This window comes from Erpetoichthys calabaricus, chromosome 2 (genome assembly GCF_900747795.2).
Source record: "Erpetoichthys calabaricus chromosome 2, fErpCal1.3, whole genome shotgun sequence".
Classification (NCBI taxonomy): Eukaryota; Metazoa; Chordata; class Cladistia; order Polypteriformes; family Polypteridae; genus Erpetoichthys; species Erpetoichthys calabaricus.
The window spans coordinates 276,241,228-276,302,175 of NC_041395.2; the positions used below are offsets into that span (position 1 = coordinate 276,241,228).

At 39.2% G+C, this 60,948-nt stretch overlaps 2 protein-coding genes across 3 annotated transcripts in view; both read left to right on the plus strand.

Moving 5' to 3' along the window:
* Positions 1-10,112, plus strand: part of LOC114647061 (dual specificity protein phosphatase 13-like) — a 31,023-nt gene extending 20,911 nt beyond the window's left edge. Inside the window, exon 3 of the mRNA XM_028795569.2 lies at positions 9,762-10,112. Within this exon, the coding sequence (XP_028651402.2) occupies positions 9,762-9,955 (194 nt within the window). The 3' untranslated portion in view covers positions 9,956-10,112. The remainder of the gene's footprint in view (positions 1-9,761) is intronic.
* A 24,038-nt stretch (positions 10,113-34,150) lies between these two features.
* LOC114647064 (dual specificity protein phosphatase 13-like) lies at positions 34,151-60,575 on the plus strand. Of its 2 annotated transcripts, XM_028795574.2 has the most exons (5): positions 34,151-34,239; positions 53,338-53,487; positions 53,980-54,200; positions 56,090-56,339; positions 58,522-60,575. In XM_028795574.2, exons 2-4 carry the CDS (start codon positions 53,339-53,341, stop codon positions 56,308-56,310), a joined length of 591 nt encoding a protein of 196 aa, XP_028651407.1. In that variant the 5' UTR covers positions 34,151-34,239; position 53,338; the 3' UTR covers positions 56,311-56,339; positions 58,522-60,575. The 2 variants fall into 2 exon arrangements, with proteins under 2 accessions (XP_028651407.1, XP_051778924.1); XM_051922964.1 differs by lacking the exon at positions 58,522-60,575 and having other exon boundaries at positions 56,090-56,965.
* Positions 60,576-60,948: the final 373 nt, after the last annotated feature.

Genomic DNA, 60,948 nt, shown 5'->3' on the forward strand with positions numbered 1-60,948 from the left:
TGACCAGGTCTCGTGGTAATATGGCTCATTCAGCAACTCCCTATGAAACAAGTGCATTAAATGGAGGGAAGGATGGGCATATACAGTACATGGAGGGGGATAAGCTCATCAACTCTTTATAGCCTTTTTGAGGGCACTGTTTGTTAGGATCATCATGCATTTTGATTATATTTAGACTTTGTGCAACCATTCATTTATTATTTGAAAATCATATAGAGACATAGCACTAATGACAGAAAAATAATGAAGTAGGTGATCTTTAGCTAAAACAGTGACAACTTGCATACATGGGCTTGTGGGTCTAGTGACCCACCCCAAACTGCATCCAAAAAAAGTTCTCGTCTACCTCTGGCTGCACATATTGATATTGCGGCCTTTTTTTTAAAACTGTTTTACCAGCTTTATCACTAATTTCAGTTTAAGTTCAACGTGCTTTGCTAACTGGGCTGCTTCACCATTAAGGCGAAGCTTTCTAATAAATTAATTTTCCAAGGGGGTGTTAGTTTTAACAAGTGTGGACATGGAGTGTGCACAATACAAGATGAAGCAATACCACACTGCTCGGGCATTCGCTCCCATCTGCTTCTTCTAGAACGTGCATCAGCAGCTTTATACCTTTTTTTCGTGATGACATTATCTACATATCTAAAAGAAATTCTAAGGCTATCCACTAGATGGCAGCACTGTAGTAGGTAGCAGAGATGCAGCAGCAGAGATCACCAGCACACAGACTCCATCTACACTGGCTTTACGCTGAGGTAGTGGTTATCTCACATGTCATGCATCAACAGGCTCAATGACATACAAGTTAACTCGTACCTCACGTTCATAGTGTTAAGTAGTTCATGTTTCTCTAGGCTATTTAAAGGCTCTAGGTTTGGCTAAGTTAGGATTCTTTATGTTCACTTAATTGTTTTAAGTATTTCAACTAGTCTTTGAGGAAAAACGTCTGTTGGTTAGTTTTGAAGATGTTCAGCATTATTTGAGAAAATGTATGTGTTTCTTTATTTCTTATTATATGCATCAATTTCTTGCTTAGTTCCCTTCAATTCCATTTTTATTATTTTTGTCCATCAAGGCAAAATTGAGATCTGAGTTTAAGGGTATTAGAATAGCCTCTCCTGGGTGGTCCTGGGATCTCGTTATGCAGAGAATGGTTACAGAAGGATTACAGGAAATATTTGTCTTACTTCCTGTCCCTTAACTATACTTGTTTTCAGATTCTAGCCAGGATTTTGTTGTTTTTAATTTGCTCATAGATGAAAAGTGTTAAACCAGTTCTGAACATTACCCATTTCTTGCTATCCGTCTATATCAAAAAATTTTATAAAAAAAAGCAGATGAACGAAAAAAATTTTACTTGGTCCATCACAAGCTGAAGTAGTGAGAATAGGAAGAAGCAAGTGTGTGCAGCTGCAGACTACACGAGCCATTAATGTCACATTTTTCGAGGATCACCACAGCCAAGAGGGAGACAGCTCACTAATCCCAGACATTTTCAGGCAGAATCCAAGTTACAAAATGTTTTTAAATTATTCTATGAATACGTTTTCTTAAAAAGGCTTCCAACATTTTATGAAAGATGTTAAAAAATGTTAAAATTGTTCTCAATTAATTCCCAGGGTACTACTACTTTAATAAAAACAGATTTGTTCTTATAGGACAGGTATCTCATCTGGAAACTCTTCAATCGTGTCATAGTTTTTATCAGGACTATTAAATCTTCATGGATATGCATCACCTTGTAAAACATGGTAACTTAAACGCAGTTTAACCATGAATGTGGATTAAAAGCAGGGTGCCAAGGAAACACATTCATCTGTCCATCATTTTCTAAGTCATTTATGCAGTAGGCATCAGAGGTAACCTACAAAACTGAATCTCTAGTTGGTTGACTGGCAGCAGACAAAGAGTACAGATAAGAGAAGAATACTCCACATGGAACAAGGTCATCATAGGCCCTAAGGAGCCTGTTCATGGACCATTGCTTTTTCTGATTTATATTAATGACATTGATTCTAGTATAGTTAGCGAACTTGTCAGATTCACAGATGACACTAAAATTGGAGAGATGGCAGAAACAGAGGAGGCAGCAAAAACAAATTCAAAATGACCTGGACAACCTTCAGAAATGGGCAAACACCTGGAAAATGCAGAAGATGTAGAAAAGTGCAAAGTGCTTCACATGGGCAAAAGGAGCATCGATTATAATTACAAGATGGGAGACACTGCCCTATAAAGGAAGCAACCTCTGAAAAGAATTTAGGAGTTTATGTTGACGCATTACGCAATGCACAGAAGGTAAATACAATGTTATAGACTATATATATATATCATAAAAAAAATGCTGAATTTAAGTTGAAGGACATTGTGTTCAAACTATATAATGGGTGTGGCAGAAGTGCTGCAGATCTTGCTTCTGGAGCTGTCCAGGCGCCTCTTGGCGGTGGCCACGGACCCCAACAGGTTTGAGCTTCAGAGCTGCAAGTCTGTGGCCCTGAAGCAACCCGGGGGGGCTGCCCTCTCATGTCCCGGGGTATAAATTGCCCTCCTCCTGGTACTCTGCTCCTCCAGGTCTCCTGGTAGGGCACAATCCCCGGCCATCCATCACAACCTAAAACATGAAACTGTAGAGTGTTTTTTCAGATATCCTGTTAGTACAGAATTTGTTTAAATATATTTGTAAATTAACGCAAGCAGAGGGCCGATATGGATGACTGGGGTAAGAGACCTCATTTGTAGGCTCAGCTGTGTGAGCCATCCTAGAAAAGAAAGGCCAGAGGCAGGAAGAAACGGCAGAGAAACAGATGGTGTATAGTGTGTGCAATGGAGGAGGCCCTGGAGACTCCTTTCAGTATCTTTAGTAAGGGCAAAGGGTCTGTTCAGAGACACTCCGATGCCTGTTTTTCAGTATAAGGGTCAAATAGTCCCAATACAATGTTTTATTTTTTAATTATGACTGTAGTTCTCACCTGAAAAAAGAATTCACATGAAAATGGAGAAAAACGGATGTTTATGTTGTTGCCTTTTGGCTTAATGCATAGAATAGACATTAAAGTCTGTTCACCTGTGTCATTGATTTTTGTCTCATGCTCACATAAATACATACAGATATTAATTATAAAATGCATTTACAGTTATGGTACTAAATTATCTGATGGAACCTGATGCTGCACACATGCGTATCGTATGGGTCTCAGTGTACTGGGGTAAACCCTGTATAACTAAAAAGTCGACTTGCCTGGTTTCTTCTAAAATTCCCTGTACACTTTCTCCTTCTGAGCCTTAACAAATATTCCCTTCGCTTTTCCTTCCATACTTTTCCACCTCCATGCCTTGTTTGATTTAGCAATAGGAAGCACTCAAAATTACATATGGCATCTATATTTAGGCCTGCTTCAGTATTACTTCTTATAAAGCACTGAGGCCACCAGAGTCCTAACAAACTGAATAGTTAGGCACTCTGACCAGTTGTTGTGCACACAGGACCACAATACGTCATTCCCCAGAGTCTCCACTGCTACCTAGGAGTTAGTATGCACACGCCTAGGGTCCAAGTATCTAAAAGGCAAATCTGAAGTTCTTGTCCACCAAGAAATCTATGGCTTGATCCTCCCTCCAACAGTTTGACACATGGCCTCTCCTGCATTGCTCTTCTGGAGTTTAAGCTATATGCTGTGGGGCTACTGCCTCTACCACAGGCACGGGGGAATCTTACTTCATTGGCATTAAATACAGCCCCACCAGGTGCATGCCCTCCTTTACCCCAAGCCACTTACTGAAGGGGTCATTGCCCTTGCCACTCCAGAGACCTATTTGTACCCCCCTAATCAAGTCAGTCTGTGATCACATACTGGCACCCAAAAGCCTTCGGTATGGACTGTGCCATGTCTTCGGCCACATCTCCTACATGCATTGGCACATCAAAAGCAATATGTCTCTGTGCACTTCCACAGTCTCTGATGTTGGTGCAAGGCAAGAGTAATGCTTTGGCTGTATTACAGGAGGCCACTGCACCTAATATATTTTTATATAGTGCCTTTCCCATGCTATAGGTGCTTGCCTATATGCTCCTAAGGCATCTACTTGTTCCTCACAACTTTAAAGAACTTTTTTGACACGTGCTATTCATTTTAGCCGTTTCAGATTTTGACTGTCAGGCTTGTACTTTTGCCTACATCCTGACCTACTATCAAGCATTTCTTTTGACTGACTTTCTTCTGTGTTTTGACCATGTCTCCTCAGTGACGTGCGGTGACGTTCATGGCTGGTGAGGCACGGACTCCTTCAGAGTCAGATCTACAAATATATGAACCCAAAAGAGTAGCTTATTCACTATTCAATTGGCAGCATGCACATTGACTATTGGTTATGATTCATATCGCATCAGTATTCTTTACACACACACAGTTAAGGTGCATATTTGGCTAAGAAAGAACGTTACAGTTATCGCGGCGAGAGAGCGTATTTGCTCTGCACCCTCCATGGGATCTAACTTTGCCGTTGCAACTTCACAATTCAAACTCATTCAATACAAATGAAAGTATAGAGTGGAGTACAAAAAAAAAACTGATTTCAATTTTGACCCTTATTGAAATATTTAGTTGTTTTTAATAGCTTTTAATTCTGATGCTTTACTCAATTTTAATACAGACTGTTCAACGGAAGGATAACAAGAAAAAAAAAGAATTTATTTAAGGTCAAAATTTAGTTTTTAAATATTGCATTGCTTTTTTCTTAGTCTGATCCCAAATTTAAATAAAATTGAAAACCGTTTATGGTCTTACTTTTATTTTTTAATGAAGTCCATGTGCCTATCCCTCTCTGTCACTTTCTTGTAAAAGTCCTCCTTATTTTCCTTTAGTTTTAAAAATCTCAATCTTAAATTTTGGCAGTCAGTCGAAACAAAAATAAAAATAAAAATAAATGGACCGGTGCAGTGCACTTGACTTTCTGATATCGCTAACATATTGGCACCTCTGCATAGAAGAACAGCAGCAACGAGCACCTGTTGGGCACACATCTGCCCCCTTCGGTGTGGCACGGTACTGTCTGCCTCCCCTTGTGCCTTTTCACTGCTGTTTTATGTCCGATCAGCAAGACTAAATCTGTCACACACATTCATTAAAGATCTTAGCCAGACTGTGGAAAGTCAATGTATAATAAACGTGCCTGCAAACATCATTTTGGTGACATACAGAGAGACAGCAACAAGCACGCGCCAATTGCATGCATCAACCCAGTGTGTGAGGGAGAGCGCAGTCTGAGGTGAGGCTCGTCTCGTTGCCCCTGCACCTCGTATTTCTCCCGTGTATTTGAACAGGAAACGAGCCAATTCAGCAATTTTAGCTATAAAGATGATCAAAATTATTGGAATGACACAGAAAACAAAGTTACAGCACAGACCAGTGGACACATTTATTTTATGATATCATTATTAGTTTTTTTTTAAAAAATTTTCATGATAACAGGTGAGGCTCTGCCTCCCCTGACTTCCCGTCCCTGTGTCTCCTTATGTCCATCTAACTAATTTGAACCCTTTATAATGTTGCCAGCAAGTCCTCCCAAGTACAGTTGAGTCCTCCATTATTAGACAAGGTCTTGCTCCCTAAGTGCTGTAAGCTCCAAAGAGGAGGAAAAGGCAACATAAACAGAAAAACAAACACACAGGAGTCGCAGCAGCTCCACATCTTGAATACATCATGATTGGGATCACCATGTTCTTATTTTTCATTTAGAGAAAAAAAAAAAAAAAAAAAATTGCAAAATTCCAAAATATACAAAAGCAACTAAATGCCTGTTTCTGTCTAAAGGAAAGCGTTTCACTAAATGTTTTTGTTTTGCAGTGTCCGTCTCAGTCTACTCTGATTAAGTTATGAGAATTTCTGCTGCAGGTAATTTCTGGTGCCTTGAAGATCATGAAAAGGCTTTTATTTCTATTTGGCGTTTTGCTTGATGTACTTTTTGAACTCAGTCCTTTCTCATTTCTATCTGCTTTCGTCAGAGCTAATTCTGTTCTGAGATTTTATGAGATTTTCATGCACACCTTTTCCTTGTTGCACCAGCAGCAGGCTCCTCTTGGTGTATCTGGAAGCCACACACATAAATCTGAGTGCCTAAAAGGACGGGAAGACTCTGGGCATGGCTTTTGTCATTGCCAACTGCTGCAGACGGAGTCATTTCACACGGCCCATTTCTGACACCCTCAAAAAAGTAAGACCTGCTTCAACACAGTCTGGGTTCTGTGTACCTTTCCATAATGCTCTGTCTAATGCCGTTTATGATTTTATTATCTTAAGGGATAATCTTACAACAACAAAATTTTAAACAAACACCTAAATAACAGGAAATGTCACTCAAAAAGCAACTCCAGCCTGATTTCAACTTATGACTCAAATGGTGCGAGATCATGAACGTCCATGCAGGCCTCTATCTATGCAGCTATCCTTTAATCTGCTTAACTGGTTTAGGGGACTGAGTACCAATCAAGGCAGCACTGGGCATAAGGCACGAACCAACCCTGGACAATGTGCCAGTCTCACAAAGCTTTTTTTTTGGGTATGAAATTCTTATAAACTAGTGCAGAGCTGGCATATCTAAATATTTTTATCTCACACAGCTTCAGGTAATTGGCCTGGGATTTCTTAGAATGACCATGTGCCAGAGTGTGGCCCGTATTGTTGTGGATCCTGCTCGATGCCCAGGACTGTTGTTCAAACTACCAGCTCCCAGCAGACTCTTGTTTGTAATTTTGGTACCAAATAATCCACTTTGGTCCTCTGTACAGACCAAGCCACAGTTTCAGATTCTTGGTAAGGAATAAAGTTCTTGACAAAATCCTGGGAAAGGGATTGAAAAGGGTTCAGGTAAACTGAGCAAATATCATAAGGGCAGCTATTGTGTATATCATTTTGTTCCACAATTGGAAAATACATTAAATACTATCATATATGATTACTCATTAAATACTATAACCTGAGAAATAAACAATAAATAATATACTTAGCGCATACTAAACTGCAAGTGAAAATGATATCAGATTTCCACAGAAGTGTTAAAAGGCTGCATGTCAAGATGAGCAAACTTGCCATTTGCTACTGTATTTATCTACAGAAGTATAATAAATCTGACAGACTATCTAGAGCACTAATCATTATTCATAGTTTAACCAAAAGCACCTGATTATACAGTAGAGAACATTCGACAGTAAACACTGGCATCTACTAAATTAGTTTTTCTGTATGCCATCTAAGGAGCTGTTCGCTCTAATCTAGTGCATGTTACAGAGCCTACAGTAATCTTTAACAAGTATATGCATTCTAATGAGAGACTTTATTATCCTGTCTCCTGCGCCCATGATAATCCTATGAAATGCTAAGACCCAGCCAATTTTGTAGGTTATTGCTCTGTAAAAAGTGCAGGAGTTCAGCATTATAACAGATATCCTTTAATTGAAAAGGTCAATGAAAAATAAAGCACAACTACAGTTTCCATACAACCCAAAGCGACTTTCCCTGTTGTTTTGTGGAAGATTAATTCGGAGGTTAAATTGGATTTTAATGGCTGCAGGGGTGCTACTGAAGTCCTCTACGAGGTGAAGGAGTTGTTTATTCCAAATCTTCACAAACTTCCCTTCATTCCCTCTGACCTCTTCCATCCCAGATGCTTTCGTATCGCTGGCCATAAACATCCAACTGGTAACAGGTGCACAAAGCAACGCACTTTTTACATTTGTCCACGAGAGGGCACTACAGCCACATGTTTATTTTACAAGCCTTCCGCTCCTCAGTCCTACTCCTAAACAGCAAGTTCCTCTTTCGCAGCAAGGCATGGAGGATGACCTTCAGATCTAAAAGAAGGCCAAGTCCTACTCATTTTAAGCCACATAATGTATTTCACTAGCTATTCACCTATAAATACAAAAAGACTGATACTTGTATATTTTAAATTAGGGTTGCAATGTAATGCGATAGCACTGCTGCTTCAAGGATCCAGCATCCTGGGTTCAAATACCCTATTCGGTCTTTGTCTGCATATTCTCCCCGTGTCTGTGCTGAGATTTCTCCCAAATCCACAAAGACACGCATAGTACCGTAGGTTAATTAGCAAATCTGAACTGGCCTGTGCGGGTGAGTGCAATTGACTGGTGCCCCAGGCTGGGGTATATCCTGCCTTGTGACAAATACTGTTAATATGGCCCTGAATGGAAATAAGCAGGTTGAAGAACGCAATGTTAGGAAAAATTAATAAATCGGCACAGTGGTGCAGTGATTAGTGCTGCTGCCTCCCAGCTCTACGAGAAAGAGTTCACATCCATGGTGTATAGAGCTTACATTGACATTCTTCTCTCATCCCAAAGACTTCCATTCCATTTTCCAACCCGCTGAATCCGAACACAGGGTCACGGGGGTCTGCTGGAGCCAATCCCAGCCAACACAGGGCACAAGGCAGGAACCAATCCCAGGCAGGGTGCCAACCCACCGCAGGACACACACAAACACACCCACACACCAAGCACACACAAGGGCCAATTTTAGAATCGCCAATCCACCTAACCAGCATGTCTTTGGACTGGGAGGAAACCGGAGCGCCCGGAGGAAACCCACGCAGACACGGGGTGAACATGCAAACTCCACGCAGGGAGGACCCCCACGTTTGGTTAATTGGCAGCTCCGAATTGGATAAGCAGGTACAGAAAATGGACGGAGGAATAAATCTCTATTTTATATTGTGGATTGCTTGGTGAAAATCCCATTTTTTACATACAGTATATACATGTGTTAATATATACTGTTTGTGCCTTTTTTAAACAATTACATTAGAAACATGTTCAATCAGATTTATTTATTTAGTGCCTTTTGACACCGACACAATATTTCATAACGTATTTAATAACCTGCAATAGATGTTTCATTCTTTTCTTTTTTAAATTTGCCTCACAGCTAAAAACAAACAGTCCAAACAGGCCATTTAAAGAGAGCAAAGAAAAAGCAGGAGGAAATAACAAAGAAGCAAAAAAAGTAAAAGAATAACTGTTTTAGAAATGACACGACAGATTAAAGGTCAGCCGGTCTTCAGGCTGTTTATGAACACTGAAGCAGACACAGACAGACACAAACAAAAAATTCAGAGGGCTGCTCTATGAGTCAGTAAATGGGATTTGAACCTGACAAGAAAAGGTCAGTTATTTTTATATTTTAAATCAAGATCTTTAATTTCAAAGATTCTCTTGTAAAAACCATAGACTTGTATAGCACTTCACTGAACACGCATGTTCAAGCTCACAAGAAAGTATTGGACACATCTGGACAGAACTTACAATACAACAAATGTGTAAAGAGTACCTTTTCATTATTATATTGTTTTCACAAGCAACTAATACCTAACGGCCCAGATAGCTAGCCTTTTGCACAGTTTTGAATGTTCCTGATTTTTATGTTTCACTGAAGGAAAGATTTTTTTAGGACATCATAAAAGATGACAAATACAGAAAATGGAAAAGCCACAGCATCTCTCCTGTTGGTCTTGCCCTGAACCCCTGCACACTTTCACAGAACAGATCTGCTCCCAGTTTCCAGTATTTTCCTTTGACATTTTTAATGTAAAAACTGAAGTAAAAAACATTCGCAAGGAAATATTACACAAAATGACATTCAAATGTTGCCTGTGGCATTAAGCAAAGAACAGTATTAGTGTTGGCTACTTTAACCAAAGCACAGTAACTGACAGCTCTGCCACTAAAGGCTACATTTTCTTTACAGATAAAGTATTTGTCCATTGTGCAATGGGAGTCAGCCGATCTGCCACTCTGGTGCTGGCTTTCCTCATGATCTGCGAGAATATGACCCTGGTGGACGCCATCAAGACGGTGAGTGAACACAGGAATATCTCTCCCAACAGCGGATTTCTCGATCAACTGCGAGAACTGGACATGCGCTTAAACGAACGAAGATAATGACTGAGCTCCTCTTTAACGCTTGTCTACAGTGTGTAATAGTACTGGGTATGAGGACGGTCTATGCCTAAAAGGTTTATGTTTGTAATGATGGTCTGAATATCACCAAAGCCTCCCGACTCACAATAAAGGCTGCTAACCACTTAATGCTCAATTATCCAGCCTGTCTTTTCATAATTTTTCTGTGTTCCAAAAGGTGTACTCCATAATGAGTAAACTAATGCTAAGTGGCCATCTAGTCTGCAGGTACAGTATGATGGATTTCTCTTTTTTATTTTGGCGGAAACGGGCTTTAATATCAATGGCACATTAAGGTGGCTGAAGCAAATTATGACAGATAAATTTACAGAGTATGGCATAAAAGCCAGGGAAGCCACTTAGTTCATTCAACCTGTTTGGTCGGCTAACAGCCAACTTTTCCCAGCCGGTCGCATCCAAGTAATGTTCGTAGTCTCCAGTTCATCTTTTCCTACGAACCTTCCTGTGATTGCAAGCAGTTGCGGGCGGCGCTGCCTTCACGATTGCGCCGACTCGAGTGACTATTCGGGCATCTGACTTCGAGGGGTCGCTTCTTCGCAGCAAGCTACCGCTCCCGTCACGATCTCCTCGCAGAAGCTTTTTGTCATCGTCTGATCGAGACCACAGTACCAGTATAACCTGCGAGTTATCTTCATTGGGCACTGGAAACGCAAACTAGGTTCTCACTTGGCCGGGAGTGCTACATTCTCGAGTGATTAATCGGGCTTGTGACTGCGAGGGTGTTTTTTTTTCTTCGCAGCACTTCGGTTCCTCTACACATAAAGGTAAATCTTTATAAATAAAGCTTTAAAAATATAATATTCTGAAGATCATGAAATAACTCGCACTCGGGGTTCGTGCATCAAGGCAATTATATGTAATATAAACGTCAGTCAACACTTAATGGAAAAATAGTTATTCAAAACCTAAAGTGTGGAAAACTACCCGCATTTCTCACAAGTTCGCAGCACATAGCCTGTTTGACAGACGCCTGTCACTGCAGTGCGCGCTGCCCAAAAGCGCTCAACTCAAACAGCACGGGCACGTCCATTGGCTCTTTGTTAGCTCCGCCCTTTTCTTTAAAATTACGCCCCCTTCACTTACCTGCACATACAGTATATATGTATGCGCGCACTGCTATGCATTTCTTAAAATAAACTAGTAGACGCAAGTGTAATAGGAGTAGCGCATGTTAAAAGGCACACTACGGATCAGGGGCTTTACAGTCAAATCTAAACTCCACAATACTCCATCACCCTTTAACTTCTGCAGCGTACAATCTTTTCCTAATTGACGTTAAAACTTTTCAAAGGCACGCACAATAATCAATAGAAGAACGGCTCTAATCTTTTCCATTTTCAGAAGCTCCCACAGACCCACCTCTGACTAACAAGGCTAGAGCAGGCAGCAGCTCAGCCCCCCCGTCCAGCTAATGAGGCATGCATTTACATCTCTGATAAACGTTCCATTTATCTGCTAGCCGCCCCTGTTTGGTTGACGTCCAAGGATAAGCCGACAAATGAGATCCTCATGGAGAAATCGTACGGCAAATTAGGCTCGTACAGCAGTACACTGGAATAAATATTCACGTTTAACACACATTTTCACAGCTCATAGTAAAGTATTGGGCGCATCTGGATAGAAATTATAATAAGCAGGCTGAAATACAATTTATTCAGGGTTTTTTTTTTTTTAGAGTGTGACTGCTACACTTTTTTTTTTCTCTATTTGCTCAGTTTGTTTGCTGCATGTAACCAGGACTAATTCAGATGAAACATCATTTTCCTGGTTTTAATTAAACTGGGGCAGCAGCATGCCATAAGCAGCCATACAATGGGGTTAATGACAACTGTATTTTTTAATGTGTGGGGCACAGCAAATTGACTACTTGACTGGTTATTTTCAAGGAAACAGTAAGAAAGAAAGGGTGGATTTTGGAATTAAGACATTTTCAACTCAGTTTGAAATCTATCCCAAAACAAAAGTAACAGATGTGTATACAATTTACAAGGGATACTTTATTCAGTTTCTATCATACTGTGTTCTGTCACATAAAAGAAATCAAGCTTTTGTGGGCTGAGCACCTAAGCAGACTCTCGGGGGGTTCAGACGTGCTTAAATGTTAAAACTCTTCCAGCTTTATTCTCAAAAGCTCTCCCTCCAGAAGCGCAACAATACAAGTAAATTATTGCACTATTCTATTGAAAGGCTTTCTTTTATCAGGCCTGCTAAACAAATTACTGTAAATCTTTTTTTCTAGTCTGTTTAGCCAAAAAACATGTCATCTCAAGTCAAACTAAATTATTTAGCTGTCACCACAGTGACATGTTTAATGAACTTTTTTTTTTTATATAATTACATCCTCTGCTTTACAAAAGCAGGCAGTTTTTATTTCCATGATTCTGTGGCAGCATGATACATTGAAATAATGGAGAAACTCTACAGGTTTTAATTAACGCAAATAAAATGTACATTCAATTTGTTGAAATAAATATTATTAAAAGCATGTTTGTTCCACTTTGAATGTAGATGTCAATCTTGCATTTATTTCATACACATTTTCTGATACGCTCTCAATTAAACTTTGTTTATATTCTGAAAGGTGACATACAAGTAGTAAAAATGAATATTACAGTAACGTTTAAAAATTAAATTAATATACTGCAATGCGAATGCGCTGGTGGACTTTGTTCAGGGTTCATTCCTGCTTTATACCCTGGATTTCAAGATATTCTTCAGTCGGTTATTACTCTAAACATTTCTTCTTCTGTTTAAATAAAGCATAATTTAAGAGTGGGATAGTATACGATTACCATAGTATTTGTTTGGTCTGTAGAACTATAGATATTGACAGAGAATACACTATACGGCCAAAAGCATATGGGACACCCTACCAACTTATTGAGTTTGGATGTTTCAGCTGCACCAGGTGTATAAAAACCAGAGTACACAGCCATGCAATCTCCACCGACAAGCACTGAGGACAGTAGAAAGAGCTCGGTAACATTCATCATGGCACATTTTCCCACAAGTCAGTATGAGAAATGTTGCTCTGGTCAACTGTAAGTGCTATTATCATGACATGGAAGCATCAAGTAGCAACAACAGCTCAGCCACAATGTGGTAGACCATGAAAACTCACAGAGCTGGGCCACCAAGTGCTGAAGTGCATTGTGTGTAAAAATCACCTAACCTCTGTTTAACTGAGTTCCAAACTGCCATTAGAAGCAACATCAGCCCAGGAACTGTGTTGGGGGCTTCCTGAAATGGATTTCCATGGACTATGGAGCAGTGGAAGTGTGTTGTCTTGAGTGAAGAATCACACTGATGGACAAATCTAGGTTTGGTGGGTGCCAGGAGAATGCTACCTTCAGGACTTGCACATTGCCTACTGTAAAGTATGGTTTTAGGGTTTAGGCCAGACCTCTTGGTTCCAGGGGAAGGGTACTGTTGGTGCAGCAGCATACGACAACATTCTAGACGATTGCATCCTTCCAACTTTGTGGTACCAGTTTGGTGAAGGTCCTTTTCTGTTCCAGCATGACTGTCCAGCTGTGCACCAGGCAGATCCATAACTCATGCTTTGATAAGTTTGGTGCGGAGGAACTTGAGTGGCCTGCACAAAGCCCTAATCTCTACCCTGCTGAAACACTTTTGTTATGAATTGGAATGCAGATTGTGAACCAGACTTTAACATTCAACCTCAGCACCTGGCTTCACAAATTTCCAGAAAGATGCACTCCAAAATCTTGTGGAAAGCCTTCCCCAGAAGATTGGACGCGGTCAAAGCCACAGTTTACAACTCCATATTAATGCTCATAGTTTTGGAATGGGATAAGCTCATATAGGTGTAATGGTCAGGTGTCCAAAAACGTTTGGCTATATGTTGTATATTGACACTGATAATGACCACCAACACATTGCCCTCTGGAATAAATACCTTCAACTAGTGAAATTTACCAGCATCTCTCGTGCCTGTTACCGTGGCATCAATCCTTGGACATCTGTTCGGTGAAACCCCACAGATTTGCAGATTGCAGAGGTTCTCCTAAGCCATTCTCACACAAAGACTAATTATAAGATTTATGACATCTCTTTAGGTGAGCAGAGAATCCAGTAAACCAGAGCTAATCAAAACTGGAGCTTTACATTGATGGTAAGCCTTAAATGGGTAGTAAGGAGTTCAAGGACAACTTTAATGTTTCATTTGAGAAAAGATTCTGGCAGAGGTATCAGCAACCTAATAGAGTTCATTAATAGATGGGAAGATAAGAAAAGAAAGCTGCGGTAAACCTTTCAAGAGGTAATGGAGGTTATCTAGACAAAAAAATTACCTCTGACAAAGGTTCTTTAATTTTATAAAAAAAAAAATTAGCAATTACAGACCAAAAATTGCAAATATTGGTATCTTCTGGGGAAGCACAGTAAGAGTGACCGTAACTCCAAAGAGTCACCAATCACATCTGCAATTGTCAGTGTGGGTTCCACTTTTAAACAGCTCACCAGGTTGTTTCTGTTCCCTGAGTCAACCTAGAGCCATGTATTGCCTAGCAGTTGTTGGCCTGCTAGTTAATCCTTATTTTAAATATACTAGGGGGCTATGCCCTCTGCTCGCTTCACTCGCCAACCCCCCAGTCCTGCACTACATGCCAGCCACTTTGCGTCTCTGCCGCTCGCGTAAGTGGATTTCACTTTCACCAAACAAGAAATCTTTTAATTCTCACAGTTACACCTCTTCATTGGGAAGAACACTACTTTTCCCTGATGGTAACACAAATTAGGCGATCTACAAGTCTACGACTTAAAAGATTAAATCCGAACAATATATTCGATCTCTTTTCACCGTCCCGTTATTTCACCGAGTAATAATTATTATTGAAAAAGGATGGCAACAATGTCAAAACTTGATATCTAAGTAATGAGCAAAAATCAGTTGTTCCCTTCTATATAATATGCATGGCAAAGCAACTTGTTAAAAGTTAAAAAGATGCCACCTAAAAACTTATTAACAAATACAGTATTTTAATTGCATCAGCCATTGATGAGTTACTAACACTATGAGCTGTCATTCCATCATGTAAATGAGAAGCTTCAAAGCCAGCACATGGTGTGCCTATAAAAACAGCACGCCTGCAATGTTGTAAGCTGAATTCTGCCTGGTGCAGCAAAGGCCAGGAGTCCTTTTTAGGACAGCAAACCACTCAAAGAGCCACATAAAGAGCAAAAAAGCCCATTTCAGAATGCAGCGCCAACGCTACATTGGTGTTAGTAGTGGGATGAAAAGACAACCTACCATCTGATCTGGAGATGGCTGGAGATCCTAGATGCTGTGATCTGGAGTGCTGTTTTTAGCATTAGAACCAGACGAAAGACAGCAGAGAGACTGCTATCTCTATGGCAGCCAGTGGCACACTTACATTTTTGGGGCCCTGAAGCACAAATTGTTATGGAGGCCTCTTCGCAGCCAGCAATGAGGTCTGGATAACCACCATTATCTTCTTCAATGGGGTTGCTCCACAACAGACCACTATACTTTATTTTTTTTTTAAATTTAAACACTACATCTCAGATTTTGACTAAAATTGCTGTACTGTCAAAGTCACTAATATAAATAAAAATTTCCTATGCCTGATAGTTTTCACTTTATGGGAAGATGAAAATTACAATTAAAAGTATTTTAGCTAGCATTCTGCATTGAATTACATTATATTATTAATATAAGATTTTTTTAAAAACCCTTCGCATAGAGCAGACACCCAGACATTTTAAGCAATGTGGACTACAGTCGCCCCTGGGGCCCCTCCAGGAATAGAGGCACTGAACTTTAAACTTTGCTAGTTCAAAGAAGGTGAGCCCGACTGCGTCACCATCCTGTCTCCATCTGCTAATTTCAACTGGAATGGGTGCAAAGACGCTGGCAAAGGCTCCTGCTCATGTAGCTGGGGAAAAGTGTGACAGATCGAGTGGTCACTGACCACAAATGAGCTGTGTGAAGCAGGGCCGGTGGTAAAACGAGGACAACATAGACGAGCTGCAATGAAAGGACAGTCTCAAAGCCAAGATCCACACCTGGAATAATGTTTGCAGTGTCAGTTCAGCAATGGAAAACAGCTGACAGAGGAGTATAATTGCAGCTCCAGGCAAGGAGGTTCGGCTGCTTACTTGTAATCAACAGATCACTGCACAGAACTGCACCGTTTAACACCTCTGCTATACCACATGGCAGTGCAGCATTCAACACCTCTATTGTGCCACCTAACAGCAAAAGCGCTTAAGACCACTGCTGATATGCTTTGTCACTGGCCTCACGACCACAAAAAATCAAAGACCACCTTTCTGTTTCGAAGACTTCTGCACTGTTTAAAGATGTTGGAAGTGGTTGCTGGGGACAGTGACTTCGAAGAGACGGCTGTGTAACAGTGCAGCCAGGGATGAGTCAGCCATAGTATGAGAGGCCATTCCATCACATAAATGAGCAGCTTTAAAGCCAGCAGCAGACCCATGATGTTGCAAACAGAATTCAATCTAGTGGGGTAAAGATGAACAGTCCTTATAAGAATAGCAAGCCCACCTCAAAGAGCCATGGAAAAAGCAAAGGATCCTTTTCAGCACTCGGTGCTACAGTATTATCAAATTTTACATTTTCTAAATTTTACCTAACAAAATAACCAAATTTTCTTTTTCTACTACTTGATTTTCAAATCCAAATACAATAAAATCATACTAGGGTGCTTCGCTCGCCATCCCCCCAGCCTGAGCTTCATGCCAGCAACTTCGCATCTCTGTCGCTCGCGCATGTGGATTTCACTTTCACCAAACAACAAAACTTAATTCTCGCGGTTAGGCCGCTTCATTGGGAAGAAACACTACTTTTCCCTGATGGCAACACGAATTAGACGATTTACAAGTCTCTGACTTGAAGTTTAAAGCCAAACAATATTTACATACTTCCGTCATATCACCTATGTCCATATATTTGATCTCTTTTCGCTTTTACCTTTTCATCAATATCGCATTGAATTTTGATTGGAATTACATTGTGACAACACAACGTACAACTGCCCGTGAGTGAATATCATTTCTTTCTCTCTACAAGAAATATGTCTGACAATAGCATTCACACAAATGAGACATGATTGAACAGTGTGCGTGGTTATGTGGGCAGGACATTTCCAAATCTTTTTGCATAAGCTCTTGTCTTGCGGGGCTTGAAATTTTCTCTCACGGGATTTCACTTTCACCAAACAACAAAAGTTTTAATTCTCGTGGATACACCTCTTCATTGGGATGAAACACTACTGTTTTTTTCCCTGATGGAAACACAAATTAGACGATCTAGAAGTCTCCGACTTAAAGTTTAAATCCGAACAATATATTCAATCTCTTTTTTCGCTGTTTCATTATTTCACCGAGTAATAATTTCCATTTGTTTGCACTAATGCGATCTTTACTATCCTTTTTTTGAGACATTCGAATTTTCGTATTTCCATTATCTCTAACCTGCTCTGCATGTGTACCGTGCCAATGTTTTGAATTCTTTACAACGTTCTACTTTGTCATCTACTCTTTGTCTTTTATTTCCAGCTCTGGGTGTGGTTAAACCTCTTGGCACAAGGATTCGTCTCGCAGGACATGAAAGTGTCTCTCTGAGAAAATCATGTCTCATCTCCTTCCAAGATTTTTTTATTATAATAGAAAGAAATAAAGAAGGTACAAATAATGTGTTTGAAATTTCTTGGCCTCAAAGTGTACCTTTAAAACCTACAGTAATTTGTGAAAGTGCCCAATGATTACCTTTGAAGTAAATATGGCCTGCTATTAGCCCATGACACATTTTCGTTCACTGTTAAGGTGTCACAAAGCAGCAACACTGTGCGCAGATTGCAGTTTCTGGAAGTTCATAGAGAGAAGCAGAAGCCATTTGCATTCTAGCACAGCTCTTCTTCAAACAATAGATAAAAGAGGACAGCGGCATCTAAAGAGATGTTAAAAATCTAAGCATAACTGCTTGTTAACAAACTTGAAAAGGGCTGAAAAGCCCTCCAATTTAGTTGTAATAGGGACAATTAAGCCACTGACTAAAATACTTTACTCTTGTTTTCCTTCACTTGTACTGTGATAAAACTTAAAAAGCTTTAAATGCACTGCTGCTTCAAATTGTTCTGCAGGGGGCAATCGTTTTGTTGTTGGTGAATGAGCGTAAACACAATAATGCTTTTAAATCTCGAGGTGCCTCTTTAAGCCTTAAGATGTGCATCAAGTATGATAAAAGCATTAATAACAGCCAAAGAAATGGATCTTCTTTTTCACCCTGAACTTCAACTGTGGAATGGTGTGAAAGCTACAATTACTGTATAAAGCATCTCAACAGTAAGACCTGGAACAAAGCAAATATTCAGCAGTTCTTAAACAGGACACATGATTCACATGAAAATAAATGAAACAGTTTCAATGAAAACAAAATTAAAATTTCATCAATACAAAATAATATGTGGTTTTGAGCAACAGTACATAACATGCATATGTTGTATTTCTCTGCAACAACACAGCAACGTCACACATTGGATCAGATTTTGCCACAGACTAACAGGGGGTCCCCTGCTTTTTGCTTATAGCACCCCCTGGCCGTTTTAAGAATTGTTCATGCACTGTAGGCAATAAGCCAAGCCATCCAGCTTTCAAGGTGCAATCGCCACTTTTTTTTCTATTATACAGACTAAAAACCAACAAGAAAGAAACACTTCAAAAACATCAAATAGATATACTAAACTTATCTATTACATAATAAAAATTAAAACAAGAAGAAAAAAGAAGCAGTCTGCAGTAGAGAGAAGGCTTAATATAATGGATTATATATATGTATATAAATTAAAAAAAAAGAAAGAAATGGTTAGGACAGGAGGAAAAAAAATTCAGTCTCTCAGAATCTGATGTAGTGCGAAAGGAACATACGAGCATTCACTGTAACTGTTAACTGAGATACTCAAAAATGAAGATCACTGGGGAAATGGGAGATAAGGAGGAAGGAGTGAAAATAGGAGGGGGTCTACTGAAGAACTTAAATGTTTACAAAACAACTAATGTGAGGTGCCAGTCTGCAGGAGAAATGAGAACAATGAAAACAATAAGCCTGGCAGACAATTTGTATGACAAGAAGAACAGTGGGAAGAAGACAGGAATTAATGATAATATTAAAACTTTCATATTACATTTCTGAGAAGGTTAAACATAACCCCAGCTACAATCAACATGTCAAAACACACAAAAAATGTACATGTACAGTACAGTACATGCATACAATTTAGAATATTAAACATATGCCAAAACCTGTCAGAGAAAACAGAACAGAACAGAAATAGATCAGTTGCAGAAAGTTTTTTATGTTTGCTATCTTAAGCACAATTACAGGTCCAAAGAAAAAATTAAAAGATAATCTAGGAATGGGTAAAGATGAGTATATGATTTTTAAAGATATTTTCAGTAAGCAAAACTCACATCACACAGGGTATATAATGTCAGAGATTTGCTCCCAAGGCCCCCCCTGCAAAAAGGGGAAAATACAGTATATGACCTGTCAAGACTGGAATACAGGGATATGGAAGGCTATATAAAGGAAAACCTCCAGAATGTGTTTATAAACTTATCATAACACCAGAGAGAGTGGGTTTTCAGTATGTTCATTAGCACATGCGAGTAAGAATTCTGCACATGTGACACAAGTTAACTTATCTATATATATAATTCTCTAAGCCGCCGCCAGAACGGGCAAGACACCCATGAAAGCATACAGGAAGGAGCCACGCCCACACCCATGAAAGCACGCAGGAAGGAGCCACGCCCACCAACTCTAAGACCATTGGATACGATGAAAAATCGCAGAACCACGCCCACCAACTCGGACGTGACGCCTCGGAAAACACGCCGTCATTTCTGTTTGTCTGTGCTACAGTCCACATGCAGCTCTGAGCCACGTTGACTTTCAGTTACGACGCACGACCACGTGCAACATCACAAACTGTTTTACACGCTACATACAGCAATTCGCATCCGTGACAAACATGCATCTTCTTAGATGGTCCTGCAGGAACACGGAAAATGTTTCTCCGCCCACCAACACTCTTTATTCCCCAGCCCGCGTCCATGACAAACATGCACCTTCTTAGATGGTCCTGCAGAAACACGGAAAACGTTTCCCCGCCCACCAACACTCCTTATTCCCCGGCCCGCATCCACCCTCGCTCTCTAGGCATTCCCACTGCCTGCTCATGTGCCCGGACGCAACACCTCACCGACCACCCCGTAAGTTGCTTTCGTCTGTGCTAGGAGTCCACATGCACCCCTGAGCCACGTTGACTTTCATTATTCTTTTCGGTTATGACGCACGCACCACCATCACAAACTGTTTTACATGCCATGGTCTTAGAGTTGGTGGGCGAGTCTCTGTGAGTTGCTCTTGCGAGCGGGCACATGACCAGGCGGTGTGTATGCGGCAGGACTATGTAAGAAGAGGCATGTTTGTCGTGGATGTGAATTGCTGAATGCAGCGTCTAAAACAGTTTGCAAGGCGTATCCCATGGGATCCTTAAAACAATCCTTTAAAACTGAGGTTAAAACACAATAAAGGAAGCAGTCTTTAAAAACCAATAAGCCCTGTGCCTCTGTTTCATTAGCGTCTCACCTGCTTCACCGATGCAGGCCCTGCAACAGTCGAGATGCTCTCTCAGCAGCTGACCTTCTCTGTGCCTGACTCCACTATAGGCTGCAACAAAATTATGAAAGTACGGGCTGTGAAAGAATAAGACATACTCCGATAAAGGTTTGGGGCAGCCACCCATATAATCTCAAAATCCTTGGCTGCAAAGTTGCAATGAAGAGTAATAGCACTGAAGTGCATACAAACGAGTCCAAAACCAGACTGAGGAATTAGGAAAGAGGGCAGGGTTTTAAAGGGGAAGACAGGAAGTGAGGTCATAAGGATCAGGGATGTGTTCGTTCTCCATTGGACCGAGCCCGGACGTGACGTCAGAGGGGTTGGAGCCAGTCAGGTCTCCTTCCATTGGCTCGGTCCCGGAAATGATGTCACAAGAGCCAGGTGGAATCTCCCGGGAACGGTCTGCAGGCAAGAGAGAAAAAGAGTCAGTGCACTCTGCCACCTCCCGGTATGTCTCAGAACTGCCGTCCCTCAAGCCCTTTAGCTGCCTCCCATGTGCATGTCTGTGACAGGGCGCATTTGTTTCACACAAGCTGTGTGTGTGGGTGGGTTGGTGTTAGTTAGTTAATTAGTTACTCGAAGGATTTCAAGATTTAATATGCAAAAGTGGTAACACTGCAAAAGCGGCCCAAACCAGAAAACACGGCTGGCAAAAAGTGGCCGACAAATTAAACGCGTGTGCATTGTACTTAATGAAAGCAGCATTACGGATTTTGCAAATGTTCATTTTTTTTTCCTCTGCTTAAAAAACATTTAAAAAGCGGCGTGATTATGTGGCGTATACTATGCCGCGGGTTGGTATGCAGCGTTTAAAACTGTTTGTCGCGGATAATTTGTCTTTTACTATTACACGAAGACAATTTCCTGTTAATACTTCGTTACATTGATATAGCGGTGTTCTCAGTATTCAAAGCGCTATCCACCCAGGGAGGAACCGGGAAGCGAAACCACAATCTTCCACAGTCTCCTTACTGCAAAGCAGCAGCACTACTACAGTGCCACAAGGCAGTTAAAGAATACACCGGGCTCGATTTTGTTTTCACTTCTGTTTACAGAGATCGGGTCGTAGATAGCATTGTTGCAATGTTACTTTTCTTGGTGGCTTATTACATTACAGATGTTTCACATGTTCATTTTTTCCCCTGTGCTTAAAAGACATTAAAAAAGTGTTTCTCAACTGTGACTCCGGAACATCTCAGTACACAAGCTATATTAAGCGTCAACAACAAAGACTCGCTACACCTTAATCTACAAGTACTGACACTTATCCCTACTAACGAAGTAACTTTCACCAGCGTGGCCTTCTTCGTCACAGACGATCCCGCTTTCAGTCACGGACAATTATATGTTGCTCTCCCCAGAGGTCTATCTTTTCATTCACTCACAGTGGTATCCACAAACCCACCCAATTTGGACAACTGTGTTGTTCAGGAAGTGTTCACCCATCAATACATAATTATGCTGCGTATGCTACACTGCGGGTTGGCTAGTAAACCTATAAAAGGGCAGGGTGCTGAGCCAGCATATGTGAACGAAACTTGAGTGGAAATCAACAGAGCATGCACTTTAGTTGGTTAATATCTTTAATGGCTGGAAGTGTGCAGTACTACAGTACAGGCCTGAGCTGAATGGCCTGTTCGTATCAAATGTACAGTATGTTTCCAACTGGCAACATAGTCAAAGTTATGCCCACATACAAGGAAACATCATGTGGCACCCATACTATATATTGTAAAACCAAAATCTTAAGCAGTGATTGTTCTATCAAGCTTATGGTAGAACCAGTGGTAACTATGACAGAAAAGCGCAAATGAGACTGGAAACAAAAGTGAAAGGAAAACTGCAAGTGAAAATGTATTTATACAACCAAAGGATGGACATTCTCTGATAATTAATGCAATGTCTTGCCCATAAACTGTAAATAATTGCTGCATTTGTAAAGTGGATACAGAAATAAGACCAATAAACTGGACTAAGGCGACATGACCATGACAAATGGTGAAGTCTGGGGAAATAAAATAATGTCTTGAAATTTGAACTGAACGAGCAGTGGTTATTTATATATTTTGTCTTTGTGTGTGCTCAGTTCTTTTCAATATGTCTTATATATACATATAGACATACATACACACATATTATATATAGTGTATAGAATGTATATAAGAACAAACCTGTGTTTGGGTGGCTCGGGTTAAGTTCTGTGCTCTATCTATCTATATCTATATCTATATATATCTCTATATATCTATATATATCTATATATATATGACATACACATACACACACACACACACACACACACACACACACATACATACAAACAAACAAACAAACAAACAAACACATGCGCAGACTGCCAGACAATAAAGATGCACATTTCATTTAAGCAGACAAATGAAAGAAAAATAAATCCATGCATACATCAAGTAACTATCTTTCATTGGAAATTCAGATTTCAAACCTTTAGGCTGACTCTCATTTCAGCCTTTCAAACATCCTTCAAGCAGACAACATCCAGACATACAAAACTATCCAATGGCGATGTGAACAGATGAAATGACAAATGGCCCCACGGGTCCTATCTACCATGAAGGCTTCACAGCGCCCTCTGGTTAGGAGTTGTCATCTTTTGGTAATGGCCGCCAAATTAGACCCTGGCAGGCTCCTACGCTACAAGGTACTCTGGCATGAGCTGTTACAACTAAAATATGATTCACATGAAGTAAAGTTATAATTGAGAAGGCAGCTGTCAGCATGCTATAGACCAGCTGTCACTCTCTTATTATCGGCAAAGCAGCCGCACACAGCCACTACATCAATGGTTTTCTGGACTGACTGTGATTACACCCACTACTCCATATCAGACAGATGACTCTGGATGTTGCCATGTAATGAGGTCGGACACACACTACTGCATAAGAGAGCAGGATCCCATTAAGAAAGCTACTCTTTTTCTATCACTGTTTCCCTTCATATCCACTTTAGCTTTCTTTTACTGTATCTGCAATTCAATATCATGCACTATAGCATACTATATGTGGTTATTTTTACCACAAAATAGTGAGTAAAAAACATCCTATCCAACTTTAGATTGTACAGTTGTCACTGTAGTGTTTTGATTGCAGAGAGTGACCAACAAACAGACACCAAAAACTCGGGAGAAATTTCAAATTTTCCAAATGCCACAAAATATCACGCTGCATTTTTAACTTGGATAAACAGGTTTATGTAAAACTGCTGTCAATCACAAAACTACAAGAGAGGCTTAAAAAAATCTCCAGGTACTCTCAGGATGTGATACAAAACTCAAACAAGAAAAAATAAAATTCAGATATATTTTTAATCTAACTCAAGGGAACACATACACTGGTAGATTTCCTACATTTTAAGGTAAAGAGATGACTTATGTCAATGAAAGCACAAATACTATTTTCAGCCTTCCTGATACCAATAAGTTAACATGTTTTCCTGAAAGATTCTTGAAAAAATATTCTGGGAGAAAAAGGAATGATCCTACATGAGTGTTTATTTGGAGTAAATGCATATTATGCCTCCAGTGATTCAACTATATCAGCTCCCTTTTAAAAGATATCTAGCAAATTGTAAGATTCAACAGCATTACCTCCAGTAACTTTCTACTGTTTGAACATGTTCTTTTGGTTTTGTGCAACCAACTCAATGGAACTCCCTAATGAGGTTCATGTGTTAACCTCCCCAAAACTTAATATTTAAATCAAAGTTTTTCATACTCTCTTGCACTGTCCCTAAGACATGGCATAAAAATTCTAATGTGGACCCTGTCATGGCATAAAAATTATAATGTGGACCCTATCATGATTTCCTGCGCTATCATTTCTTCAGATGTCAATGGTTTCTGAGTAGACTGTAATGTTCTCTCTATTCTTGACATCATCCATCCATCCATTTTCCAACCCGCTGAATCCGAACACAGGGATACGGGGGTCTGCTGGAGCCAATCCCAGCCAACACAGGGCACAAGGCAGGAACCAATCCTGGGCAGGGTGCCAACCCACTGCAGGACACACACAAACACACCCACACACCAAGCACAAACTAGGGCCAATTTAGAATCGCCAATCCACCTAACCTGCATGTCTTTGGACTGTGGGAGGAAACTCTTGACATCATATCTTCTTCTAAAAATTTCCAAGTGTTTATTAAAATGCTACATTCTTATTTTCACTTGCATTACTATTTCCATGTTAATACACTACTGCTTACTCTGTAAAATTACCTTGTGATGATGTATGCTGTTTATGGGATTATCTAATATTTATATTATAACTGAAAACCATATAAATATAAATATATATAAATATATATTATACCTACCCATATACACACAGCGACACAATCTTCATAATTTGGCTCTGTATGGCATCACAGTGGAGTAAAGTATAGACTTTCAGCTTTAGTTCAAGGGATTTAACAAAAATGTTGTATGAGCTATTTAGAAAAGACAGACATTTTCATACATGTTCCCCCTATTTCAAGGGGCTCAAAAGTAGTTGGACAAAATGACAAATCATAAATATAACGATCGTTTCCAATATCTGGTTGAAAATCCTTTACAGTCAATGACTGCCTGAACTCTGGAACCCATAGTCATCTCCAAGTGCTTGGTTTCCACTCAAGTGATGCTTTGCCAGGCCTTTGTTGTAGCCGTCTTCAGTTGATGCTTGTTCATTCTGCCATCAGTTTTGTAGTCAGCAAGTGAAAAGCATATCCAGTTGGGTTGATGTCAGTTGATTGATTTTCCCATTGAAGAATATTCCACTACTTTATATTGAAAGGCACTTTGTTTACTTTTGCAGCACGTGTTTGCCCACTGTACTGTGAAATGTCGTCCTATCGGTTTTGCAGAATTTGGTCGAATCTGAAAGGATGGTATAGCCCAATACACTTCAGAATTCATCCTGCTACTTCTGTCAGCAGTTATAACATCAATAAACACTAGTGACTGACTTCCATTCACAGCCATGCATGATCATGCCAGAAAGCTGCCTCCACCATGCTACACAGATGATGTGGTATTCATTGGATCATGAGCCAGTTCTTCTCTTCTCTGTACTCTTCTCTTTCCAGGATTCTGGTATATATTGATCTTAGCTTCCTTTGTCCAACAAAAATTGTTCCAGATATGGACAGGCTTTCGAAAAATGTTTTCTGGCAAAGTCAATTCTGTCCTTCAAATGCCTGAGGTTTCCCAGTGGTTTGCACCTTGTGGTAAACTCTCTGCCTTTACTTTCAGGAAGTCTTCTCTTGATTGTAGACTTTGGCAATGATAGGTCCACCTCCCGAAAACTGTTCTTGGTTTAACTACATGTTGTGAAGGGGACAGAGGACAGAATTCTGCAATCATCTAGCAAAGATGTCTTCTGTGGTTTTCCAGACATTTACATTTACATCATTTAGCAGACGCTCTTATCCAGAGCGACTTACAACAGTGCTTAGTAGTCTACGACTGTTCTTCAGTCTTTAAGGCTAGGATTAAATCTACTGTCATTAAACAAGTTACCGCTGACCAAGTTGTAACAAAACCATGCTAGAAGAAAATAATAGTAAGTTGTTAGTACAATTTTTTTTTTTTTGGAGAAAAGGGTAGAAAAAAAAGTATGGGACTTTAGTCCCCCAAGTGCTGTTTAAAGAAGTGTGTCTTCAGACGACGTTTGAAGACAGTGAGGGTCTCCGCTGTTCGTACAGCAAGAGGAAGTTCATTCCACCACTGAGGAGCCAACACTGCAAAGAGTCTTGATGCATGTCGTCCTCTTCTTTTAAGTAAGGGTGGTTCGAGACGAGCAGTGCTTGATGTTCTGAGAGAGCGAGAAGTGACACGCTGTTTAACCAGTGCTGATATGTAAGGTGGTGCAGACCTTCTGGTGTTGCTGGGTTCACCAGTGTGTTCCTTCTTTGTAAGAATGTACGATATGGTTGATTTGACCACTCAGCCTAATGATGGACTGTTTTCACTTGCATGGGCAGCTCTTTGTACCTCATATTGAGGGGTAACAGTGACAGCTTACAAATGGAAATGCAAATACCACACTTGGAATCAATACCAGAGTCTTTACTTGCTTAATAGTCAATGGGGGAATTAGGGCTGTCAAGTGGCTCACACGATGTTTCTGGTAACCCCCTTAAATTAAAGCTTAAAGTCTACACTTCATTCACATAATGCTTGTTTTACTTCAAATCCATTGTAGTAGTGTAAAGAGCAAAACTTGTGAAAATGTATCAGTTTCCAAAAACGTACGAACCTGACTGTGCTTGTATTGTAAAATAAAGCTTGACTAATTCCTGGACGGCACTTCTTACTTAACTATCCTGCTTAGATTCTTTATTATTGAATAATATATTTAATTGAAATTAGAACAGACTTCATTCAAATGCTTGCTTTTGCATGGTTCAGTTAAAAGAAAATGACTACTAATATATCAAAGACGTCAGTGCCTATGATCACAAAGTTTGCAATTAAATTAAGTCTGCGCATCAGACTAAAAAGGGTCCCTGCAGACACAAATGTAGCGAAACCACTGAAACATCAGCTGATAGCTAACACGTAAAGTAAAATGATTGCATTTGGAGTGCATGAATGGATAGTGAAGCTATTCTGAACTTAATGTTTTCCACCTATGATTCCCAAACCTTCCTCTGCATGTGTTATGATATGATTAAGTGAGCTAAAGATATGAAATTAGTGCAAAGATCATTACAAGCAATTAAAAAGTGTCAGTTGCATCTAAGATTAAAAACTGAACTAAAATGAAAAGTATGGGCACAGTGTTTGATCATGACCAAGACTAAAAACACTTTCAAAGGCCTTTGGACTAACCCGGCCAGAAGGAAACACAACAGATACGATGGTCGTCTACTTTTTTGATCATAAGGGCAAACTGCTGTGTAGTAACACCTATCACTCAACAACTATACCAAAAACTGTATGACAAGTAAATGCAAACAATAAATATGTTCAGAATCTGATTAAAATGAACATCCTAAACAAGGCAAAAATAGTCTATGCCAATAGACTTTGTTGTAGCATCTAATGCCCCGGAAGTGTATTATACTGAGCTCATTATGGCACACTTGTTCATGACATTGATGCTTCTGCCCTTTGATGATTGAAGAGAAGCCGGCCCAGTCTACCTTGTTAGAAAAATTTCCAGAGTAACATCAGGGATGCATAAAGACACCCTGCCAAAATTCTCTTTTTTCCTTTATAGTTTATAGTAAAACAGCCTATCATTTGCAACGTATTCAGGCAACAGGGGCTGTCATAAAAGAGTTGTCGAGAATATATTTGAAGTATATTGTGTAATTTTTCACTTTACATATAAGCATGACTTAAATAAATGATACTGTATACTGTAATAGATATTCACTTTTTTATACTTTGGGTTTGTCTGGGTCAATATCATAAGGTCCTAAAGCGTACCTTAGACTTCTATGGGCACAAGGCAATACGAATTCCTGAAGGAGATGGTCTTCTATAATGGGGTACTGCAATGAATTACTTTAAAAGGTGAGTGTAATTCTTTCACCTCAAATACACTTTCTCTCTTTTAGCTATGAACAGAGACTGGGACAAACACACAAAACTGGATGAACAGATTCAGTTCACATTCAGTGAGGTATGAATTCCAGTTCCCATGTCACAGGCTACTGGAGTTCAAGTGGAAGACAATGATTATAATGCATAAATTAACAAGAGAGACAAATCTGTGGTGAAGCACAAGACCAAACCGGTCTCTCCTTTACTTCTTCAGTAGCCTAGCTCTGTCTTTATGCACTCTACTTCATGTACTATACTTAGTTGTCGCTCTCTAATTGCCTTTAATGGCTCTTGATTTTGCTTAATTTTTCTTAACCCTGCTTTATCCAGACATCATTAAGACGACACTGTGGCGGACGACCGGGAAGCCCCTCTGGCACTATATGCAGGGGAATGGCCATGGGAGGCCACTTACTTCCCCCCTGAACACTTGGTGGCAGCCCCCTGGATTGCATCAGGGCCACAGTCGTGGAACACAGGAACTCATCCCTGTCGGGATCCGTGGCCACCGCCAGGGGAGCTACACGGCTTAACGAGCATGTCTGGACTGTGATGCAGCCACGCCCGGAAGTGCAGCCTAATTTAGGGTCAATTATCACCCGGAGTGCTTCCGGGTGGGCTATAAGAGAAGCTGACACCCACCACTCAAGGCGCCAGAGTCAGGAGGAGGAGGACAAAGCTGCCTAGGAGGAGTGGAGGAGGAAGAAGAGTGGAGTTCTGTTTTGCTTTTGTGTGTTTGTGGGACTGTGTTAGGGCTGAGGGACACAGGGAAGATGTGACCCCCAGCTAAAGAGAAAATGAAAGTTTGTAAACTTTTTACGTGTGCCTCCGTTGACTATATAGTGCCTTATCACAACACAAACAGCAAAATTCCTGAGTTAATGTTCAATAATGTTACATCTATACTGCCAACTTTTAATCAATTATGTTTCCAGATATTCTACTCCAGCCCATTATAATTTTGTACCTAATAATGAATCACCATTTAGCCTGATTTATGCTATTTTACTCCATGGACACCTACTGTAACGCCACCTTTCTCCAAACCCCGCTACAAAGGATGGGGGCACATTTCCTTCAAAATAACAGTACAATTATGCCACAATACTGCATTTGTATGTCCTTTTTGGACTGCTGCTGTATTTTCAAAATGGTAAATGTTATATCTACTTTAGATATAAACTTACAGCTGTAAAAGTGCCATAGATTAAATACAACTGTACTCCTGTTTTACACGTGCATACTATGCTAAACCAGAAATTTAAAAGTAAGGTAATGGGTAGAGGACATGCAAAATAAGTTTTTTTTTTTTTATGAAACCCAACTCTGAAATAGTCCTTGTGCAGTCCTAGTTCAATTTCTGGGGGTTTTAAAAAAAAAATGCCAGATGAAGCATGCAAGATGCCACAATGGTCTTGTGTAAAGTGCACTATAAGTAAAATGTACCTGTAATAAGAGTTTCATTTGAAAGTTTATGATTTGCTTTATAGTTCAAATGATTTGTATTTAAAAAGTGTCTAGCTGTGGCTACTTAGCACCACATATCCAGTCGTTATGACACAAAGAGATTTGATTTGCTGTTCTACTTGCCCCTTGGCACTCCATAATAGGTTCTCCTAATGTGAGCTGGGAGGATCTACCACTCAATTCTTGTCTTGTTTACGGAGTCATTACTATTCCACAGTGCTGTATGTGATTGTCAGTATGCTAAGTTCCCAGAAACCTGATCTATTACAAATATGAAAACAATTCCTAATAATAATGTATGGTACTTCTGTGTTTTTTTTTTAACTAATACAGTCACATTATGTTAAAATACAGTTCTGATTGTACATTAAATGTTTGTGAGAAAAGCAAGACATCTGCTGGTGACCCAAGCTTATTAAAGAAAGCATTTTGGTTGAACTGATTTGTTTAGTAAGCTCAGGTCTCATGCAGATAAGACACCTTATTCTTCTTCTAGAATAGGCAGGTAGTGAGAGGGATAAGGAAATAAAAGCCAAGCAGTCTTGCAAACAGAATGTATTATACCTTGAAGTTGAGAGATTACAGGAAGGAAGACATTTAGCAATAGAAGCCCAAACTCCAGAAAGACCCACTGCAAACATGAGATGCCCCATTGATTTCAGCATTTAAATCAAGACTGAAGACCAATTATTTTATCCTAGTGGGCAGCTTGGAGAGGTTCTGGTGATATTAGTCAAATTTCTATTAAATAATTGTGGCAGATGTTGTGATGGCTGTTACTAAAACTCTTCCATTCTCTTTGTGTTCTTGATATCCTATAGTCATAGTGGAACTTGGTATCAGAAAATCACAGTAAACGGAAAGTATTATCTTCAATGAGAGACACCAATTAGATTTTACGAAAATCAGAGTACACCACTATCCTATTCTGAAGCACAATGTAAAATGCGCCTGTTAACATATATGCCCACCATTCCAGTACCACCAAAGTAATCAATTCCTACTTAATATCTCTCTTTCTCAAGACTTTGCCAGATTCTGCCAGATAACCAGCAGTCTAAACTCTCTCCTGACTTTCAACTCATCCCTACTTTGTAGTGAGGCAGCTTTAAATACCTGAAAGGGTCAACTCCAGCAAAGCCTAAGAAACACTCACAGAGCCACAAGAGCTTCTTAAAGAGGGGACATGGGACTGTATGCTACCCCTATTCTCCTGACCCAACTAAAAGAAACAAATGCCTCTTAGATGACAAACACACATTAGGCCTTGTCATTTTAACACAATAGTCAACCTAGAGTGGCCTCTCAGGCTAAGTTCTGTTCCTTGTGGAGACCATATGTGAACTGCTTGTTTGGTTCTCCCATTCCGATGTATTATCTTGAGCCAATCTGACCATAAGAAGCAGTGACCTGCATGACTATCAGGGGCTGGATAGGTTCCCTGGGAGATCTAGGGTCCTTAGGGTGCTTACTTGATTATGTTGACCTCATTTGCAAGTCACTACGAGAATCTGCTAAACATATACATGTAAATGTGTTGAACTTCCTGAAAGAAAACCAGAAGAGGCTTTGCTGCATTTAGAGTTCTTAATTCCCTAACTTGCTTCCAGGAAAGCAGACTGAACTGTGACACCATGTATTTATCTCACTAGCAATTCATCACCAAATCCACTTTACAGTGTTCTGGAGGCCAAAACCTATTTGGTAAACTATGGGCATAAGCCAGAAACCAACTTGGATGGACCATCAGTCCATCACAAAGCAGAATTAATACATATGATCTAGCTAATTTTGCCACTCAACCTAATAAAATGTCTTGGGGATGTGGGAAAGAAAAAGCCCATATATACAAGGGGGAAAAAAAACTCCAAAAGACAGACCACAAGCCAACTTGGGGGCTGTGGAGTCAGCAGAACTAATCACTGAGCCGCCAGATTATTTTTAAATGTCTGCAGCACTCTGAGCTCTTTAAAGTATCCGTTTTTAAAATTGCTTACTCAAGTTCAGGGTCACTGAGGGCTGAAGTCAACCCCAGCAACACTGGAAGTATGATATTAGCCAACTAACTCCAGGCAGGGGGAATGGGAGGTGCACTACAAACAGTAAAAACAGATGTACTTGAATTTACCATATAGGCTGTTATTTACTCTTTGGTGAATGAAGTCTGTTGTGTACACCATAGAGAATTCAGTGTCATGTTTGTGCTGCATGGTCCCAGTGGGCTAGTGGAGGCTAAAGCAAAAAATAAAACAATGACACACAAATGTACAAGTTTCCTCTTTTGTCCTCTCGAGTAAGGGAATTCACACAAGGTTAAAGTCTGACTGGAGTATTGTCGTCATTACATGGCAGGGGAAGAGATCACTGCAAAGTTTTATGATAACATAAGAAAGGAAGGAAAACCATGCAATGCTCTTCTATTTCCACTTTTGTTATCAACCTGACCAAATGAGTTGCAGAAACAGCAAGTTATAGTTTGTACATAATGTGTCAGAAATTGTAATGTCAGAATCATCAAGGGAATGACAGTGTGTAAGATAGATAGTTAAGTTAAAGTTTTATTATGGATACAGATTCTTTCACCTTTCCTTAGTGTCACACAGCCCGCTTTCCAAAATTAGAAATAACAGTTTGCCTTCCATAACGAGGGACTTTCTCCTGCTGGGGATTCACTCCATTTTAGACTCCGCTCAACAGAAATACGAAATCCAGGAGCAGCCCTTTTCTTTAATGGGCAGGTGCCCAAAGGGCTAATGCTGCATGCACTTGTTTATAGCTTGTTACATGCCCCCATTAATCAATAAAGCAAATTGGCTTTAAAGGGTCAAAACTATTACGGCACTGTTGTGGCATTAGGAAGCACCTATTTTTCAATATTTGTTTTACCCTGGATGGAGGATTTGGAATCATAATGGATCACTAAGGACTGTACTGTGTGTTAAGGAGGAAAATGTTTTCTTTTTAGCACAACTAGGGGGCTTTGCCCCCTGCTCGTTTCGCTTGCCAACCCCCAGGCCTGTTACTTATGCAATATAGAACTAACTATTTTACATCTGAGTGAGTAATTAACCATATTTAAAAATAGTAAAATATAATAATTTGAAAGTAAATTATTTTTCGGTTATTCCTTGCATAATACGATTTTGTTCTGTTTGGCTGCAAATTAACATGCAAATACTTTTTAAATTTACACTTTTACTGTAAAACTTCAGTAAAAACAATTTTCTGAATTAAATTTTCATCAATATTGCATTGAATTTTGGTTGTGTTTGGACTTTCATCGTGACAACACAACATATAACTGCCCGTGATTGAATTTCGTTTCTTTCTATAATAAAATGACTTTTTTGAATTCTAATGTTATCTTTGGAGATGTACTACATTACCTTTCTTGGATGCATCCTTCTTTCTACATTAATTTGTGCGGTGGAAGACCATACAGTGTTAACGGTTGTAGATATTCTTCGGGATATTGTAAGTTGATGTATTCATCTTCCGTACGATCACCACCGACTATTTCAGCATAGTCTATTGATATGCATTTAACCAATTTGCCATCTAACTGATCGACATTTTTGACGTTAATTCGTTTGACTTCATCGTTTCTCGGTGCTAGGATTGCCCGTGTACTCATTTTTTCCTGTTGATAACCCTTCATGATGAAATTCTTCAATAAGATTTGGACATAATATGTCTTCTTTAATTAGGAACTTAAAGTGAGGAAAACATTAAAATTTATAAGAGCTGAGAGAGCAGGAACTGTGTCTGTCAAAAGCATTCACATGAATGAGAGGTGAGAGTACTGTGTGCGTGGTTGAATTTGGTTGAGAGGAGGGCGGGACTTTAAAAAATTCACGGCCAAAGTCTCATTTCGCGGGACTTGAAAAAAGTAATGTTTCGTTCTGGGATTTTTATATGTAATAGAGAAATATGTAGGCATCGGGCAATGGAAGGAGGAGTTCACATTTGGGATCTAACTTGAGGTATATCTCATATAGAGCCTCATATATCTATAAAAGCGGGTACTTCAAATAGAAATGGATTCTGATCAGTTTAATTATGTTATACCTGCAGACCAAGGACGGCTTTCATGCTTTATCCAATACAGCTCCTACAGCACTGTGTATCATTTTATATTACCTAAAGTGTAAGGAGATCAGGTAATTACTTGATTCACAAATATGGTAAAAGCATACAAAAATTATTGGGAGAACAACTGAAAAGTCCTTTTTCATTATTTGTACAATGTGAGCTCAATTCTTAAAGAAAGCTGATTTTATTTGCAAAAATCACTGGCAAGTCAGCAGCCTGCTGCACGTATACAGATTCTCCGGTTATGATCCAGGCTGGTAACGGCATCTCCAACTAGAAGGTTTATAATTATCACAGAATTAAAAAAAGAAACTGCTTCGGGGCAGGAGGGGGGGTGGCAAGGAAAGGACTGCGTGACGCATTCTGTAATAAGGGCAACTCAAAGGAATACAGTCAAGAAAAAAGAAGAAATTACATTTAAAAGTAAGTTGTTTTACTTGTGTAGAGATCAGTTATACTGTAGGTGTTTTTGGAAAGGGGTGCTTTCATCATTTGAAAGAAAAACAAAATAGACAACACGCTGAAAAAACATTCAGTGCTTCACAGACTACAATTAGTAGCTCTTCATTAGGATCCGACTGATTAACAGCACAGTTGTTACAGTAAACCATTCACATCAAGTGTGCTCAAATTGCAGTTGTCTCTTATAATTGTGTGCTGTCAAATCAAAAGCCAAGTATGTAGCAGTAAAACAAAGGCAAGTGAAAACAGGATTAGACATATATTAATATACTGCAAGGGTCTCGGGAGATCTGAAAACCTGTGACAGAGAAGGCAAATAGACATGAGAGCTATGAAAGCACAGTGCATTGCTCAGGGAAATGCTTCATTACACTTAGCTATGCTGAATAGAACATGTCCAATACGTTTAAGCAGCAATATGTGATCTGAAAAGCATACAGAGGTGCATCTTCTGCCAGTTTTCATTCTACATGGACTCTTAATCATAAGAAATCTCCCATTGTTAAATAATGAGAAATCAATAAATAAAAGACCTGCCTTAAATTTCCAATGATTACTGAATATTGGAGAGTGGGAAAGAGAGGGACTGGATGAAGGGCATTATACTAAGTGACACTTTAAGCGGAACAAACCATCAAAGGCCAATCAAGTTTAGCAAAAAGCATCAGCTTATGAAACTTTGTATTGTTTTGCTTTATGATTCTCACTAGCAAGAAATTGCTCAGGACTGTGCCCCTCTGCATTATGTGTACTGAGAAACAGGGGCCAGCTGCAAACTCCAGACCTCTGAATCAGAAAACACCAGCTTGAGCTGAAAAGAAAATCCCTTTGCTCAACTATGAAAATGGGCTTCTGGCTTCTAAACTGCCAGCTGCAAGGGTGTCATATTATGCAGCAGGCTGACTTTGCGTCTCTCATTTCAGGTTCACTGCACTTTGCTACATGGACCATCTAACTTGATTTAAGCAATGATTTGAAATGTTTGTATTAACCAATCACATTAACTCTTGAGCCCATCCTGACAAAACATTAAAGACAGATAATTCACATATACTGTACACCTATTGTCAAGTGGACTGCTTTCTAAAAAGGGCTTGTGTGATGTAAATGTTTGCAATAAAAAATTAATTAGGAAGTCACCAGATTTTTAAAATAGGAATCAGATAATAACAGTCCATAAACAGGAGAGAGAGATTGGGTTCTACTGTATGCAGAGACACCTCTGAAAAACACATAAGGTAGAAAGGCTTCTCAATGTAAGTTACACAAGTACAGTAATTAGAGGATTTGCATCATTTTTCAGGCAATGCTGGAATCCAAACATTTTTAATTTTAGCAGAACTGGAACAGCCAACTGAAAATGTTTAGCAAAAGGGATAGTAAACCTTTCATTTATCTGTAAACATCAATGCATTAAAAAATACTCAGTTATCCCAATCTACAAGGCACTTTGTACCTCTATAAATAAATGTACAATTAGCAGATTTATGTGGTGTGGGCTGAAGATGAACAATATGGCTTGAAATTAATCCAAGTGGAAACAAATAAAAGAAATGTTGCCAATTGTATCTCAAATGTTGTGGGTCACTTTGGATAAAAGCGTTGGCCAAAAAAATAAATGAAAATGTATATTTACTTCTGAACACATTCTGAAATACAAAATCCAAAGGCACTGAGATGATATATATCGTTAAAAATGGACTGGCAACCCACCCAGGGTTGATTCTGGCCTTGCACCTCATGCTGCCAGGAATAGCTTTGGCCGTCTCACACATCTGAGCTAGACAAAGCAGGCCTGATAGTGAGTGTAAGTTTCCCAACCAGTAAAGCCTGTGTTTGTGATCTTAAATTGTATTAAGTGGATTGAAGAATATTAACTTATGAAGATACTAAAGTGGTCTCCAAAAGTACTGGGATACTGCAGTGTAATACAGTATCAGTATTTTTCTTTATATTTTAGTAATCCGGCAAGGGTACAGAATGTCAGTCATGCTTTGACCTGGGCTCAGTCAATGGTTGCCACACTTTGAAGTTTATTAATCTTGCCCCCCACCTACTATTGTCTAAAAGTCTACCCATTCTAATAATTTACTTGTTATGTCCGATATGTTCTGCCCTTTATTGGTGCCCAGCCCCCTACCAGGTCGGCTTTATAATAATCAATAATGAGGCACATACCTGGGGCAGACTTGCTCAGGTTATCAGGAGGTTGCTATCACACTCATTTGTATTTGTCTGCTGCCTCGGGTCTCTTTAGTTGTTTTTTTTTTTTTTTTAAAACCATTTAGCGTTGACTTCTTTTGGGATTTCAAATTGTTTGAGTTTTTGCCTAGGATTAGATCATTACTCAGTTTATATTTCCTGTATTAATCTTGTTCAGCCTGTCTTGTGTTCAGTTTCCAGATAATCTTTTAGCTTCAGGGTTTCCTCGCACAGTTTTATTTATTAAGTGCGTGAAGAACTCTTAAAGGCTTGAAGTGTTTCAATGCTTATTTTTGGTCGATTTTGCAATCTTAGACTGGTTATTTCTTACCATAGGACTGCTATTGTTCACAGTTTATTAAGCTGCTTTCTGTTAATGGAGAATTATCATATTAGTTGTTGGGTTAGTTTCTCCCTTTTACCTAATTATGTAAAGAATCCATTTGACCAAGGTGTATGACTGCACTCAGATTACACCAAGAGATCCATTTACTGTAGAGACAGAGGTGCCAGTTTAGGTGTGGCCTTAAGTTCTGCCTTTTAGGTGGCCTCAGAGTATAATACCATCACTTTTATTTGTAGATACATTTAATCCTTTAGGCTTAAACACCATGAAATACCAGTTTCTGTTCAACAAATTTGACATCACTTAATATTAATGGAGAGCCCTGTACATATGCAATAAAGAATATTCATTTATATTTCCAACTATTTTCATCCAGTAACTGCATGTCAAGCATTCTAAAACTGTGCTTGAGCCCAGTAATCAGAAACTGCCTCATAGGCCTGGAGTTTTTTAATCTTGAGCATCTTATGTTAATAACAGGCATGAAGTATTACTTAGATTTAATTATAAAATTCACTAGATCTCAAATTTAGATTATGACAGAAGTGTCAGGTTTAAAAATAAAGTTTTCGGGTTGGAGGTTCATGTTTTTACACGGCACAAAACAATATTTTACAAGGCTGATGACCGAGGGACCATTTCCTCCCATTTTTTATTTTAAATGACAAATGGTATTAAATAGGATGGATTCTTTGTATTTCTTTTTCTATAACTGTGAACAGAATATTAATATTACTCTTTAAGAGGTGTTCTGGGTAACTATTGTTAGTACCCTAGATAACCATTACAGGGACACATGAGAACAGCATAAAGAGAGAAGAGTCTTCTATAATGTGAATATAAAGAAAAGGTACCAAATAAGGTATTTTTCACTCACACAGTACAAGCCCCTAACATAAACGGGCTGAAACATTTAAATTGTCCATTACAATTGCTTTGACGTAGTTTGTGTTTTGCTTCAGAAAATCTTATGATGGGTTAAGCAAAGTGGACATTTAGGATCAGGCAGATTATGCAACCCTGAATCGCGGGTAGTCAGGGTCACACAGTGGGCAGAGTGAAGATCTGAATCTGCCATCTTGTGGATTCTAGTCGGCTTTATTAATCCCCCAGCCACTACATGTGTCTGTACAGATGGCAAACACTTCCAGTAGTCAATGTCCCTTAGAATAATTAACATTTTATACTTTTAGAAAGCAAAAGTCTAAATTTACTGTACCATGTAAATACATTGCAATTTCTAGGACTTCTAAGGATAAAACATCAATGCACCTGCCTTGTTTTAATTTGTAAAGCAATCTGACAGAACTAATGTCAGGAAGTGCAGCTGTAGCTGAAAGCTACGTGTTCAAAAATGTTTGCTACTCACAGCTGTCAGCAGATCTTCTTTCAAATAACTAGTCCCAGAAGAAACCTTGTTAACCCTCAAACAGCTTCATGCTGAAGGATTTGCTGTCCTCAGGCTGCTGCGTGCACTCTGGGTCACACGCCAGACACAGTCAATTCACTAGTGTCACTTGAAAGAGACATCTCCTTCAGAAAGGATTTAACTGATTAAGGGAGCTCTGAAAATGTAAATATTTATTTAAATGAAAATATTTATATTCTAAAATATATTAGGTGAGCATAAGCATTTACACAATTAGCCAAAATGCCCAATTCCATTAGCCCAAAACTTTGATGTTAGGTTCCTAATCCCTGAATCTAAACATTATTTTTGCCATGGTTTTAAAACACATACACATCAGTGGACATATAATATCTTTGAGCCACTTCTCTGTCCATATAATAGTATAATATGATCAAGAGATCACTATGAACACACCGATGGCACATCTGCAGATTGTCCAGAAACAATAAATTGGCTGGATCATCTAAAGTGAGCAAAAACAGATGATCAATGAATGGAAAACAGTTATGAGGGGATTTGGGGGCTTGACAGGAACCCCAGTTTGTGGCTGATCAGAGTTATGTTGAGAAAAAAAGTCAGCAGTTTATTGGGGTAAAAACCTTCACTATCTAAAGAGCTGCATATGTTCGCTTTGTTCAGTGATGGCCATGAACCCGGTAATGACGACATTCTCTAACAAATTAAGGAAACAGCAGACAAATTACATAAAACTTTAAAAAAAAATAAAATAAAAAAAAAAATCTCAGAAACAACAGCCTTATCTGTCTACAATATATATAAAAAAGTCTAAAAGTGCAACTATTTTGTGCAATGATTCTATGTGACATTTTTTGTCACGCTTTAAATCGGGCTTATTTTAAAACCTACATATATGTTTGATATAATTCTTTTCAGAATTTATCAAATTTTAATGTGATGTTGTTAGATTTTCAGATTCTTATTCCGTTTTTAAATTGTAAACTAAAAAATATCAAGAACTTGCGTCCCGCGAGACAAGACTTAACCAACAGTGCCAAGAGATTTAACCACACAAGGGGCTGTAAATAAAAAACAAAGAGTAGGACAGTTGCTGTACAGGCTTTTAAATGTTCGAAGCGTCACGCGAGATGCAGGTTATGCGGCAGGGCAGCAGCAGCAAGCCAGCAGCTGATCGAGCAAAGAGGAGATTTAAAAAAAAAAAAACTATTTGTTTCCCATTGTATCACCGTTTAAGAGAGGGTTTCGGAGGAGGGACCGCATCTCCTTGGGGTGCGTTCAGCACCTCTCTTTACAACGTGAGCAGCAGACTGGCTGCAACTGGGGGATGGGCGCCAAAGGCACCAGACAAGCCCCCCTAGCCTTAGTATAATTTGACCATATCAGCTTTCATAACTACATTTTTTTTAATAGTTTAAGGTAAAAAAAAAATTCTTAACAATATCTGTGCAAACATCCATTAAAGCCATGATGTCCTCCATATTGAAATCTGGTAGTATCCAGGTGTCATGGCCATGTCCCTTAGACTGACGTATTTTAGGATAACCCCTTCATCAGACCCAGACATTCTAAACTATATATCAATATTTTCATTAAAAAAATGACACTGCTTTAGTTTATTTGCTGCTGAAGCTGTGATTACTATTTTTTTTTCTTAAAATGTCAAAAAAAAATATGTTTGTTGGCCAGAGATGGCCACACTTTTGCATAGAACTGTATAATGCCCATCATTATCTCTCAAACTGTATATTATACTCATTATCATGTCTGATTCCACGAAACTATTAAAAACTGTAATAACAGAAGCTGATATGCTTAAGTTATACTAAGATAAAGGAAACTATTGTTAGTCAGAAGTGTTTTTTTTATGTCTGGAGGTCAGTACTGTAAATGTATTACCCATTTTAGATAATTAGTCTGCAGTTTCCTTAATTTGTTAATATGCAAAATGCAGATATTAATAAGAAGATGGTTTGCATAATAATGAAGACACCCTAATAATATTCAGTGACTTTCTAAAAGATGTCACCCACCCATACAACTTTTCCACCACAGAATTCACCAACCCGAGAGACAGAAATGAACCCTGGCACTCTTAACACCTCCAGTCCTGTGTTCTCCAGGCTTAAGAACTTCCCAGGCAGGTCAATATTTCTGCACACTTACAGGGAACGGTCTAGACAACATCCTTCCTATTTGGCCAAAACTGCCAAATAATTGGCCAGAATATCTTTGCTTAACTCAGTCTCAGCACTGTGACACCAACATTATCAACAAGCCTTCAGCCACGTCAGTTACTAAAAGCCTGACACATTCTGACTGCATGTCTGTGATTTCTCCTAAAATGAACTGTAAGAGAAGAAAATGAGGGTTAAAAACTTTCCTGGAAAAGAAGTGTCTTGTTGGCCTTCTGAGGATATTCTCAAAGCCCGCTTAGATCATCCACATCCATCTAGCCTATGCCCTGAGCCAAGTGAACACCAAGCTATGGTCACACTGACAGCTCATTAAGCTCTCCTTACTTCACTGTACAAAACTTAGTTTCCATTGGAATGGCAAAGTCAATCACTGATCTCTAGCAAAAGTGCTCTGATGCATGTGTAAGCATCTTTATATTTTCACACAGTTCATAACTAGCATAGGGACTTGGATTCAGAGCAGGCAGGCCATTCCTCTTAATCATACCTCTACAGCGATCTCCATTACTCTCTCATGTGACCCCCTAAGGCCAATTTGCCCAGAGCAACCTACTAAAATAATAGCAGTGGACAACTTGCTAATTTCACCAAGCTAAGGTGATGCTCAAGAACCTTATGCTGCCAATGATTTTCAAGAAGCCGACTTTAAAAATTAGAGAGAAACTACAAATAAATAAAAAAACAAGAGCAAGGCGCTTCAGAACCCAGGAGTGCCAAGGTTACATAAAATCAATTGCAAGAGAAAATGGACAATGCAAACAAGGAGAAAAGCTGTGACATTTTCAAAGCATCTTTCTGAGTCTTGTGAGCGGTAACAAGTTTCGTGCTGTTTCTGTATCAGATATTGTAACATCTCTCAATCTACAGTGTGATCTAGTGTAACAGCTGCTTTTTAGCTCGGTCTCAAGGGAGCTGTGTAAGCAGACATAAAAGTTACTGGCAATGGTGTTGAATATGCAATATCATCCGGAGTACAGTACGTAATGGCTTCGACAGCAAAGCTCGCCTCTAAAATGAGTTCACTCTCAGCTACTGGGTTGTGCCTTGCACCGAGAAAGAAAATGACTTAGAGGCTTCAAAAGACTATTTGTGTATGAATAAATCACTTATTCTTCAGAGACCAATTAGTTTCATTCAGAATTCTGTAAACTGTATGTAACATAAACACAGATTATGGAAACCTTATGGCTAATTACATAAATGATACTCCAAGGAAAATAAAAACTATATTTGTTTTTGTTATTAATTTTAATAACATATTATGTCCAGCTGGCCACAGACGACCAAGTAGTCAAATGTATAATCAGGGCGGCACAGAGTAAGGGAATAGGCACTCCAAAGGCCTTGAAAAGAGAAAAAAATTAGGAACTTACAGTGGCAGTCATTGAACAGCCGTATACACAAGCAAGGGCAGGGGCCACCTTGGGCATTAACCTCTCTGTGCTGAGGAAGACCAAATAGCATTAGAAAAAGGGATCTTCTCTAGCTATCCTGTTATATGACAGCCTTGAGTTAATATTCATTGTATTTTTTTCTTTTGTCCCCCAATCCTGATGGTTTTGCTTATTCTATTCATAATCTAAAGAATCAAATGCAAAACTTAAGCAAAAATGTTACAAAATGTATGATTTTTAGATTAGACTGAATTTGTCTTGATACCTCATCGGGATGCTTTCTTTAAATCTTCTAGAATTATTCTAACTTGTAGTATACCACCACAGCCATATTCAGAAACACTGGAATTATCAGAAAAAAATCTTTTCAAAAGGGGAACAAACAATAAATCACATGATAACGTGACTTTATCTTCTTGTACATATACAAAGCTTCTGGATTTGTAGCTCAGCAAATGAAATCAAATGCAGGAGACGTTTTGAAACAATACCACACTCTTGGCAACTGCCAGGCTCCATTTATTACAAAGCCAGTTCATGCAGTCCATTGGTTTAAAATGTTTTATCCATCAGTGTGGCAGGGAGCTGAAGCCCATTACAGCAGCAAGGAGCATAAGGCAGGAAACAGATCTAGTCAGCCTGGCAGTCCATTATCTATTACATTCATATCAGTGGTTGCAAGACATGTCAGCAATCCAGAATGGCATAAAGAAGCAATTGATTACCTTACTGCCCTAAAGGATCACAGCAGCTTATCTTCCTGATGGCAGCTTCTACCCGTTTCTTGTGCAACAACATTCCTCGTTGAATGTTGTACAGCAGAGCTCCCCTCACTAGGAGCCACTTAACAGCTTCCTTTTTTCCCCTCTTTGTTTTAGCCATGAATCATTTACTCTGACTCTGGGGCAGGAGACGCAAGTTACTGAGCTTCTCTGTGCACGTTACACAAAAATAACAGCTTTAAACTTAGTGGGATATTTGTGCTCCTAAATGGTGCACCTGATGCAAGCAGGTCCCATAGAACCCCAGCATCAAGGGATGTAAAAAAAAATTAAAAAAAAAAATCCTGCTGTACTGGCATAAATCTGGAAGGCTTGACTGTTCTTCCATGAGACACCTAGGTCCACTCACATTCTGCACCTTAAACTTGTGGCTTTAGAGCAATTCAGGCTCACCATCCTTTTACTATTGGTTAAGTTCAATGAACTTGTGGCATTTCTTGTAAAATGATTCTTATTAAATTCCCAACAAAAAACAAATATTTCTATGCCTTACGTTAATTAAATCCTACTGCTGTACTAGCTTCCCCCGCACCATAAATCCAAGAATCTCAGGCCACTGGATGCCTGCCGAACTCACTGAATTTCCTATAATTCATTATCATGTTAAGTTAAAATTTCGCTACATTAGCTCTGGTAGGAGAACTGTGGTAGGTCCATAGGAGATAAGCTCGGACCCCACATCCATGATCACAATCCGATGTCCTCCTACTCAAGGAGTGCACTATCTTGCTGAAAAAGCCCTTTGCTGTCAGGGGCCCCTTGCCACGTACCCAGAACGCCCTGATGGTACATCCGCCCCCGAGCCCACTGCATGAGTTCAAAAGTCAGCTAAAAAAATATCCGCCCTTTATGCTTTTTTTTTTGTGTGTGTGTGTGTGTGTGCCCACAATGCACTTTCCTCCCTTTGATTCATTCTCTGCTGTCCAAGGATGGTGCAAGCAAAACGTAGAAACTGGCGGACGACAGACGTTTATTTTTCCAAAGCAAACATGTGCACGTTGACATATTATTTCTACATTAAAAATATGTAAATATAAAAAAGTTGCCAAAGTATTACAGATCAATTAAACACGTTATTGTGTTTGGAGTGTCTGCGCCCTAACGAACTACCGTACAACACACTTCGATGGCGCCTTTTCTTTTTTTTTTTTTGATAGTGACGAATAAGTGAACACCCACTCGTCACGTGCTAGTCGTAAGTACATTGTCACGTGCACAGCGATCAGCGCACATCTCCACTGTTTAACTTAAGGGGGAAAGTTAGCGTTTTAGCTGGCGTGTAGAGGTGACTAGAAGTGACTCGACTAACTTTTGCTTCATATCCGTTTTTTTTGGTTGGTTTGTTTAAAATTAATTTTGCAAAAGATCCAAATCAATATTAATGTGTACATCTCTTCCTCCCGAATCCTTTTAAATGTACAAAATTCATCAGTGCGATGGGAACAGGGTCGGCGCGTGGTGTACTGCAGTCCGAGACAAAGTGCATTTTTGCTGCCCATTAACCGACAACCCCCGCGTTTATCCTTACTAGGCATGAGACGACAGTCTTAATTCACATATTTTATGTATTACTGTACAGGCTACAAGTTAAAGTGCATTCTCTGAACAAAAAAAATTATTTTTTGCAAAAATATAAAACAGTGAAAGATTAGCTTTAAAAGAAAATATAAAATAAGTAATAAAACAATTATAATAGGGCAGCACGGTGGCGCAGTGGGTAGCGCTGCTGCCTCGCAGTTAGGATACCCGGGTTCACTTCCCAGAGTGGAGTTTTGCATGTTCTCCCCGTGTCTTCGTGGGTTTCCTCCCACAGTCCAAAGACATGCAGGTTAGGTGGATTGGCGATTCTAAATTGTCCCTAGTGTGTGCTTGGTGTGTGTGTGTGTGTGTGCGTGTGTTTGTGTGTGTGCCCTGCCCAGGGTTTATTTCCTGCCTTGCTGGCTGGGATTGGCTCCAGCAGACCCTGGTGACCCTGTAGTTAGGATATAGCGGGTTGGATAATGGATGGATGGACAATTATAATAATTAACGTGAAACTCTATCCGATTAATCACCGTTGTTCATTTCAAACTCCATCCTGAAAGATAAAAGGCGCGGTGCCCAATTATGAGACTTTTAGCAGACATCGGTTGTGACCGATACCTTGAATAGATTTTAGAAATGAACGCAATCTTTACAAATGACATATACACAATCCATGCTGGAGCGCCAACATTATGGGCTACAACATACTGACAATATACCTACAATAAGAAAAAAAAATTCTCAAATTTGCTTTGAATAGCAGACACAAACAACACAGTTAACTTAAACAGGACTGCAACGGCAGTTTTTAACTTCACTAATAAAGATACAGTATTTAATTCAAAGTATAAGCCTATCTGAACCGGGCTTCCAATACAACTTGCGTTAAAACTGTGCAAATCCTGTTCTCTGTAGTTCAGCACCACCATTGACTTGATGATTATACGCTTCACATTCGCGCTCTTTCTCCTGCTACAGTAATAAATGTTCTTCATAGCTGGAAAAACTGACACCTTGCATTCACTGGGAAATAATATTGCCTTATTTGCATATATTAGCAATAAGGGATCATCGGTAAATGTTAGGGCTAATCATTATAGGTACTTCGATTTCATTGGGTTTTTGATGATAGTAACCAAGTCGGTTTAAAAGCCTTATGAAACTACAAAGTATGAAAATTCAATCTCTCTCGAGAACAAAACTATCACCATTATTGTAAATCACCTTACACGCAAGTGTTTTAAATATTGAGTTATCCATATTGTCATTTCATTCTGATGTATTCCTAACCTTTGACAGAGATTCTGTTCTTTTTACAGATATTTAAAACGCACAAAAATAGTTCTGTGTTTTCTGAAATGTGAGGCCTCAAATACGTAATTTTCTGAATGACCCATTTTCATGATGACCAGGGGCCTCACATATAAACGGTGCGTAAGCACAAAAATGTTGCGTACGCCCGTTTCCAGGCTCACTTTGAGTCGTATAAAAACTAAACTTGGCATAAAGCCACGCACATTCTCACTCCAGTCTTACCCTGTGCGTAGGGAAGTTTCCACTCGATTTTGCAAACCAAGCATCAAAGCAGTGCTACTGTTTCCGTGTGGTTTCTCATTCTTTTTCACATTCACATCCCTGATGCGGCTTCATCAAATACACTGAAATTAACCGCATATCATTTATAAATTTAATGCATCTGATTGTAATTAACCTGTAACAATATAATGGTCCATGGAAGGCCAAACTATTCCATATACCGTAGCTGCTTTAGCGTTGTTACTCTCAGTGCACCATTCAGAGTATTTTAAACTACTGTATCTGAGTGTGGAATCTCAGCTGTACAACAGCTGATCGGAAAGCTCTGGGGTGGGGGGGGGGGGGGGGGGTTCCTTGAGGTTCAGAATCAGTTTCATCCCAAGTGCTATAAACGCACTCGATCAGTCCATCAAGTGCTCCAGGAAGAACTGTTTGAACTTATAAGTACAATTACCTCACTGTAAACTTGCACTACAGGTGTATTATTGCACAACTTGAACCACTTTATGAACAATTTGCCCTATCTGCACTATATGTACATGTATATTGTACTCTTGCTTTCATATTGTATATTTTAATTGTTATTGTATTTTTTTTTTATTAAAATCAAATAACATTCCATACAAGCAAGTCAAGTTTAACAAAACTAGGTTCAGAACAAATCAACCCCCACCCATGACAAAGAGAGCTAGGCCCACTGAGTAAAACTTTAATAATAATAAAAATATGTAAATAAATAAATAAAAACAAATAGAATAATATAGAGGGGAGAGAATACACTTCCTCAATTTAAATGTTTATTCTAAAATGCTATTCAATTGATCCTATCAAGTTTTGAAAAAGTTTAGTACAGATCCTCTAAGTGAGAATTTGTTTTTTTTTCCCCAATTTCAAATAGTATAGAACATCAGTTACCCACTGACTTAAAAGAGGTGAGTTAGGATTCTTCCAGTTGAGCAAGATAAGTCTACGTGCCAATAGTGTAGCAAAGGCAATTACAGTTTGTTTGTCCTTCTCCACTTTAAGCCCATCTGGAAGTACCCCAAACACAGTTGTTAATGGGTTAGGAGGGATTGTGACACCAAAACTAGTTCCAAGAACTATCTTGAAGCTCTTGATATCATTTTAAAGATGAAATGTATTAAAGTATGTATATTACATTATACAGGAAATTTTAACTTCATTTAAATAATGTATACTGTTTACAATTTAATGTGTGGGGGCAAGGTGGCACAGTGGTAGCAATGAGCTGGCGTCCCGTTCGGGTATGCTTGCTGGGACTGGCGCGACCCTGGATGGAAATAACATAACATACTTCGAAGATTTTTCAATGTTCCTTAAATGTTTTCAAGAATCGACATTCTAAGCTTACAGCTGGTTTGACATTTCAGATCTTATTGCGGTGATTGGTTACTTGGAGAAAGAAAAGGAATTGGGGGTTGGCACTTTTGAATATGGCAGTACTGCTGCAATAAAATTATTTCATCGAGGGTCGCACATGTGCCAGTACGCTATCTTGCGTAAGGCAGGGACAATCACTGGATGGTGTGCCAGCTCACTGTGCCACCATGTTCCCATGTTTAAAACATGCTTTAATGCATTTCATTATGAAAATGATATCAAGTATACATCTTAGCATTCCAAAATGTTCAGACAGATGTAATATCATGAATGTAATGTGTTATAAGCGGAGATCAGTGCCGTAAAAGAAAAGCTCATTTAAGAAGTGATTCCCACACACAATACACAAAGCATTTAACGTGCTACTTTACTTACGATGGAAAACTGAGAAACTCTAGTAAATTAAACATTGATTTTAAGATGAAGTTTACAACGTTCTGCTTTAATGACAATATACACTACAAGATTAGAATGGAAATTTCGAAATTAAAGACATTTTAACCTTTTTTCTTCAGTGTCCCTGTTTTTTTTCTTTTCTCTGTACCCTAATATGCTTTCGTACGGTGGGCTACGAGTTGCCTTTTCACGACAACTTTGATATCTGAACACTTCTTTGTTTTACTTCAAGCACTGTGCAACTTTCTGAACTTAAACTTTCGAGTGTCTCCGCCGCTCTGTATCACTTGATAAACTTCCTTTTGTTGTTTATACTACTGCTTAATCCAACAAATAGCACTTTTTTCATGCATTCACCGAAATTCTGTTTTTCCACATGCTTCTACCATTGTCTTTTAACCAAAATGGAAAAGGTGATACTGTATTTGGATTGATTTGCATATTAAAATATGCAAAATTACGGGAGTAGTCGGGGTGGGACGGCAGGCACGCACGTGCTTTACTTTTCAAGCTGACTGGGATTTATGTAGCAGAATTGCGTGGAAGTTGACTTGCGCACGGTTTTGTGCATCTGATTTTTTTTGTGCATAAGCACATTTCCACTTTTGTCCATACGCCATGTTTTAGTGCGAGTTCTACGCATGGCGTTATGCATCAGGCCCCAGATGTTTATGTTCAAAAACACAGCACAATGTTGGATAACATGATGTTTGTAATGGTAATTGCATGCGCGCATGGAAAGTGAGCACATATGTTTTTGTGCATGTGTGAGAATAGCGTGCACTTGAGTGTTGTGTTTTTTGAGACTTGAAAATAAAGAGCATTCTAGCAAGTGAGAAATGGTGTACTTTGTAGACACAACATTTGATGACGAGAATGGCTGAACTTTCGCTGCCACCACCGCCTCCTTTCTTACCTTTACCTGGTGAACCTTCGGTGCCTTGGACTCGCTGGTTTGGATCTTTTCAAACTTATCTGATCGCGCTTGGCTTGGACTCCATACCTGACGTACGCTGAGTCAGCTGCCCCAGTCTTGCAAGCGCGGAGAAACCCCAACATTTCGGGACAATATTGTGGGAGTTGTGGATCTAACCATCACCAGCACAGGGACTCAAGTTGTCCAGCAAGAGGTCAGCGATGTAGAAAATGCAACAAATTAAACCATTTTGCAAGATGCTGTTGTTCGTCCCAAGTGCCTGCATCTGGGCAGCCCTCACCTTCACATTCAGCACCAGCATCTATCCATTCAGTGCAGTCTCTTTCTTCTAACTTCAAGACTTGTGCAGTATATATACAGGATGTGTGCATACCTTTGCTTTTGGATACGGGCGCTAAAGTGTCTCTTCTTAATTATGCTACATACAAGCAGTTTTATTCTCACTTACCTTTGCAGAGGCCATCTATAGCTCTGGCTGGTTATGGGCATACTAAGATTGATGTTCTGGGGACGTTGCTGTTACATGTTCGTTATGGAACAAGATCTCTTTCTGAATTTTGCTTTTATGTTACAAAGCAAGGAGCCAATATTCTGGGTATTGACCTTTTCCTCAGACTCAGATTTACTGTTCTCGATTACGATGGTGCAGAAATCATGCAAGTCACTTCTCCATGGGTGCAGAAATGGCCTGCCCTGTTTAATGGCCTAGGGTGCCTATTGGAGTTTGTGCACAAGCCCAGACTTAATCCGTCCATACCTCCTGTCATTCAGCCACTGCGCCGAACACCACTAGCACTGAGAGATGATGTTACTGCACAGCTGAAACAGCTTCAGGAGGAAGGGATTATAGAACCAGTTAGTGCATCGCCCTGGATCTCTAATCTAGTAACTACTCGTAAAAATTCAGGTGGGTTGCATCTTTGTATTGACCTTCATGCAGTTAACAAGGCTGTGGTCCCAGACTGATACCCACTACCAACAGTTGAGGAGATTACATCTCAATTTCATGGTTCCACTATTTTCACTAAACGACTTACGACAAGGCTACCTGCAGATACCACTACATCCTGATAGTAGGGATCTCACTGTATTTGTCACACACCTTGGGGTGTTCCGTTATACCCATATGCCATCTGGGCTTTGCTCAGCGCCCAGCTGTTTTCAGAAAATAATGTCATCACTCTTTGCTGGGATGTCAGGAGTATGTGTGTATCTGGAGACAACGTAGTGCATGGACCAACACTCTTTGTCCATAATGAAAGGCTACAACGTGTGTTACAGCAGCTTACAAAACACAACCTCACCTTAAATGAAGAGAAGTGTATCTTTGCAGCATCAGAAATTGATTTTGTTGGGTTCCACTTATCAGCTGAAGGTATTAAACCCTTGCAGTCCAATGTGGATGCTGTTTGCAGTCTTCCTGAACCCATTTCAGCTGCACAAGTTGCTTCATTTTTAGGCATGACATCTTATTACTTACGCTTCCTGCCACAATATTCAGCTATCACAACCCCACTATGCGAGCTCATAAAAAAGGATGCACCCTGGGATTGGACCTCTGCATGCACTGATGTATTCCATTTCCTGAAACAACAACTCACGACTGCACCAGTTCTCTCTCATTTTAACCCAGAGGGTATGGCAATTGTTACTTGTGATGCCTCTGCCTTGGCATTGGGAGCTGTTTTGTCACAGATGGAAGAAGGGGTGGAAAAGCCAGTTGCATTTGCCTCCAGAGCACTAAGCCTGACTGAACAAAAATACTCTGCAGGGGAACGTGAAGCTTTAGCATGCATTTGGGCTTGTGAGCGATGGCATATTTATTTGTATGGAAGACCATTCATTCTGAGGACAGACCATCAGGCTCTCACTTCTTTGCTATCAACATCTGGAACAGGACACAAGCCCCTCCGGTTACATAGGTGGTCCGATTGTTTACAACAATATAATTTCCAACTGGAGTTTAAGCCAGGATGGGAAAATGTAGAAGCTGACCTACTGTCATGCTTTATACCAGCACTGGAGCCACTTCACAACCAAGCTGCTGCCACAGACAATGACCTAATTCAGCTGCTGCATGGACCACTACAGGATATTGTATCACTTACAGAGCTTCAGAAGAGGATACTGTTTTCAAATTATTACGCACTTAGAGAGGGCTGGCCCAAACATGTATCCGATGAGCTGATCCCATTTGCATGTGTAAAAGAGGAACTATCATGTTGGAATGACACCTGCATTGCTCGGGGTTATTGTGCTGTGGTGCCACAAAGTTTGCGGTCTCATATTTTGGCGATGAGTTATGAGGGTCACCTAGGAATTGTCAAAATGAAACAGAGGTGCCGAGATCGGGTATGGTGGCCAGGTATTGACAATGATATAGAAGTCCTTGTTAAGGATTGCTCTGCTTGTCTAGTTAGTGGAAAAACAGGGTTACCTACTCCTCCACCACTTCAGCCCCTTCAGTGGCCAGCATACTCATGGGAGCACCTGCAGCTAGACGTTTATGGTGAACTTCACAGCACTCCTCCCCATCATCGTTTTCTTGTGGTTATATATGATCTGCACTCTAAGTGGCCTGAAGTTGCTCCGGTGAGTGCAGTCACTTCAAAGACTGTGATCAACGTACTGGAGGCTCTGATAGCCCGTTTCGAAGTTCCATGTGTAATCACAACTGACAATGGGCCTCAATTTATCTCAGCAAAATGCACATCATTCCTAAAGAATCATGGCATTGAACACCACAAGACAGCTTATTATAACCCACAGGCAAATGGAGGGGTAGAGAGATTTAATCAGTCACTTAAAAATGGTATCCGGGCACATCTTGCTCAAGGAGGTTGAAATTTTTATACTGCCCGCAACCAAACCCTACTTCACTACCGGGCAACTCAACACTCAACCACTGGGATCACCAGCTAAGTTAATGATGGGTCGGGAACTCCCACTTCCACTAGATCGTCTTTGCCCAATGGCTTTAAGTCATTCTGCACCCTCAGCAGAATGAGTTTCATAGTACCCATTTTAGATTAGCAGCTCCATCAGATGACAGCTGTAGCAATGCATCTGAAGTGGCACTCCAGATCTCCCAACCATCAGTTGCTCAACAGCAACGACCACAGCGGGTCCGTCAACGTCCAGGTCATTTACGGGATTTTTGTCACATCCTATAATACTTGACTTTTGGGGGGGGGGGGGGGGGATGTTGGATAACATTATGTTTGTAATGGTAATTGAGCACATCTGTTTCTGCCCATGTGCGAGAATAGCGTGCACTTTCGAGTGTTGTGTTTTTCGAGACTTGAAAATAAAGAGTATTCTAGCAAGTGAGAAACTGTGTATTTTGTAGACACAACACACAAGTCATTGATACAGCCAACAATGTGGTGGACCAGATTAAATCGATGAGCAGTTTGGGGGTCCCTTTTGAGTTTTTTGCGCCCTAATAAAATACACAAGTACTTCTTGGTCGGGGTCCCCTTCCCGTTTCGGCCAGCTAAAACGGGACATTTTTGTTAAATTCCGGGATAGTGATTAAAACGCGAGGTCTGGTCACACTATATGCAAAACTGTGGTTTAAGCATTTTAAAGGTCGAGAGGCACGTTAGATTACGGAAATATAGTAACTGGGTTTACTGGCTGGGGACAGCAACCTGGAAATCGAAGTACACCACCCCAGTTTCTTCTCATTGGCACCCTGCGTTTCTATTGTTGTGTAATCCATATTGATTTTCAACGTATAGATAAAAGGAATGCCGCATAAACAGTACAGTAAAATTGTGATAATGTCCATATAATTTCGATTCAAAAATTGAAACGCGGGTCCCGTATTTCTACATCGGATTTAGTATTACATGCGAAAGTGGTCTAAAACCGATCTCGAATGCTACGTGTCCTTTTTTGCCTTACACACACAGGATTGCATCTGTGCAACATATCTGTGTAAAAATGATACTTGAATGAGCGGCAGGGTGAATTTAGACACTGCAGAATCTCGCGAGCACGGTGCATGCGGGTGTTTGCGAGAATGGTGCCGCGCGCGGGAGTCGGCAAGGGAAACCGAGAGACCAGACATTCCGTAGCACGGCCTGTAATCAGAAGTGCACAAGTAAAACCGACATAGCGGCAGCACTGGACCTGCGTGGTCTTTGATTCTGCAGCCAATACGAAGCGAAATCAATCGGATACAAAATCAGACGTTGCCAGGAATCACTGTCGGGATAGGTTCATTACCAAGAGAAACAGGGCGCCAGGCCTAAAGGAAAATCAAGTACACAATTACCGCTTATTCCAAGTTTCATAATATATGTATCGTTCAGTATCAGCCACGACGGTAAATGTAAAACGACTGTCAATACGTTGTAGAATGAGTTAATCAGTCTAGCGAGCATTGGCGAGCGGGTATAAAGCGTTACCGTAAGGTGATGCGGCGGCTCTGTAGAGTCTCTTGTGACTCCATGTGGAAAGCAGATTGCCATTGAACAGTGATTAGTTGCTTTCAGTATTATGTTTACAATGTCAAACGTCACGACATCTTTACTTTTGTACAGATAATAATACATATATATTTGTTCAGCTGTACAGATTGTTTTAATTTAAGCATTTCCCCCAGGATTATGCTTGGCTGCAATTAAAATCAACAGTTTACATCAATTTTTAAATCGCTTTAGCAGATATTTTTACAGGATGTGTGCATGAATTCAGCAAGTGTCTGCGTTTTGACAAAATTTATCTTGCAGTAAGAAAGCTGAAACAACTAAACGTTCTTTCATTTTTACGTTAAGAATTAATATTTGCAAGTAACATTTAGTAAAAGAGAAAGTAAAGTTGCAGTTATTTGATAGCCTTGGCCTATTGATGTGACAAAAATGTCTTAATTAATAGGCAGACACCATGAGTGCATATACTGTAGAAGCAAAGACCAAAAAATGAGTTATGCCCTTTTTTTCCTTTTAGGATGGCTTGGAAGTCAGTTCGTGAAGAGACTTGGATGAGTGGCGAGTACGAGACACCAAGCCTTTCTGCCCTTGAGCACTTGCTGTGGCTTAATAAGCATTCAACGGGGCACGTCCATGAAGTTTGGCCAAATCTATACATAGGAGATGAGTATGTACTATAGGTGAAAAAGAGACTGTAGTTTTTGCATTATTTACATATTAATCAATGTAAATCTGCGATATTTTTATTTACGTTTCTTTTATTATTTGACTAAAATACACTAGGTTTTATACAGAAATCTAAAAATGTAGAAATACTGTTTGACACCAAATAATAAGCAGGTTAGGAAAATGGATGGATGTATGCAGATGCGTGCAACTGTGCTGAACAACTAAATGTTATACTTTCACAAACTCTACTTTTAGTCTAATGTGAGCCCACATTTTCTGCGAATTGTACAAACCCTGATATGACATTAGAAATGCAGTGTAACCTTACACTTTTACGTGACCTCAGTCCCAAACAGTACAATGTGAAAAATTACATTTTTACATCTCCTTAAATGGTAAGTACTGTCATTTTAATGGGTCTAAAGTATGTATTTTGTACAATGTGTGCATGTGTTTTAGTGTTTTTCTTTTATTCTGGTTTTCATCTCAGGTACACAGCACGAGATAAAACTGAGCTGCTCAGTCTTGGCATCACTCACATTGTTAATGCTGCTCATGGAAGGTATCACGTTAACACTGGAGCAGGTTACTATAGTGACATGTATATAGATTACTATGGCGTGGAGGCAGACGATGACCCGGAGTTTGACCTTAGTCCATACTTCCACCCAACTGCTAAATTTATCAGGGCAGGACTTAATTCACCAAAGGGTAAGTGTTTGGAAAGCAAACATTAAAACATAAAGATCCACTTCTGGAAAAAAAAAAAAGCTGCTGTATATATACTACACTTTTTAGTTTACATTTATAGTCTGGTAACATGTGTTGTGGTATAAATTATTGCTATAAAACAACAAAATGATGCATCATAATCACACTGGAAGACATTTGTTTTCCTCTAAGAAATAGAGTTGTACAGTAATGTCATTCCAAAGATAGTTTTTCATATTTTTGTTATATTAATCATGCCATTTTTAAAGCAACTGTTATAAGAAGGAAAAGAAAATTTAACTTGCTTAATTATCAGCTTTGCGTTCAGCAATACTAGTAATAATTTGGTAAGGTTCCCACTTTATTTTCATTACATTTCTTTGTAGTAGGTGGTCTCTAGCTGGTAGACTTTATCAAGGTAACAAAAGCACACTCATGTTAGGAAACAGAATAATACAGTTACTGATACACACAAAGATGATAGAAATAAGATAACTACCTACCATTTCATTTGACCTTGGCTTCAACTAGACTAACATCCAAGTGCTGCAAGGTGCGCGACTGAACTATGACTTGTCAGAGCTGATCTAAACTTCTTCCATTTAAGAAGGAATGAACAATCCATTGTTCACCTCGTGGCGTGGTAAGACAGTCTCTGATGGGTAAGAAGTCAAGATGGCTGTATCACCCAGTGAACCTAATGAACATGTAACACTTTTTAAAAATTGGAAAGCAGTGCCACTGGCAGGACTAAATGATGCAAAATTTACTTTAAGTAAAGCCAAAGGCACCTTTCAGAAATGAACATTTTAAAGGGTGAAACTGCAAGTATTAAGATTGTATATCAAGAGGTTCCAATTACATAAACCCTAATGAAAGTATCTCTTCTGGTTTGCTGCATTAAGCAGAACACCATTAATTTAAAAGAAAATAATTAATTATAGGGTAATTATTGTTGCATATACAAAGTACAGTGAAATTCTTAGTTGTAGGTGTTATTCAACTTGCAACAGTTCACACCGATCTCCGTCATAATAATTACTTAGTATATCTTACATCAAAATTACCTAAAAATGTCAGAACACTTGTTATAATTAAAGTCAGAGATTCAATCCAAGTCATAAAAATATATTCAAATTTTTAATAAACTTGAGCCAAAAAAATCTGTCTAGCAAATTACTGAAGCATGTACTGGAAGACGACTGTAGAAATACAGTCAAGGCAGAAACCAGGAAGCATTTCTTCACATGAAGCATCAGGGTAATCAGGAACAAACTAATGTGTCACAAAACTGAAATGAATAACGAGAGGCTTTTGAAGAACATCTGAAAGACCTTTGGTTATGTTCAAAATCAGGCATCTTGGAAAAGGCCATCTTGTCTGCAGCTGACACTTTGAGACAAAACGCTAAACACACGTGACCAGGAGCAAGTTACCAGCAGTGGGCGTCAGTACAATAGACAACATGACAACAGTTTTGCACCGGACGCTAATACTATATCATATTTACTTGGGTTATGGACCAAAAACTGGAGAAACCTACACTTTTTAAACAACAAGCAGGGAAGCACTGACAAAAGTGCAGTTTTCTATGCAATTGTTTCTTGTTTGCACTCCTGTTTGTAGTTTTCATTTTAGGATCATTCCACATGGGAAACATTGTTATAAAAAGGAACATATTTCAAATTCTTATCCTTGCAAAACCAGTTCATGCTATGTAAACTATCCTGAATTTGTTTATAATCTATCATGCAACTGAATGGCTTGTGTTTCATCATGTTACTTGGAATTATATTTGTTGGCTTTATAAAACCACTTTGTGATGGTGTGCTCTGTAAAAGGTGGGATATAAAAGATACTGGCCGATTAATCAAACACTCTTCTTTCAGGTAAAGTATTAGTTCACTGTGCAATGGGGATAAGTCGATCTGCTGCTCTTGTTTTCGCTTTCCTGATGATATGCAAGAAGATGACTTTGGTTGAAGCTATCAAGACAGTTGGCAGACATCGGGATGTGTGCCCCAATTCTGGGTTTTTAAGCCAGCTTAGACAACTAGACATCACCTTAGCATTTGAAAGGAAAAGGAGAGAAGACCATTACAGGCTCTGACCGTGAATACAGCGACATCAGCCTTGGAGGTAATGTGCATGACAAAATTACATTTAAAATATTTTTTGCAGTATCTAAAGAGATTAATCTAAGAAATTAGTGCTATTAATTGTTACAGGAAAGAGTTTAACACTGTTTTACCATGCTACTTTCTAAATTTACTTAGGCCATTAAGCAGCATATTAACTAATGATCAGCAGAAAAGATGTAATTAAACCAATTTATGAAGTGTACAGTATGTGCATAAGTATGTTAACACCGGAATAAACTATATTAATTCTATGTTGACAGCACCAAAAAGATTCAATTTTCTCAGGGTAGTTTAATCAGATTTTTCCATTTAACAGTGAAAATATGGAAATAGACAATTCAACACAATCATTTTTGTAATGAATTCTTCAACCTCTTAAGGAAAATATCAGTTTAAGAGACAATTGCGATTATGTATGTAACTCTGATAATTCAGAACATTCACATCTTAAACGTGAGGCAAATGTCCTCCATGTTACCAATGCTTGTACAGACTTGTCTTGAGTTGCTATTATCTACCAATATTGATGTCAAACTTAGACCTAAAACATGCTTCAGCAATGTCTATGCTTTGCCCAACACAATACATTCAAAGTAGTTTGATAAATTCTAAAAACAGTTTTTAAATATATGGATATGGCATGCTAAAATTTGGGCACCTCAATTGAACTGCATATTTCACTAATCTTCCAAGTATAAACAAGTTAAAACAACATCTGTATTATGCATTATTTCTTTGGGCATTTATCATGTTGAAAATATAAAACCATTAATGTGGCATGTGCAAGTTTTGGGCACCCTTATAATTAACAGCTTTTTGTTTAAGGCATCAAAACTTGTTTTTATTCATTAATTCCTTAAATGAACCCTCATGAAAACAATGCCAGAGCTGAATAAGCACCCTGAACTTTTTAGACTCTCAGGGTGTAAGGCCTCTTCACAATTATAGAATTGTCCATGGAACTGGCTAAGGTATTAAGGTAAAAACAATTACGACTCTTGCAAATTAAGGAAAGCCTATAAAAATATCTATACACATCCCACTCAGAAGTATCGTTAACAATCAAAGTTAGGAGGAACAACTAAGCTCATGGCAAGACCCAGGAAAACATCTGTTAGACCTTCTAATAAACTTGTCAGATTTGCAAAGCACACATCATTACAGTGGAACTGCAGAAAGGTTTAGAGGACACCGGGCTGTTGCCCACAATACAGTGTTACTTTAACAAAATGATAGACTTCCCTTTAAGCTTTTCCAAAGATCTTATTACAGACGTCAAGTTAGTATAGGCTAGAAGATCTTGTTATTGATTAATTATACAAAAATAGGTTTGTGCATGAATGTTGTGATGCTTTAGGATTTTGTGGCAGGAAGTGACAAAGGAAGTACTTTGTGGGCAGAGAAAGAACGGATTTACCTAAACAACAGAAGATCCTAGAAATTCATCAGCCAGAGTCGTCGAAGAAATTTAATTTGAAAAAAGGTTGGATATTTTAAGGTACCTTTCACTAGCTGCCACCGTTCAAAGCAGGAAAAAGGACTTTCCCCATCTACTTTTTTTAAAACAAATGTGTGTTTGGCAGAAGACAAGTTACATCTTGTAATTCACATATTGTATGTGTAGCCAGCGATATACAAAGAGTACTGTTTGACAGTAGAGTGACACCACAGTATATACAGTAGTCTGGTGTGAGCAGTGGGCTCTCTAGTGGGCCAGTGAGTCTCAGCAACAGAACTTGATTTGTCCCCAGGGGAACTTGTTCCCTTTCCAGATGCTGCCAGGATAGGCATTAGCTTCCCAAAACTTTGAAGAAGATAAGTAGGTTAGAAAAATGGATGGACAAGTTAATGAATGCATACTTCACTAAATTTTGAAAAGTTATGTGCATTTATTCTGACAAGTCATTAAACTTGAAGGCTTTGCGTGGTTCTTTTCAAAAGCAAAAGGTGTCTAGTAGTTGCATTCATTTCCTGTATCATTTATCGGAGTCTTTCTTTACCGTCAAATATTAAACAGCACCCTACTATTGAACTTACATATTAGATGATTAATAAATATTTGAGTTCTAATATCATTTTAGTGGAAAATGTATTAGTGGGTTACATATGTTTAAAATAATTTTTTAAATAATTTGTGTTTTTTAATGCAATTTTATTCTTTTTTTTTTTTTACTCTTTAGGTGTATCCACAGCTGGATAAGATTTTTTTTTAACTGTACCTGGATGCAATTTTTCCATTATTTATTTAAATTTATTTCACATAACTCCTGTATTGTGTTCCTCCATACTGAAACCATTTTCTTTTTCTTACACATATTTTATTAGGTTTATAACTGATTCCTTATCCTTTTTTCTTTCATTCAGTCTTCATGTTAATTTTCCATTCACATTCATCTATCATTGCATTACAGAAAGCAGGGGCAAAACATATAATGCACTTTAACCATTACATTGTTTAGTGAAATGTACTTTTTAATATATATTTTGTAGAGGAAGAGCTCAGTTGAGGAGCCTCTTTCTTTTATTGAGCAGTGTTGCAGGATAATAGGAATCAAATAAATTAATTATATTAATATAAATGAAGATTTGGGGGAAATTTACGGATAAAAATGGAGATTATGAACCTGTGAATCACAAATTTCAAACAATTTAGAACCATATTTATATTATGGTGGTGCAGGTTCTTTTGCTAGGGGGAACTTGTCGGTATAACTGTCTGTGCATTCTGATCCTTCAAAATGTTATATAGTGGATTCAGATATTATTCTGTCCCCTTCACTGTATTCTGTGCTGCAGCCTTATGCTAAAATCATTCAAATGTATTTGTTCTCCACAATTAACAATCAATGCCCCAGAATGACAAAGCAAAAACTGGATTTTAGAAATTTTACCAAGTTCATTAAAAATAAAAGAACTGAAATAGCACATTGACAGAAGTATTCAGGTATTTTGCCATGACACGTGAAATGTGGCTTAGGCCATCCCTTTCGATTGAACATTTAAAAGATTTTTCTACATTTGCTTGGAGTACACCTATAGTAAATTCAATTGACTGGACATGATTAGGAAAGGCATGTGAATGTCTATGCGACGTACCTCAGCTGACAATGTGCATCAGATTCATGAGGTTTAAAGAATTGCCTGCAGAGCTGTGTCGAGACACATCCAGAGGCGGCTAGAAAACAAATTCTGCAGCATTGAAGTTTTCCAAGAGCATGGTAGCCTCCATAATTCTTAAATGGAAGAAGTTTAGATCAACCAAGACTCTTCCTAGAGCTGGCCAAACTAAGCAATCATGGGAGAAGGAACTGGTAAGAGATGTGGGCACACTGCTTGCACTCTGGATTGGTTGTATGGAGATAGGAGAAAGTTCCAGAAGGACAACTATCATTGTAACACTACATCAATCTCGACTCCCACTTGGAGTTTGCAAATAGGACTCCCAGATCGGATGAAACCAAGATTAGAGTAATGTCTGGAGGAAACCAGGCCTCACTCACCACATGTGCTATGCCATTCCAGCCGTGAAGCATGGTGGTTGCAGCATTATGCCAATGGGATGTTTTTCAATGGCAGGGACTGGGAGACTAGGCAGGGTTGAGTGAAATCTGAATGGAGCAATGAACAGAGATATCCTTAATGAAAATGTCCTTGAGTGTCCCAGCTGGAACCCAACTGAATATTGCTGGAGAGACCTGAAAAAAGGTATCTAGAGATGGGCTCCATCCAGCCGGACAGAACTTTAGAAAAAAATGCAGAGAAACTCCACAAATTCAGGTGTGTGAAGCTTGTTGTATCATACAGAAGATTATTCCATGCTGCAGTTACTACCGGAAGGACTTCAGCTTCAAGTATTGAGTAAAGGGTCTGAATACAAGTATCAAAGAGTGGCTTTACATGCACACCCAAAACCAGGATAAGGCGAGTAATCCAGTTAAGGCATAAGCCTGGTTCTAACAAAGCCCCGTTGACATGCACATGTCCACTTATGGAGTCCTCCTTTGGCAAAATGCTCCAGTCACATACAAATTAAACCTCATCTGCGGTCACCTTGAATCTGAAAACAAGGCTGGAGCCTGTGCTTAGGGGCTTAGCATTGTGCATTCAGCCGAGCAACATACTGTATTTAGCAATTTCCGAAATACTGGGACGGATTATTTCATCTGGGAGCAGAACTAATGTGATTGTCCGAGTGTTTATACCTCAGGAAATTCCTCTTGATGCTTCCACCGTTTTCTACCTGTGGCAGCTGCTGAATGTGTGTGAAGACCAATATCCTGGTTTCTCTAACTAAAAAAGGATATGCAGGGCATATTTGACACTGGTTTTCTGTGAGTTAAGTGCACAAAAACACATTCAGTGTGATGTTTCAGCTTCCCCCCCCCCCCCCCTTTTTTTAAATACATTAGTAAAAAAAATTCTTAAATCCTCTTTTTGCCTTGTCATTTTGGGGCATTGAGTGTATTGATGGGAGTTAAATACATTTAAATGATTGTTTACATTTGGGAACAGGGCTTTCTTCGATCCCTGAAGTGGAATTTACATTAGAAGCACAATTCTTTGACAATATTAATAGATATGCACGTGTTCATAAATTAATAAAGCTG

Bases quoted from the DNA above. Each gene is read 5' to 3' on its own strand.
- LOC114647064 (XM_028795574.2), top strand. From the start codon at position 53,339: ATGGCTTGGAAGTCAGTTCGTGAAGAGACTTGGATGAGTGGCGAGTAC. The intron at 53,488-53,979 runs GTATGTACTATA...TTTTCATCTCAG, and splicing joins AATCTATACATAGGAGATGA to GTACACAGCACGAGATAAAA. The intron at 54,201-56,089 runs GTAAGTGTTTGG...CTCTTCTTTCAG, and splicing joins AGGACTTAATTCACCAAAGG to GTAAAGTATTAGTTCACTGT.